Genomic DNA, 72,089 nt, shown 5'->3' with positions numbered 1-72,089 from the left:
TCAAAAACTTGCTGGTCACAGTGTTGCATATCTTTCATTCTAGCACTTCAGAGGCTGAAGCAGGCAGATGTCTGTAAATTGAATGCCAGCCTTATTTACATAGTGAGCATTAGGTCAACAAAGACTAGTGAGACCTGTCTTTAAAACAAAACCAACCAAATTAAACACATACACATACAACCCTAAAAATAACTTGGGCCAGAAAGATGGCTAGACAGGTAAAGATGCTTTCTGTCAAGGCTTAGAACCTGAGTTCCATCTGTGAGACCCACATGGTAGAAGAGAACCAAGCCCCAAAAATTGTTCTCTGACTTCCATGAGCATGTGCACACATGCACGCACACACACACACACACACATACACACACACACACACACACACACACACACACACACACACACCACAGTAAAGAACATAGAATTTTAACCATCCCCCCAAAATGGAGCTGTAGAATTCCTGTAGACATAGTACTCATCCACTATTCTATATTCTACTCTTCTCCACTCACATTTTGTGGTCCTTATAAAGTTACTAATTCTGATTAATGAAGAGGTATGTCATCTTTCAGATTTACTTTCCTTGATCCCATGTCTATAATAGTTCAGGTGGCACAGTGCAGGGTGATGGCCCTTCTGCTCATCCAGGCTTCTGAACGACTGTGCATTGTAGTAAACATTCTTTGTGCCATCAATGGATATGTAGCACAGCTGGGATTTTTTTTTCCTAAATTATACTAAGATGTCAGAGTTTAAAAAGAAAAAGTTGTTGTTATTCTTTGACATCCAAAGATGCCACAGCATAGCTTAGCATAGGTATTTATAGCAACTCAAGAGTTCCTCTAACCCCTTTACAAGCCTTCCTTGTTGACATTCTCCTTTGAACACCTTTGGAATACAAATTTGCATTTCTAACTTGTGTTTCCTCATTGATACCTGAAGTAAAACTGTGTATTTTATTCAGGAGTCATATTTTTCAGTAGACCAGCCATTTTCAGCCAGCACTAGATTAAAATGCAAATATACAAATAAAAAGGCTGAGTGATTTTTGCCAAGAGGTAACCTCACTTCCTCCTGGCAGTCTTAGGGTAGCAAACACTCCAATCCCTGGCAGTTGGCCAATCTTCTCAATGAGTTTTGATATTCTCATCAGCTTAAACAAATACTTCTTTGACATTTTGTATTTACTTGCCAAAGAACATACAGTTGTGATTTTATCTGGGCCTAGAGGTTCTAAGAAGTAAATTGTTGTTCTTTGACCAGTGTATTTGTTTTTTGAAATTTTCGCTTATCATTAGTGTGCAGAGTCTAGGGAGGCATATGTGAAATCAGAGAACAAGTTTGAGGAGTGAGTTCTCCCCTTCTACCTTTGTGTGGGTTCCAGACATTGACGTCATGTGGTCGGTCAATCTTGCCCAACAATGACTTCCTTGTTGAGATATCCTGTTAGCCCCTGGTCTGTGAACTGTATTGCTGTCATGTGAATTGTTATACAAATGAACAAAAGATGACCCTCCACCCCAAATTATTTCTTTCTTTTTCTCCTATATTTCCTTCCCTTTGTTTCTCTTTCTATCGTTTTTTAAAAATTTTATTTGTTTCCGGATGGTGGTGGTGATGATGCATGCCTTTAATCCCAGCACTTGGGAGGCAGAACCAGGTGGATCTCTGAGAGTTCGAGGCCAAATTGGTCTACAGAGCAAGATCCAGGACAGGCACCAAAACTACATGGAGAAACCCTGTCTCTAAAACCTAATAATAATAATAATAAATAATAATAATAATAATAATTTTATTTGTTTTTTTTTCTTGAGACAAGATGTCATATAGCCCTAGCTGTCCTTGTCATACAACAGTGGTTCTCAAATTTTTACAGGGGCACATGTCAGATATCCTGAATATCAGATATTTACAGTTTATAACAGTAGCAAAATTACAGTTATGAGGTAGCAACAAAAATAATTATATTATGGTTAGGGGTCACCACAACATGAGGAACTGTACTAAAAGGTTGCAGCATTAGGAAAGTTAAGAACCGCTGTCCTACGCTGTGCTGTGATTCCAGGAGGAAGTCACCATGCCAGGTTTCATGTGGTATTGGGATCTTGGGCTTTTTGTGGGTTAGACAAGTAGTTTTTATCATTTTGTCTACATCTCCAGCCCTCAGTTGTTTCTCTCCAGGAGTCGGCAACTTGGGAGCTCAAGAGCCTACTGGTATTGGTAGAAAAAGTTTACATACCCAATTGTTTGCAACATTGCTTCAATAATCATATTTTGGCCTTTTACAGTCTTCATAATTTGCCTACCAGGGAAAGTTGTATCCAGTAGAAGCTAGCCATAGATGAAGTGAATGCTACAGCTGTAAGGATCCCCAAACTGCTTCTTCCTTTTGCAGCTATCTGATTCAGACATCTGGCTGTGCTGCTGAGGAACATCAAATAGTATGCAGCGTTCTTCTAGGACCCTTTCCACTTTGTACGCAGTGCCTTCCTCCCTTCTTGGGTGGCTCTTCTGTACCCCACTCATCCCATTAAGAATTGTAGCCCTTGATAATGCCATGTGTGAAGGATTTCTATTACAACAAGCCTGTTAAGATGTTGTCCAAGCTGGGTGGTGGTGGCCCACACCTTTAATCCCAGCACTCGGGAGGCAGAGCCAGGTGGATCTCTGTGAGTTCGAGGCCAGCCTGGGCTACCAAGTGAGTTCCAGGAAAGGCGCAAAGCTACACAGAGAAACCCTGTCTCAGAAAAAAAAATATATATTGTCCAAACAAAACCTGCTCTGTATCTTTTTCATTTATCAGTTCTTAAATCTCTCAAAATCACTCCAGAATCTAATAAACATTTTTCTATATCACTAGTTAAGCTGAATATCCATTCATAAAAGGATGCCCAGGTAACAGAAAAATTCCCAGTTAAATGAAATGACTTCATATTATCCACTGGGATCCGAGTACATGTATTCCCCTCAACAACATCATTTTAGGAGCTAGAGAGATGGCTCAGTGTTAAGAGAGTTTGTTGGTCTTGCAGAGGACTAGAGTTCAGTTCTGATCACCCAAATTGGTCTACTTACAGCCACCTGTGACTGCAGCTTCAGAAGATCCAATCCACTCTTTTGTTCTTTGCAGGTACCCAAATGCCTGTGAACATATGTATATGCAGACATAACCCAAAAGAAAAATAAAACAAATCTTTAAAAAAAATACTTATTTTGATAGGGTTAGATGTAAGGAGTATGTTTTTCTTTAATTTATTTGTCAGTTTGTTTCAATGCTTTGTAAAAATTTATCTTAGTTTAAAACAGTTCTATTAGTAGACATATGACTACCACTGAGAACACATTATTATGCACTGACCAAGGCTTTGTCTCTATCACCAGAATTTAAATCTCAGCTTTACCATTTAAACATATAACATTGGGCAAATTATTTAACATGTTAAAATAACTTTTAAAAAACAGCAGAAGTAATTGTGTAGAACACTGTACCATTACTTTGAAGGCTTTGGAATCATTAGGGGAAAGAGGAGCCTGTGTAGCGGAAGAAAGCCTAAGGCCTGACCTTCAGAAGTTACATCCAGCCTGGTTCCAGACTGTGTATTCTGCATCCAGATCAGTGTCATAGCAGGACATGTACCTGTTGGCACTGAAGAACTGCCCTACCCTGTCTTTCTAGCTCCGATGCGCTGAAATCCTGGGGCAAAGTGTATCTTAACTCCCTCAAGTTGTTTCTGTCACATACTCTCATTAAAATATCTAAAAAAACCTGACACATCATTAATAATTTCTTATAATGAGTTAGACTACGTAGGTAAGACAAGATTCCCATATACCTTACATGAATACCTTACATATACCCTCCTCAGAGTATCAGATCATCAGTGTCACTTAAATGATTTCCACAATGTTTCCCCACTATTGTTATTACTTTTTATTTTGTAATGAATGCATAGTTTGCCAATGAATAGTCTGAAAGTATGCAACATCCTTTTCCTCATCAACATTTTAGTTATTAATTTCAGGACCTTCATTATTTCTGTATTATTGATTGTCATTTTACCATAAGATCTTTGCCTTTCCTTCCTTCTATTGCTTGATTAGGTGAGCATAAATCAAAGGTGCTATTATTTTATTAAATAAGTTATATGTCATAATGTTTATATTGTTGCTCAAATGTTTTCATGTTTCAAAAGAATAACTCTGTTACAGCAAGACGGCTTAGTGGGTCAAAGCACTTGCCAAACAAGCCTAATGACCTCAACTCAGTACTGGCATCCATGGTGGAAGGAGAGAGTTGACTCCTCAATACTGTCCTTGACTTCTATATGAACACTGTGGCATATTGCATACACACATACATGAATACACACACACACACACACACACACACACACACACACACACACATTACAAATGCAATAAAATAAATTTTTAAAGAGTAATTTTGATTTCTATATCAAAAAATAAATTGCAGATGTTTAGTGGAAGAAAGGAACATCACGGACAGTTGTGTTAGTCATTTCTCTGTCACTATGACAAAATAATAGAGATAATTCGATTGCTGTAGGAAATCTTTGTTTCAGTTTCAGAGATTCCAGTCCGCAGTTGGATGACCTCATTGCCTGTGAACTTGTGCTGAGACAGAGGCTCACAGGGGAGAATGTAAAATAAGAAATCTTTACCTTGCAGTCAGGATGTGAGAATGAGAAACAGACATGGCGTCCTAATTAATTATGATCTCTATTAGTTCCTAAGTCTTAAAGCTTTTATTTTATCCCACTAGCAATAATTAGAGGACTGAGGTCTTTTGTTGTTGTTGTTGTCTAGTCATAATTTTGATTGTTTGCTTTCAATACATCCCAGTTGCCATTTCCCCTCCCTATGCTCCTCCCATTCTCTGCCATTTCATCTCCCTTCGCCTCCAGATCCTCTCCTCCTCAATTTCCCTTCAAAAAAGAACAAGCATCCCAGGAATAGCCACCAAACACACATGACAAGATACTATAAGACCAGGCACCACCCCTCATACCAAGGCTAGGTAAGGCCTAGGGAGGAAATGGAGAGGACTGAGTTTTTAACACTTATACCTTTGTCAAACTTTCTAGATCTCAGCTTCACCATAAACTTTAAAAATCACTTAGAGAGAGATTTGTGACTTTTTGTTCTACCTTGGAAACAGAACAAAATAGATGGATGTTGGATATATTTTGGAACCAGAATAAAACGTATTGGTTGATGAATTAATATGATGTATTAGTCTGCTGAAAGAGAGAACCAGACTGGTGTGAGGAGGGGAAGTGTGTATGTCAAATATGATCTAACAAATGACTGCCCTCACTAGAGAGGCTGGCAAGTCCCAAACTGTCATTGTGTGGCTGGCACAGAGCCAGGAAAGCTGGTGTTCCATTTAGATCTGAAGGCAGTCTTCAAGAGATCCCTCTTGCTCAGAGGAGGCCATGTTTTAATTCCATTCAAGCCTCCAGCTGACTGATTAATGTGCACCTACATTGGAAAGAACAATCTGCTTCACTCAGTTCACTGATTTAGATGTTACCATTGTGCAGAAACCCGAACACAGCAGAATCTTACTCATCTAGAGCTATCAGGGCACCCTATGGTGCAGTCAAATTGACTCATCAAATCATCTATCACCTATGAGATAGAAGAGATTGAGTGAGACTGCTTACTGAGGTGAGTGCCACTCAAGGGGGCAGAAGCCTTCATCCTTTGAACAGTTGATGAGAAAGAGATAACATTTTAGAAAACATAAAACCCTAGCAAATACTAACAATAGCTTCTTGGTTCTTTCGACCTTTGTTTACGTGACTAAATAACACACCCTGACTGTTCCACTCTAATAGTTTAGTGCACGAGCCAATGTCATTTGCATATTCTCTTTCTCTCCTTCCATCTTTTCCTCTCTCTCCTACCCCCCTTTGTGCGTGTGTGTGTGTGTGTGTGTGTGTGTGTGTGTGTGTGTGTGTGTGTTTTCCTTTCTGTCTCTAATTTTTTTGTGGCAAGATCTTGTGCAATCCAACCTACGTCAAATTTGTCATGTATTGGAGGATGACTTGGAGTTCCTGAAGCCATCTGTTTGTCTCCACCTTTCAAGGGCTGTGATGCATGCACCACCACCATAGTTGGCTGTAGATGTAACCGTCTTATTACATAAGAAACACAGAGCCAAATACAGAGTTAAAAGCCCAAGAGGTCAGAGCAGTAGCTGAGAGCTGAGACTTAAAACGGCCTTTCCTACCCTTCCCTGCAGCTGTCGTCTCTTGCTATTAGCTCTGACCCCCAGGCAACTTTATTTATTAACATACAAATACAATCACATTTCAGTACAAATAAAATATCACCATAGTTGGCTTGTTTGAGTTTTCTCTACTTCAGACTTCAGACTCCTCTGCCAGGAGCATGCTGTTGACATTTAGGGAACAAGTAAGACAGCACAGTACCCCAAAAAAGCTCTTCCCTCTTGAGACGCTCTGTGTTCTCTTATTCCCTCTGTAGTAATGATATTTTCAATGATACAAAGTTTCAGAATATATCTTCACTTTGAGGAAAAATAGTAGACTGATTATATAATACTGAGGAATGTCTTGATAGGTACAGATTTGTTCATCTCAAAAATTTCATGTAAGTGCAAAGTTTTGTTTTGTTCTGCATTTATTGGTGGTTTGTTGCTATTTTTTTTTCATTTGGTAGAAAGAGTCTAAATATCAAGTCCTGAGAGGCCTGAAATACTCTATACAGATCAGGTTGGTTTCATACTCACAGAGAGCCACCTGTCTCTGAAAACCCAGTGCTGGATTAAAGCTGTGCATCTCTGTGTCTGCCAGGTGCAAGATTTTATGTTACTATGTGACTATGGGTGTTTCCCAGAAGAAAAGCCGAAGCATCCTGAAGTAGCATCATCAGGGTGCCTCAACACTAAGAAACTTAGGACAAAAATTTCAACAGTGACAGGAACCCAGTACAGCCGTGGCTGCTGGAGTGAGCACAAACATGAAGCACATCCCTAAGTGTAGAGAAGTGCCACTCCTTGATATGGCAGAGAGAAAATCTCTCTCTCTCTCTCTCTCTCTCTCTCTCTCTCTCTCTCTCTCTCTCTCTCTCTCTCTCTCTCTCTTTCTCTCTCTCTCTCCTAAAATAACTTTGACAAATGATATAATTTTCAAAAGCTGTGTTACTTAAAAGTCAATCTACCTTATCCTCTGAACACTAAGACACTATATCTCAGAGTAGAAATATGCATGCTGTAGCAGAGTTCTGACAGAAAGAAGCTGCATAGACAGAAAGGCAATCTCGGTCATATCACTGAGACAGTTTCTCTTCCCTTCTGAGCTGTCATCATTAATCACTGACCTCGGGTACAACTTAGTCCTTTTTCCCTTAGTAATTATAGTCTACAGTTAATGAATCTTCTGAATGAATGGGATTAAGACAATCATTTCTGATCTTTTTTTAGCCAGATGTAAATGGTGTCTGGCTTTGGGATACAAGCAAATGGGATGTGTAATGTCCAGGAAGTGTCCTTCTCCATTTCTCTCTTGTTTGATTGAAGTTAGAGATAGCAAGAACTTCCAATGTTATTTTGGAAGAATTAATCTGGCATACAGGAATTGGAGGTGGCAGAACAATAGGATTGACAGAGCATGGATGGCTGCTACATTGGTCTCCACACCACGATGGATTACAAATACCTGTGTGGTAGTTTGATGTAATTGGCCCCCATAGGCTTATATGGAGTGAAACTATTAAGAGGTGTAGCTTTGTTGGAGTAGGTGTGGTCTCGTTGGATGAAGTGTGTCACTGTGGGGGTGGGCTCTGAGCGCTCATATATGCTCAAGCCACGCCCAGTGTCTCAGATCGCTTCCTGTTGCCTGCTGATCCAAGTGTAGCTCCTTCTCCACTCTCAGCTCCTTCTGCAGCACCATGTCTTCCTGCACGCCTCCATGTCTCACCATGACGATAATGGACTAAATCTGAAACTGTAAGCCAGCCCAATTAAATGTTTTCCTTGATAAGGGTTGCGGTACTCATGGTATCTCTTCACAGCAATAGAAACCTTAACTAAGTCAACTTGTTTCCGTTTTTATTACCTTTTGTTTTTGTCTCGGTAACTAAATTTAGGGCAAATGCTTAAGAGGCCCTACCTTTGGTTTCCTGGGCCCAATGCTACATAGCAGATTTGTTTTGTTTAAAGCCAGAAATAAAGTTTCTTCTCCGTATAAAGGCCTCCAGTTTGGCTTAGTTTACAAACTCTTTCAAGATTGTGCATATGTGATTCCTTTGAGTTTTCCCCCATTACATTTCTATTTAAATATTAGTCTACCAGGAGGCTGTCTTTTATCATCTCCACTCAAGCAACCACCAACCTTATCTAGCTTGATCATCTTTCAAATTATCTCCTCCACACATTAGCTGCATATCTTATCATCTATACATATTATCTTCCATTATTTTTGCTTTTACTGTTGTTATACGTTTGTCCACTAACTGAAGTGCCAGCTACTCAAGGTCAATGACTTATCTATTTTCTGTTGTATAAGCCGTTAGTAAAATATCTTCATATAGAGGATGCTTAATCTGTTTGTTATGAATGTTTGAATAGCAATAACTTCTTACTGTCTAACACTCTGCTGAGTCTACTACAGAATTAACTGAAATAACTGTCACATCATAGTTTTATGGCATATGTGGCATGTGGCAGAGCTGTTATTGGTTCCACTGTACAAAATGTATCCCTTCCCTTTCTTCTTCGTGTTTGTACCCATTTCCACAATATAAGCAGGAAACATTTTAAACCTGTTGTTAAAGTATATGGCATCAACATTGTATCTTTTATTTCTATCTATCTATCTATCTATCTATCTATCTATCTATCTATCTATCTATCATCTATCTATCAATCTATCTATCTATCATCTATCCATCTTTATCATCATTAAGATACACTATCATCTATGCAAATGTATATATGTATGTATGTATCTGCCTACCTACCTACATGCTATCACTTATCTATTATTTATCTCATCTTTGTGTCTTGTTTCTCTTTTTCTGTGTGTCTATTTGTCTCAGTTCCTCAGACACTAAGCAGACTCCAAATTGCTTTCCTTCCAAACTGTTAGTCACAGAACCACTGCCTCTCTCAACTCGGTCTTTGAACATGTCCACTCATCTAAAGCACTGACTATATGTGTTTGAGATATAGAGATATTTAAATCTCTATATATCTTACGTATATAGAAATTTAATAATTTTAAAATATATAGAAAATTTAATAAAAATAAATAAAATACACACACACATATATATATGTATATATATATATATACACTAAAATTTGATGTATAGAGATATAGAAAAATGGGGACTGAGACATCTACATTGAATAAGAATATTTTCCTATATTTATTTAAAAAACAACAAAAAACCCATTCTGATCACTTACTGATACCACTTAATGTTGCCACAATATTTCCTTTAGTGTAAAATATAATAGTTTGTTCAACTAGATTCATGTGATGAGTTGCAGCAATTCTTTTTGTTTTAGTTTAGATACATTGCCCCTCTCTCTTTAGTTAATGGAGTCATTTTTAATATTTTTAGTTGCTCTGAATTGTGTAAAGTAGAGAAGAACCTTAATCTAACCCTGGTCAGAAGCCCAAGGCTGGAAATTCATAGACCCTGGGGTAGAACCTGCTGTTGTTAAAGTCTGTTGCACTGCTAAACAAACGTGCTGTCAAATTGCCTCTTAAATAATGTTATTCATGCCCATGGATCTCATCTGTTCTCAACCTTGGTCAGAGAGCTTCCACAGTGGGCAGCAGTCAATGGAGAGGTTCATAACTGGACAAAGTGCTGAGAACAAGACACTGAAAGCTTAGCCCTAAGTGGGACACCAACATTAATTCCTACCCACAGCCTTGCCTCTGATGCATGGATCAGGAAATACCACAGACCAAGAGGCAGAAAGAATGGGGAGGAGTGCTGTGAAATATTCTTATGGATGTAAGGTGGCTATCACCCTCATGAACTCACACCAGCTGACCTGCAAGACTTCCATCAGATCAGGCCAGCCAAGAGCTCAGTGTAATTTCTGAGTCGCAATTGGCAGTTGATGACTGCTGGGAGTGAGGAATCATTCATTTTTGAGGATGTGGTCATAGGTAGGTGTCCCATGATGGGTAGCATTAATAGACTTAGTGGACTGGAGAAAAAAAATAAAAGACAGACTTGGGACAGAGTTATTATGGAGGGGGAAGAGGGACTAGATATGACCATATTCCATTCTCTATGTATATGAAATGTTCAAAGCTAAAGAAAAATTTTAATTATTTATTTTTGAGATCATAATATAATTAACATCATTTTCCCTTTCCCTTTCCTCCCTTCAAACTCTTCCTTGTAACCCAGTTAGCTGTCCTTCAAATTCATGGCCTCTTTTTCTTCAGTTGTTTACATATATGCATATATACATATTTCAACAAGAAAACAATTTAAAAATTCCAGTTATATTCTTTGTAATAAACATATATCTGTGCGATTGCAGTATTAAATCTACAAAGCAAGTTTTGTACCTAAGGCTCAGGGAACATTATAGAAAGGGAGTTGGAGAGATTGAAAGAACCAGAGGATCATGGAGTTCGCAGTGAGACTGTGTCTGCTAGTAATGTCAGAAGCTAGGCCTCTAATGTCTCGCCAACAATACTGTCTAAACATGAGCTGAACAAGGACAACAACAGACATGCCAAAGTGGATGGAGGAACACCCACAAGGTCTAACCCTACACAAAGAACTACAGGCGACTAAGGAATGCTGAGAGCAGGAGAAAGAGTCTTCCACAGAGAAGAATACACCAAATATTTAGCCCTGAAAACAAGGAAACATTTTTAAAATGATAATTGTAATTATTTTTTTCTATTACTGGAGGGAGATAAGACCCCTCTTCTCCATCTCCCCCCTCTTATTTCTTTATTCCACATGCATTTATTACATAGTGTTTGACTCCCAGACACTACAAGGGCTGGAAAATAAAGATTATTTGGGTATGTAGCTGTCTGGAGGAAGAAAGTTCACTGAGGATACAGACTCTAATATAGATAACAAGAGGTTAGCCCAATATATGTCTTGAGAGAGAAGAGAACAGTGTATTATGAGAGGAGAGGGAGGAAATGAATTGTCTAGAGGTGGCAGGAGGTGAGCCTAGCTGTGAGTGACCAGAAGGAACTTGTCATGTAGAGTAGGAAGGAAGCTGAGGTGCAAAGCACAGTTGCTTTTTGTTTGTTTTTAAAGATTTATTTATTTATTATGTACACAGAAGAGGGTGTTAGATCTCGTTACAGATGGTTGTGAGCCACCATGTGGGTGCTGGGAATTGAACTCAGAACCTCTGGGAGAGCAGTCGGTGCTCTTAACCTCTGAGCCATCTCTCCAGCCCTGTAATTCTTTTTAATATAAACATATCTCTGTGCAATTACAGTATTAAAACACTGTAGATAAGCACTAATCTTTTTTCACTTTCAATTATACATTGTATGAGATATTTGAATGGAAGAGATAAAAAGAAGGATAGTGTGAGCACTTGGGCTGTTTCTTCGCTTTTATTTAGTTAGTATAAGATTCCATGGGGCTAGGAGAGTAGCACATGACTCTTTAATTCCAGAAACTCTGGAGGCCAAGGCAGGATGATCCCAAATTCAAAGCCAGCCTGGAAAATGTGGGGAGATGATGTATGATACAAAAATCTTAAGATGCTAGACACACACACACACACACACACACACACACACACACACACACACACACAGAGGATTCTGTTGTAATAATTTGGGTGGAACAGCTGCAGAGAGGGCTCAGATGTTAAGACTGCTTGCTGCTCTTGCAGAGGACCTGGGTTTGGTTCCCACTATCCCTATATTAGCTCATGACTGTCCTTAACTCCAGGACCAGGAACGCTCACACCCTCTGGGGGTATCAGGATCAGGTGCAGTACACATGCATACAAACAGGAAAAACACGCACATATTGTCTTAGTTACTGTTCTTTCACTGTGAGGACAGGCCACGACCAAGACACCTTACACCAGAAAGCACTTTTCATCTTTGTAGCACCCTTCAGTCCCCTTCCTTCCACTGTTGCAACACACAGAATGCAACAAAACAGGGTTGGTCATGCTTTCAGAACCATCAGTGTGTGTTCAAGATGAAGAAGCAACACTTTGGCTAATCTTTGCGCAAACGTCCACTGCGAGAGTGAAGATGCCTTAGTTGAAATCTAAATGTGTAACTGTGGCTGCTGCTCTGCTTGGAGTAGGGTACTTTGAATTTGTTCATTCAAACTTACAACAGAGCCACTGCTGTAGGTAACCAAATGTCATCAAATCCAGCTTTTCTGGGTAGGAAGATTACTTCATATTCCGTAGAAAGTATGATGATCTCTATTTATACTGATATCCACTTTAAATACAATTCATTTGGGCTAGGAGGATTACATAGTGTAGGTAATTCCCCCAGAATCTGAGCACTCACAGCTTCTTATTTTCAGAATTTCGTATCAGAGAGCCACCAGGTTTTTGTTTGTTTTTGAGACAAGCTCTCTCTGTGCAGACTATGTTGTCCTTGAACTCACAAGACATCTGCCTGCCTCTGGATCCCAAGTACTAGGATTAAGGGTGTGTGCCACCACACCAGGCTAAGTGTTAGTTTTGATCTTTGAGAATGGCTATGTTATAATCTAACCATCACAAGTAGGCTGAGGTAACTAAAAGACAGATAATGTAAATAAAGTCCAAAGTGGGAGAACTGAGTCCAGCTTCCCTACGAGTATTGGGCTTGCTGTCAGCATGCTGCCTTGGGAGGGCTTTTGATTCTCCTGGGGGCACAGATTCTTCATTGTGTGACACTTAACCCACCAGTAATTATACTCATTTAAGGACCCATAACAAAGAACACAACAGTCCTTATTTCTGCTCTGCCAGACCTAATGACAATCTGGACCTTTTTTTTTTTTTTTTTTTTTTTTTGAATGTTCAAGTGATATATCTCACTTACATCTCAATACCTCAGCCCACCAAGTACAGCATGTACAATCAAAACTAAGATTTCACAAGAGCACATTTATCGTAGTATTATGTAGGGCTCTGTGTACATATTATTAGGGATTGCTTCCTACTGGAATGTGAGCCCCACAATGTTTGTGGTATTTGCCAGTTTGCCTTGGTGGATGAACTCCTACAGACTACAACAATCTTTAGCACACAGGAAATACATACTTTCTGATGATCAACGAAATAACAAATGAACAGATTGGAATTACTGTCAATCACGCAACAGTATTAATGTCTCCAATCAGTTTTCTTTTTGTTTCACATATTCAAATTATTTGCATGATGGTCATTTTCCACTTTAGGCTTGGGATATGCTGCCCAGAGCAAGCCATGTATATGAGTATTTAAAGTTTTATTATTCTTTCAGTTTGGAGAAACTAAAACCAAAAAGACGCTCATGACCTTGTGAACATTGGTGGTAATAGGGAAGGATTTGTTTCTAGGAAGGCCGACAGACGAAAGTCTTATTAGTGTTCACGGAATTCAAAGTATTATACCTGAGGGCGGCCTGATTCTTGGAGCACAGGATTCTAGCTTCAGTAGTAACAAAGGCATAAGCAGCAGCGACAGGTTCTCCTGAAAGGTCTTCCTGACGCAATTGTGTTTGCAGCTTTCATATACATACCCAGGGGGAGCGCTGGCCCACAGACTCCCACAGTCTCTATTTGTTACCAGTCCCTGGGCTTGGGAAAAGAGCTCTGCACCGAGATTCACGTCGTGCCGCCCTCGCATCCACGACACTGCGATACTGCCGCCCCCTTCCCTTCACCCGGTGGAGGTCGGGTCTCACGCCCACGCAGACCATTGAGGTTGTCACTTGCGGCGACAGGTGTGGCGGAGAACAGAGCTGGCACCTCAAGATGCGGAGGACTCAGCTCTCCAGGAGTGTCCGGGAAGCTGCGGTGGCCACGATGTGCCAGCGGGGGAGGGCCCGGAGGCGGAGACTGGTCCGGCACTAGGGCGCTGTCACCTGCCCAGAGGCGGAGCCAGGAAAGAAACCAGCCTTTGGCTGATCTCAGACACTGGAGTCCACAGAACCCTTCTTGACCATGCAGAGCGCCAAAGGAATTGAGAACCCGGCTTTCGTCCCTTCCAGCCCGGACACCCCACGCCGTGCGTCTGCTTCTCCCTCCCAGGTGGAGGTCTCTGCTGTGACCTCCAGGAATCAGAATGGGGATTCTCAGCCTCGGGAATCTGAGGAGCCCCAGAAGTCGTCTGAGCCATCTCTGCCTTCCTCAACTCCTCCAGCTTCGGATGAGCCGCCAGGGTCACAGCTATGCGAACTAGAGGAGGGACCTTGCGGGTGGAGGGATTTCCACCCCAGGTGTCTCCAGCTCTGCAACACTCCCCAAGGCTTTCTGCTTCACTACTGCCTCTTGGCCCTCACGCAAGGTAAAGTCCAGCGCCAGCTTCTGGGGACTTTGGCTGAGCTGGTGGTTGGGTGGGGTCGAGCCGGGGAAGAAGAGGAGGCTGGTATAGGGGAACCCCACAGATTGACCTGGTAGTTAACGCGGCACTAGGTAACCCCCCCCCCACACACCTTGGGCTTGGAACTTGAAGAAGCTCTTGCCCGCGGGTGTCCACCCCTTTCAGCGGTCCTCTTCTAGCTTCCTCCTTAGATAGCATCATTTAAAACCTGGCATGCAAGCTTTTGCTATTTTGTGTTCTGCCTCAGTTTAGCGGAGTGGATTCCTCTAGGGAAGGTTATGAGTACGTTCCTTTGGGAAAACGATAAGCCTTAGGGTAGTCTGGTCTGCATTTTAAAACCTTACTGTCTACTGGGATCTAGGGGAGTCAGCTGTTTAATCTGTTTTTCACCTAGGAAGAATTAAAAGCTTTGCAAATAGGAGTGGACTGATTTTCTGAAAGGAGGGGAGCAGGTAGAAGTACTTAAATTATGTAGCATAGATTAAATGTGGGTAATCCTATTTTCTGTGTATTTGAGAATATGGGCACTGGTGCAACCCAGTGAGCAAAGGAGAAAAAGCTTCCAGCCCTGAAGAGGTGAACCTTGATTAGCTCTTTATCAAGTGTCTGTTTGTTCTAGGATCTCTTTTCAGTTCTCTTGGGACTAACAGATTAAGCCTAGATTTATCCCCCCAGGAGTTTGTGATCTAAACCGAGTTTCGCTGCTGAGTGCGAGGTGTGGCGGCGGCGGAGGGAGGTAGGCTTTTTGGAAAGAAAGGAAGCAGAAAGCAAGAAGTTGAAGGAAGCCGGTTTGCCCCCAAGGCAAGGAATAGAATAAACGGGAAGTTATTCGAACGAGATAAACCGGGGAGGGATGGGCAGAAGGTGGGACAGTTTGAAGGACAGATATGCTGAAAGTCAAGTTCGTTTTGGTATTATTTGGGCCATAACCTCAAACAATTTTGTAATAGTCAAGGATTGGTTGAAAGAAGGCAACCCAGGAGAGAGTGAAGGGTTACTGGAAATTGTTCTTTGCTAAATTAATTTAAACAAACAAACAAACAAAACTAAATTGAAGTCTCTGTCTTCTGCTCTTGCTTTGTTTCTGTTTGAAGGAACTTGCCTCTTTCTTTGCACCTTCTGGGTGCTAAGTAAATATTTGCTGACCCTAAGGAGCTTTCAGCTCATTTCCTGAGGATTTGTGCTGTAGCCATTTTCCTTTCCACCTTTTTTTGTTTCGAGACAGGCTTTCTCTGTGTAGCTTTGGAGACCAGGCTGGCCTTGAACTCACAGAGATCCGCCTGCCTCTGCCTCCCGAGTGCTGGGATTCAAGGCATGCACCACCACTGCCCGGCTCCACCTTTCTTATCCCTCCACTTTCCTTTCCAATTACCTAGTGGTTGTAGTTACCTGAAGCTAGTGACAGTGGAGTATCATTGCTATAGTTGTGTAGAATTAAAAAGTAAAATAGATCTTATTTTACCTTACATTTCACTCTATGTCTATGTTACTCTAAGACACTTTATATTCATCATAAAGTACTGTTTTAAGTTATTATTGGATAGAATTGGTTCTCTGGAGGGGGGTGTCTGGTTTAGTTTAAAGCATCATTTACTAGGCTTTAAGAAAAGTAGTCTGAGAAGAAAATAACCCAGTATATTAATTTATGCTGAAGTTTAGGTTTCAGTGGCTGACAGTGTATTCCTGTGCGTCTCCCTACCCTGGGGAAGTCCATATCCCATTATATATTAATAGACATTTGATTAGGCAAGAAACAAATTGAGGAAGGAGTTGAAGAGGCATTTCTCAAAGGCCATGGGTATCAGCATTCAACCTCCCAGGGAGCCTCCTATCCCCACACATCAAATAGTCTGCATTCCTTCTGAACTGATTCAAATGCAGTGCTCTTGGAATGCGTACAGCATAGAATTGGGGAGTCACAGGGCAAAATGCTTATCTCCTTCTAGATATTTGCAAAATGAAGGTTTACTGTAAAAGCAATGGTTTCTAGTACCTAATTTTTATTTTATTTTTTTGAAGACAGGGTTTTTCTGTGTAACCCTGGCTGTCCTGGAACTCTCTTTGTAGACCAGGCTGTCCTGGAACTCACAGAGATCCTCCTGCCTCTGCCTCCTGAGTGCTGCAATTAAAAGTCTGCACCATCACACCAAACAGAACTAATTTTAAATCATTGTCATAGGTATATTGGAAGGTTGATGTTTAGTTGGGAAATTTTTCGTGTTATCAGGTAACTGCTTTCTTATAAAAGTTGTTTCTAGGTGCGTTACACATGTCATTTGACAATCTCCAAATTACTAATTAGTTTACAGTTTAAAAAGAAGAAACACACACACACACACAAACACACACACACCCCACAATTTTAGGACATTGAAAGCTGTTATACCAATTTTGTTAAAATACATTTTCAGTTGCAGTCTTGATAAAACAAGACAAACTGTAGTTACTATGAAATGTTTATATTTAACCCAATTAATAATGAAAATTTTTCTTAGTAGCTCATAAATACCCTTAACTAAAACTTTCATCACTTTTAGTTTTTAGCTTATTGTCACATTTCTGTTCCTGCAGATTTAACCTATATCTGGACAAGACCTCTTAAAATTGGTCAATATTGGACACTCAGTCTTCTTTACCTCCTAGTACTTTACTAATTATTCTTATAACAGGCAGGTAGACTCTATGTAGCATTTTCTTCTATATTTTCATTTGAGTGTGATTTAGAATGTTAGTGGTCAAAATGATGTTTAGTTTATTTATTTATTTTTTTAATAGTGTACATTTTAAGTGATGTCTCTAAGATGGACTTGGTGTACATACCTATAATCCTAGCACTTGAGTAACCAAGGCAGATTCTAGATCAGTCAAGGGACTTTGAAGTACCATATCTCAAAGTGGGAAACAAAAGCTTCACTTAGTGTTTGTGAAGTGTTAGAAAAAAGAAATAGACTTGAGAGCTCAACTTCCTCTTCTTGAAACTAGCTCAGGCTGAACTGTAGTTACAGATAAGTGTGTCTGAGACTAAGGAGGTAATTGAACCTTGCTGTAACATCCGTCCTCTGCGGTCTCTTGTACTTACTGTCCTCTTTCCAAAGAGTTTGTGGAGTGTGCTGAATTTAAGAACTCTCTAGAAAACTGGTTTTTCGGGACTTTACTAGTCTGACTTTTGTTCATCAGTGAAAGAAAAGTGAATTCAGACAAATAACGATAATTTAACATGTAGTAAACACTGCTTTTGTAGAACACCTGAAAACATACAATTTTACAATGTGAAAAGTGAAATGATTTTGGAGGAAATATGTTTGGACTGCCTAACTTTGAGACTTTCAGAATTGTTACATTTGAAAATAGCAAAACCTAGTGGTTTTCATTGCTAATTGTGCACATACTGAAACTAAAACAACGAATTTGCTCTTTTTTAGGTGTTGTTGTAAATGGCCTAGTAAACATTAGCATTTCCACCATCGAGAAGCGCTATGAAATGAAGAGCTCACTGACCGGTTTGATATCATCCAGTTACGATATCTCCTTCTGCGTTTTGTCTTTATTTGTATCGTTCTTCGGTGAGAGAGGACACAAACCTCGCTGGCTTGCATTTGCATCTTTCATGATAGGGCTGGGAGCTCTGGTCTTTTCCTTGCCACACTTTTTCAGTGGAAAATATGAATTGGGATCCGTTTTTGAAGGTCAGTCTCTGTTATGTTTTTGTTTGCATGGAAACAGTTCATTGACATGTGGACAGTAGAGTAAGGGCTGAAGTCTCCTCTGCTGCCTTGTGTGGACTGCATAACGTAGGAGATTGCAGAGACAGACTGTACATTATTTGTCACATCAGTGGTCCTCCAGGTTTGTGCTTCTCTGATGCTCACTCCCCATATGATGCACGGTCCCTTTCAAACAGAAACGAACTCTTTCAGGTGTTCAGCTTACTGGATTTCGAGACTTGTAGATTTTCTTTTGTACTGCTGTTACTTGCAGTGATTTCACCTCTGTGTGCTGGACGTGCACATTCCTGGTTTAAGACAGTGCAGGTGAATTGGCCTAGCAGGACATTTTCTCAGAACTGAAACCTAGTTTTTCCTTTGGCTCTAGTTTGGACATGTAGCCTCAGAGTGACCTGCAGACCATGTTACCCTGAGTAAACAAAGTCATTATTCAAAGGCTTGGAAGGAAATTTGATGAACCTTTTTTTTCCCCCAATCATTTTTTAATGGTAAAACAATTACACTAGAGCTAGAGGAATGTGCTTGGGACTTGTGGAGTTCACCTTAACAGCTTTATGCCCTTTCTGGGACTGGCAATAACAAACTGAGAAGACTTTAGGGATTAGGTTAAGGGTGGGAAAGGCCTGGAAAGATAAAAGAGAAATCGAGATGTTGCACTATAGGCATTCTTTTTTGTTGTTGTTGTGTTTCAAAATTTTAAAAATGAATTGATTTTATATTTTATGTGCATTGGTGTTTGCCTGGATGTGTTTTTGTTGGATCTCCCTAGAACTAGAGCTATAAACAGTTGTGAGCTGCCATGTTGTTGCTGGGAATTAAATCTGGGCCCTCTGGAAGACTAGCCATTGCTTTTAACCCATGAGCCATTTCTGTATCCCCTAGGCATTCTTTGTTGAAAGTGAAGATGTTAATATTTTTTGTGTTAACATTAGAAATACTATCAAAGCAGGCTGGAGAGGTGTCTGTCATTAAGAGCAATTGCTGCTTTTGCAGAGGACTTGGATTTGCTTTCTAGCACCCATGTGGTGTCTGTCTCATAACCATCTGTAACTCCAATTTCAATGGATTTGGTGACCAGTTCTAGCCTCATACATTTATTTATTTATTACAAATATAATAAAAATAAACATCTTGAAAAATAATATTAGAATTGTAATGTTTCCCAAGACTGATTTCCCAATTGCAAGATAACAAGGAATAAAATGGCATTCTCGGTATTTTGCTTTGTATTATGAGCTCAGTTTTAGGACTGCATTTATTATATAAGAATACTTCATTTAGACATAAAAATAGGAAATGCAAGCATATGGATGAAGAGAGGATGCACTTAAAATATGAAAAATTTAGAATAAACAAGATAGGAGAAGATACTGTCCACGGAAGGAGCACTTACTGTGAATTGTAGTGTATTATCTGGCATTGGGCAACATTGCATAAGGCCGACTGCATGATTTCACTGGGGGTAGTTTTAGGAACAAGGCACACATTGCAGCATAGGCTGTGCTGTTACACCTTGAAATCTAAACAGGACAGAACATTCAAGCTAATCTGCCTCAGAAGAACAGACACCCGATTCTGGGATGGGATGAGTGTGTTTGTGTTTGCCGTGGTTAGACCCTTACTGCTGCAGTCAACCAGTTGAGTTTCTTGGGTATTTTTTTTTGGGGGGGGGGGTTAACATATATGTATATTTAAACTTTTTATTTTTGAGATTATAGTAGAATTATAGCATTTCTCCCTTCCTTTTCCTCCATCTAAAACCTCCCATAGACCCTTCTTGCTCTTTTCTAAATTCATGGCCTGTTTTTTATTGTCACATGTATGTATGTCTATGAATATATATATATATATATATATATATATATATATATATATATATATGTAACATTATATATATAATGTTACATTTAGGAATAAATATATATACACATAAATATTTTTTTCTTAAACATAACTGTCTCAGTCTGTATAATGCTACTTGTATGCATGTTTTCAAAGTAGACCATTTACTATTGCATAACCAATTGGTGTGCTCTTCCCTGGAGAAGTCGATTTTCCTGCTCTTTACTTTCTTTAGTTTCTTGTGGTTCTCTGTGTAAGATGTTTCTTGTTCTTATTTATTTATTTCTTTTTTAGAAGGACACTTGTCTTTTTAAAAAAAGATTTATTTATTTATTTATTTATTTATTTATTTATTTATTATGTATACAGCATATATGACTGCAGGCAAGAAGAGGGCGTCATATCTCATTACAGATGGTTGTGAGCCACCATGTGGTTGCTGGGAATTGAACTCAGGACTTCTGGAAGAGCAGTCAGTGCTCTTAACCTCTGAGCCATCTCTCCAGCCCATATTCTTATTTACTTATTTGTTGGTTGGTTAGGTTTCTTTCTTTCTCCTTCCTTCCTTCCTTTTTTCTTCCTTCCTTCCTTCCTTCCTTCCTTCCTTCCTTCCTTCCTTCCTTCCTTCCTTCCTTCCTTCCTCCCTCCCTCCCTCTCTCCCTCCCTCCCTCCCTCCCTCCCTTCCTTCTTTCTTTCTTAAGATAGGGTTTCTCTGTGTAGCCCTGTCTGTCATAGAGCTCACTCTACAGACCAGGCTGGCTTTGAATTTAAGAGTGCCACCTGCCTCTGCCTCCAGAAGGTTGAGACAAAGAGTGTGTGCCTGCTAACCATGTCCTGCTAACTTCCTTGTTCTTAAAGGAGTTTTGTTGACAAGCCTCCGATGTTATAAAGCAAAACATAAGTACCTCATCTACAAAACCTTGACCTCTGTGTCAGTGATCTTCACAGTCTATCTCCCGTGGCTGTGGCGCACACCTGAAGTTACAGCCATTCTCAGCTCTCCATATCCCAATGGGGAATACCTACAAATAAGAAAGGCATTTGCAGGGTGTGGGAAGAACTGGCTCAGAGCTGAAGCTGAGACGATTACTGAAGCAAGAGCAGAAACTTTTAGTAATTATTGTGTAATATGCAAGCTTCTTACTGCTCTTCTGGACATTTTTCAGTATTTTAGTAGATCACACTGAGTAGACCACTGACTTGGGAAAATTCAACTTGCCTTTATGATTTTGTGCCATGTCTGTAATAAATATTGTTTACGTGGAGTACACATAGCACTAAGATAACAGCAGTGAAGAAGCTGGACATGGGGACACATGTCTGTCATCCCAGGACTTGGAAAAACAATAGTAAACGTTTTATGTCATTTGCTGTTTGAGGAAGGATACATAATTAGCAAGCAAACAAGTCAGTTGAAGGTTAAAAGTCTCTTAAGTGGGTTTCAAAAAGACTACAGTGATGGTAGCTAGATAATGAAGGAACAATCTTTAGAGATGTTCTTCAGGCTAGAGAAAAAGCTCGCGGGTATCAGAAATGGTCAGTTGTTGCCAGCACAATCATCATAAGGGCAAAATGTGCTGTGAAGTGAACATGCAGAGTGGAAGCTAGCCAGGCTGACCCTCTGTGTTCGCCTTGACCACCTGGGACTGTGTCCTAGAATGTGAGACTAGTGAGAACAGAGTCAGGAGTGGAAATCAAGAACTTCAGGATGAAATGCTTATTATATCCAGTGTTCAGTACATATACTTAAACATGCTAGCCTAAATGCACAAGCTGGTCCTTGAAGTACAAACACTTTACCAGAAAGGCTTCTTTAATGTTTGGTAAAGCCACTTTGACTTTTCAGGAGGGTTGTTAGTTACTCTTCACACTGTCCATATATGTAAACATGCTTAGCTACTGTTTTGAATTTTGTGAATTTTTTTTCCTCAGCAAACATACCATTATGGCTTGTGCACATAGAGGCAGAGAGCTAGAGAGAGAAAAGCTTTTCCTTAACATAGACTACAGGAGTAAAATTGCATTACGTGTCTGAAAGAACGCATGCATTTGAACACAGAATTAATGCTGAACTCATAAATACCTTTTCTGTTATTGTCTAGAATTTTACAGCAAATGATCCAATAACTTCATACTGATTTCATTAATGGTAAACAACTACTAAAATTAATCCTGCCTTTACTGCCCTGTTTGTTTTTAAGATTTTTATGTTTATTATTCATGATTTATTAGATATTGGGATGATTTAAATATTTTTTTCTGAGCTTAAATAGTTTCTTCCTTCAAGACAGTATCATGTAACTCAGGCTGGCCTTGAACTGTGTGTAGGCAAGGATGACCTTGACATTCTGATTCACTTGCTCTCACCTCCTGGAGTTATCGGACTGCAGGCATATGCTACCGCTTGGGACTCTGGTGTGGAGAATAAGGGCCTCTTGCATGATTAGCTAGCTAGCAGTTGAGCTGCGTCCCCAGTCCTTCTTCCTTAGTACAAGAAGTCAAGTATCATATAAAACAACAACAACACAATCTCTTTGTTCAAATAAGTTAATTCACTTTCACAACTGTGGAAACCTGGAAAAAAGGAGGAATTATTTATCTAATTCTGAGAAATACAGAAAAAGAAAAAGTTTGGCATTACCAAAGGAAAACAAGTATGTTGAAAGTTAGAAGCCCCAAGACACACTTTGTTCATGAGTGATGTAATAATACCTAAGGCAGGGAGCTGGGATGGAGCTTTTCTAGCAATATAGCAGCCAGAATTTAGGTCCGAGCAGAGCACAGACTACAGTTTGAGCTCTGGAAGGCAGAGGCCAGAGGATTAGAAGTTCAAGTTCACCTTCAGGCTCCACAGCAATTCAGTTAGCAGCCTGGAATGCATGAGGCCCTGTTTCAAAACAAAAATAAACACTACAAATCCTTAATGTAGCTGGGTGGTGGTGGCACAAGCCTTGAATCCCAGCACTCAGAGAAACCCTGTCTTGAACACACTCAAAAAAAAAAAAAAAAAAAAGAAAAGAAAAAAATAATAAAGAAAGAAAAAGAAAAAGAAGCAACAATGAAGCAAAAATCCACAAACACAACAACAAAAATAAATAACATGAAAACTCATGTTATTAACCAAAATCACCCCTGCCCTATAGTTTCACTGGAAATGAACATTGAGGAAATAGTTGTGATAGTGTTAACTTGAGGGAAATCACTTTGGATGAGTTAATCTCTCTGAGGAGATTAAAGTAATGTAATATAGTCAGTGGGTAGATGAAAACAAAATATGAAATATGAGTAGCATGTAAAATTTCTACAGGTGTGAGAATGACACAGAAGGACTGTGAGAGTCAGCGAAGGTAGAAAGGAGGAACTTGGACCAGCACGGTTTCCCATTGTTTGTACAAAAACAAAGTAGATCCCAGAGAAAGATAGCTTTCCTCACCTGGAGATTTTATAGGGACATAAAAGTTGGAGGTGATTAACTTTGAATGGAGATGATGGAATATATCACAGGGGAGTTCTGGCTGTTGTTATCGGATACAAAAGAGAGAAAGTTTTAAAGAAATAAATACTCCTAGGGGTTAAGTTGAACTTACTGATTTGAAAACGGAATAGTGTCATAAAAAATTTCCAAATAACTAATATATGACACTGCTTAAAACTTATCTTTTCACTTCTGGTATTGACATCCACTTTTTATGCTAGATTTTTTTGACAAAGTCAAACCCAGGCTGGCTTTGAACTCTATGTAGCCGAGGATGACCTTGAACTCTGGTCTTACCACCTTTCTAACTATAGGTGTGAATCACCACACACAGCTAGACACTCATTTTTGATGTAGCCTTGATTGTTGTGGAACTCTTTTGTAGACCAGGCTGGCCAGAGACTCTGCCCCTTGAACGTTGGGATTAAAGATGTGCGCAACCATGCCTGGCCTTTTGTTCATTTGGTCTTTTTGTTTGAGACATAGTTTCTCTGTGTAGCCCTGGCTGTCCTGGAACTCATTCTGTAGACCAGGCTGGCCTCAAATTCATAGAGATCTGCCTGCCTCTGCCTCCCAAGTGCTGAGATTAAAGGGTGGCTCTATTATGCCCAGCCACAACAGGCCTTTTGATGTGTCTTAGGGAAACTGTAATCTTAGCTAATGAATGATAAAGCTATTATTTAAAATGTAGCAAATCTTTATATTATAACACTTTGGTTTTATTCAATGTCATTTTTATTCCTTCTGGATAAGCAAATAATGTTGCAATAATTTCTGCATCTCTCCAAGAGACTCTGGGAAGTCACTTTTAAACATGGAAAGTCATTACTGAACGCAATAAAGCTCTCTTTTTTTTTAAATCAATTGTTCCTGTTACTATTTTCTGTCCCCTTTATCCCAAAGAAGGTAACCTTCAATGAGAAACAAATTCTATTTGCAGAGCATTAGATTTCTAACATTTTAGGATCTGTAGGTTAGGAAGGATTGGTGGCCCTGAGTAGCTCACTTGAAACAAATTGCTCCAAGAAAATGTGTATAATGAGAGTTAATTTCTAGTTTCTATCTTCTCCTTTATCTTATACTCTGGCAGAATTTTCTTGCTTGTCCACTTAAAATTTGGAATCTTTGTTCCTGTATATTAAAGAAGACGTGTCAAAGAATCTCAAGGTATTTTAACTGTTAACTCTATACAAGTGATTTTTGTTTGATCACGAGGATTCCTTCTTGGGTGATACTTTTAAAAATTGGACTCAGTCTTATTTTTTTATATTTCAAGTGCACTGCTCTGCAACAGATAAGAGGAACAGGGGCGAGACTACACCATGATGTAATGAAATAAATGCTTTAGTGTAAATGTAAGTCATACAATAAAAGGAGTAGAGCTAACCTTCAGGGCTAGTAAATGCTTCACATGAAAGTAAAATTCGGGGTATCTAGTAATAATTACTCTGGGTGATTGTTTTTATTTAATGTTTCCTTTATTATTGCCTAGTTCTTATCCATCATGGAGGGACACGCCTTCTTTTGGGGGGGTTAAAGACAGTGTTTTTCTGTGTAGTTTTGGTGCCTTGAACTCACAGAGATCCGCCTGCCTCTGCCTCCCAAGTGCTGGGATTAAAGGCATGTGCCACCACATGCCTTCTTATAAGTCTCTATAGGAAGCATCTATTCACTGTGTATTTGATACTGCAGTGGTCACTTGTTCAGCAAATATCTACTTCGCATGCTATTGATGCCATAAACATATACTCAGACCTATGACAGAATCACACCAATTTTCTCTACACATGCTTGCTAAAATAGTAACCTGGAAGAGGAGGTGCAAAGAAGTGAAGTCAACGAAAAAGGGATGGGTATGAAAATGACGTCCCTTGGTCAATACTGACGTTGGGATTCTCAGATCATACTTGCCAAAGCCTGTGTGTATGTGTATGTGTGTGTGTTGAATTAAAATTTTCTTCATTCATATGAGCAAAACTTCTTATCCATCAATGGATGCCTTTATTAGTAACCTTTTAGATCTGAAAGTTTACAGTGTAAAAAAGGAAGCTAAAAAGAGAAGCAAATTCAGAATACTACGGAAATGCTTTGAAACCATTGTTGACTTTTGCCATGACTACTTAATAAAATACTGACTTCACTGAGGGGTGCTGACATTTTTAAAGTGATGTCTGATGTGATATTCAAGTGAGGTGTAGCATAGTTGTGTCTGAGTAGATAGAATTCATGGGAGGTAAAAATTAAGTAATGGGTTTTTTTTTTTTTGTAGCTTCCTCAGAAAGATTGGCAAAAATGTGGTTTGTGGCAAGATAAAAAAAAATGAGGAAATTCTATTTTCATAGTCTTGTTCCTTAAAGGGGCACAAATTGGTCAATATCAGCCTTAATGTGCTCTTTTGTTTTATTTTTAATCCTATTGTACACTAGATGAAGTTGCTCGGATAAGAGTCGAGCAGAAGTTCTGTTTGTGCACTGTGTGACAGCTATGTGACAGCCCTTAGATTCCCTCAACCAGAAGTTTGGGTGACCATAATCTCACTGTTAAGACTGTGCCTGATGGGAGGTTCAGTGTTCTTTAAATAGGGGCAAAGGATTATGAGACATGATAATTAAAACAGCTGTCAGGTTTTTGTTTGTTACTGGCAATGGTAGGTACAATACAACATAAATAAAAACTTTTCTGTAGATTGTACTTCCATTTCAGAGAAGCAACCTGGTCTTGATGCCTTGCCAAAATGTGGCCAAACATTTTGAAACCTCTACATTAGCAAAGGTTAGATAGCTGCCCAAGGTTTCATGTTAAGACACAAGAGAAGAATTACCTAGTGTAGCTCAGATAATTGGATCCACCTATAAACACAGTAGAATATTGCCTTTTTAGTAGACAATCTTCATTCTCTGATTTTTAAACATAGTAATGGGATTTTCTTTCTTTTTTTTTAAACTTTCTTTTTTTTTAAGATTTATTTATTTATTATGTATACAGCATATATGACTGCAGGCCAGAAGAGGGCACCAGATCTCATTACAGGTGGTTGTGAGCCACCATGTGGTTGCTGGGAATTGAACTCAGGACCTCTGGAAGAACAGTCAGTGCTCTTAACCTCTGAGCCATCTCTCCAGCCCCTAGTAATGGGATTTTCTAAGACTTTCAGAAAAAAAGATGAACTAGTAAAAACAGAATTAAAAAGGAAGTATATCTTAAGATAGCATTACCTAGGTTACTCACTATTAATTTAACATTGTTCAGTCTTTTAAAATGTACATGTGTTCAGAAATAATCACAGTGCAGTGTATAGTCTTACTGCTACCCTTGCAATCTCATACACTCTTCCCTAACACCCAGGCATCATTATACCACATCCATATCTATGCATGTGTACTTAAAATCCACTTTAATAAAACAAGTGGTAGAACCATGATTATAAACATGTTTTACTTTTAATGTGTGTTGGGTATCTTTGCTATTAATAGAGGTGGGTCTATAGAATATTATTTTTATATCACTTAATTTTATACGTAATTTATTGAATCAACCCTCCTTTATTATGTTCTTATTACATTTTATAGTTCTAGTTAAAATGATTCTAGCTAATGCTTATTTAAGGCTGAATAAAACTCCCCTATGGGCTGATGAGATGGTTCAGCAAGTAAAGGTGCTTGACCCCAAGAGTGATGACCTAGGCTCCACCCCTAAAAACTGCATGATCAATACAAAGAATTGACTTCACAAGTTGTTCTTTGATTTGTGCTTATGCATCATACCATGCCTGTAGCCACCCACATATATGCAAACACAAGTAAGTGTAACAAAAATTAGACTATAAGTCTCCACTGTGCATGTATATCACATTTTCTTTATCTATATGACAACCACTTGGGCTGATTCTATGACTTGGTTCTTAAAAACAGTACTGAAATATCCATGGATGGGTACATATCACTGTGGTGTATTGCTCCAGAATACTTGGAGCGTATGTCCAGGAATGTCATAGCTGGATTGCATTGTAATACTACCTTTAGTTTGGTGAGGAACTCCATACTGACTTTAGTGCTACATTGCCCCAGCAGTATAGAAGTGTTCCCTCTCTCTTCACCCTTACCAGCATTTGTTATATTTCTTATCTTGATGGTTAGACATTATGTTCAGGGAAAGACAGATTTTCAATGTGGCTTTAATTGGCATTTCTTGGCGAATAAGGTTGTTGAACAGGTTTTAAAGTGTGGTTTGTCTTGTGAGCAACAGCCGTTTCATTAGTTCATTTATAGACTGAGTTGTTTGGAGTTTTGAATTTATTTTTCAAGTTCATTATATAGTCTAGAAGGTCATCATCTGACAGATGTGAAACTGACAAGGATTTTTCTTGCGCTCTGTAGGCTGTTTCCTGACTCTGTTAATTGGGTGTAGGTTTTTAATTTCCTGCATTCCCATGTGTCAATTCTTGGAGGTTTCTTAAGAAAGCCTATGTCTATACCTATACCTTAAAGTGCTTTCCCTGTTTTCTTCTGGCAGTTTCAAAGTTACAGTCTCCTTCCACCCATTTTGAATGCATCCCTTGTGCATGCCGAGAGATTCCTTGCACGTGGTTATCCAATTTTTCCAGCACATTTTGTTGAAAAGTATTGTCCATTGTATGTTTTTGGCAGTTTGGTTAAAAAATCAAGTGGCTGTGTACGGATTTATTTTAGGGCCCTTTGTTCCGTTCATGTGTCCATTTTTTTGTGCCAGTATATTACTGTTTTCATTTTCATGATTCTATTTTGAAATCAATAACTATGATATCTCTGACTTTGTTATTTTGCTCAGTTTGACTTTGACTATCCACAGTCTTTTGTGTTTCTATATGAATTTTGGAATTGATTTTTCTGTTTTGGTGGAAATGGTTATAGGAATTTTGAATAGATTTGACTGAATCTGTAGACTGGTTTTGGCAATACAGCCATTTTCACAATCTTGATTCTGCTGATCTGTGAGCATGGGAGGATTTTCTATCTTCTAGTCTATTCCTTAGTTTCCTTATTGGTATTTAAAGTTTTCATTGTTGAGGTCTTATTATACCTACTTAGTTAAGTTCATAGTAATTATTATACATATATTTTACTCTGTTGTGAATCAGGGAGAGAGCATGTCAAGTGAAAACATGCCTCTGTTAGATAGACTTGTCTGTCGGCAAGTGGTCCTGGGAGTGGTCCTTGTACCTTGTGAATTTATTGACCTTATTTTTTACTTATTGAACTTATTTTTTGGACTCTTTGGTGTTTCCTATGCAAATGACTGTGCCTTCTGCAAATATTGATTGACAGTTTTGTGTCTTCTTAAAATAGTTCTTTGAAATTAACTTCCTTTTCCTGCTTGACTAAACTGGTTAGAATGTCCTGATTAATTTGAATAAGAGGAGAGAAAGTTGTAGCTGGGATAGTGGTTCATTTCTGTATTGTCAACCAAAACCAGGAGGCAGGAGGATTGTCTCAAGTTTGATGCAGTGAGTATTAAGCTACCTAAGGCTATGTAGCAAGATCCTATATAAAATAAGTGGTGAAAATTAATATTCTCATTTTATTTATTTTATTTTTGAGTATTAAGCCAACCTTGTATCCTAGGGCAAATTCTGGTTGGTAGTTATATGTAATTTTTGTTTTTGTTTTTGTTTTTGTTTTTGTTTTTTTTTTTGTTTTTTGTTTTTTGTTTTTCGAGACAGGGTTTCTCTGTGTAGCTTTGCGCCTTTCCTGGAACTCACTTGGTAGACCAGGCTGGCCTCGAACTCACAGAGATCCGCCTGGCTCTGCCTCCCGAGTGCTGGGATTAAAGGCGTGCGCCACCACCACCCGGCAGTTATATGTAATTTGTACAGTGCACTTCTGAGTTCTAGTTAGTAATTTTGTTTTGTGTTGTTTTTGAGACAGGCTTTTCTCTGTGTAGTTTTTGTTGTCCTGGAACTTGCTTTGTAGATAAGGCTGGCTTTTAACTCAGAGATCTGCCTACCTCTGCCTCCTCAATGCTAGGATTAAAACTGTGTACCACTACTGCCTGGCTCTATTTAGAAATATTCTGTCAAGAACTTTTTTATTTCTATTCATAAGAGATGCTATTTTCCTTTATTTTCTGTCTGTTTGGTTTTAATTTCAGAGGAGCACTGGGTTCATTTGAAAATGTCCTTATATTTTTGGAAAAAAATATCTAGAATTGTTTTTTGTTTCAGGGGAATAGAAACAGGATCTCTATGTGTAGGCTGGGATGGCCCCAAATTCATGGTGATCCACCTGGCTCTGCCTCCTGATATTTAGAATTGATTTGAATTTTTAATATGTATATTAGAATTCACTAAGTGATACCATCATACCATTCAGATTTTTGATTGAGAATTTTTCAATTTTTTTTTGGTCCTCTCCTCCCAAATGTTCATTTCCCTAGCGGCTACAGAGATATTCAAATGTCCCCTTTGTCTTGTCCCTTTTGTGGGACCGATCCATTTCACCTGCAATTTCAGATTTATGTATAATAACAAACTCTTCTTTAATTCCCTATTCTTTGTTGTCTTTAGGTTCTGTTATGAAATCCTTTGATTTTTGATATTGAATATTGAAAGTCTCTCTCTCTCTCTCTCTCTCTCTCTCTCTCTCTCTCTGTGTGTGTGTGTGTGTGTGTGTGTGTGTGTGTGTTTGTGTGTGTGTGTGTGTGTTGGGGGTGAAGGTCTCTCTCTAGCCTTGGTTAGCCTACTCCTCTCTGGGTACATCTGGGTGGCCTCAGACTTGTGGAGATCATCTTGCACGCCCATCTCTCAACTCTTGCTTGTTTACACTTCTTTCTGATTTATCTTCTGGCTTTTGCAAGACTCTGATGGGCTCAAGGTGGTGTAAGTGGTGCTCTATTATTATTAGCAGATGAAGAAGTCCAGGATCCCTATTGGCCTTTCTTAACACCTATGATGGAAAGAGGCTCCTTGTTGAGTGGATGCTCTGGATCTACTCTAGAACACTACTGATAACATGCTTTCTGAGAGATAGGAGTGACTTTACTGACACAGAGAGCATGTGCTAGCCTTGTTCTCGCTGACTACGCAGAATGTCCTGAATTTGCTATGTAGGACTTCCTCTTTTGCTCCCATAGAAGCAAAGGAGATGGATGCAGCATTACTAGATAATGGACATCTCAACCACCTGTGTGGCATCAATCAGCCCTAGGGTTGGGACTCTTGACCTTGCTGAAAGCCAGTGCCCTTATTTTTCCTTTGTCCTCTGAGTTTTGTTCCAAAGTTGTGATAAAAGAAGCAAAAACAATATTCAGGGAACCACTGTCATGCAATTTCTTGGACAATCAATATCATTAGCCAGTTGGTCTTCAGCCTCAGAGTATTCTTATAATTGTTTATTATTATTATTAGTTATAGTAGTAGTAGTAGTAATGAGTCTCTGTCCCACCAGCCAGCTCCAAGTATTGACATGGAGACTTCTTATTAATTATGAAAGCATGGCCTTAGCTTAGGCTTGTCTCAACTAGCTCTTATAATTTATATTAATCTACATTCTGTCACATGGCATTACCTCTCTTCCATCTTGTAGCTACTGTTTTCTCTCTGTGTCTCACTGGTGATTCTGCCTTTCTTCTTCCCAGCATTCTTTCTCCGCCTGGAAGTCCCAGCTATACTCCCTGCCTAGCTATTGGCCATTCAACTTTTTATTACACCAGTCACAGCAATATGTTGTCACACAGTGTACAAATATTGCACAACACTCTCCCCTTTTCTCTAAATAAAAAGGAAAGGTTGTAGCTCTAGTACAGTAAAACTATATACAATAAGAACAATTATCAAGTAAGAATTACATTTACAATGTTCAGTCCATTTGTATTTTGCAAATTCAAAGAAAATACTCCATTATCTATCCTATCTTGGTGAGCCAATGTTTTGTGCCTGATTACTTTCTATCAAAACTAGAGAAAACTGTAACTAAAGCTATCTAATCTTCAACCCCATCAGAGACCTGAAAAGGATATAATGTTACCTGATTAAACAGGAAGTACAGAGCAAATAACTTCCCAAACTAAGAAATGACAGAGACCTCTGGCTGCCTGGACAGTCACCTCAAGGTTCCTCTGCAACATTTAGGGCATCCATCTTTGGCCTACAGGCCTAGAATATATGACAAACTTTTCTGTGAAGCAGGAATTTTGAAGGACTCTCCTACCTTGTCTAGGTAAATTTCGGCTGTCACTTTCTTTTGTGTTCTGCATGTCCAGTTTGATCAGCACACTGTCAGAAGTCGAGGCAAGGGTAGTTTCTTATCCAGTGGCTAACTTTGCCACAATGAAAGCAGCTCCACATGGAAGTTCTTTGATGCCTATCATCCTTTTTTGAAGTAAATTGATGCTTCCAGGAAGAGACATGTCTCATTGCCATGAAAAGCCTTAGGTTATTAAAACATGTTAAATGCCATATTTTGTAGGTCTCTCAAGTATTTGAAGACCAGCTATCTATCTAAAATATATTTGTTTAACCTTGAAAACATACCTAACATGGTGACTACAAGTTTGACTTGTAGATGACTAACCTATATTTCTTAATTATACATTACATTTTTAAATGAGCTGCATAGGTACAATACCTTAAACAAGGGTATAAACATATATACAGTATAACAAAAATAACCTTAAATTTGTATCAATGTACAAAAATATCTTAAGCAAGAATAGAAACATACATAGAGTATGTTCTGACAAAAACAATTTAAAAATTGTATCAATATACACAAATCCATACTAATATAAAATATTTGAGATTAATAGTTGGCTTTTTGTTTTAAAGTAGATTCAACAATCTACCATTTTATCCTATCATTTCTGTATCTTCTTTCTTTTTTAGAAGGAGATATTTGAGTCTAACCTCCCTTGTTTAGTTTTTTTTTTTTTATCATGACCATTAACTTTCAAATAACCCCACTAAATGATGATTAACATCCACCAAATGACCAGAAACCACCAAACCCACATCTTGGGAATGTGGATGTCATGTTTTCTAGACTGCTTCTTGTTGTCTGGGGGTGGCAGCATCTTTAGGGGACCCTGAGAAAATTGGGATAATGCTCAAATCCTGGGAGAGAGAGCTGTATCATTTGTTGTCCAGTCTTTGTGTAATGAGAAAGTGTAGGGCTTATCTGAAGTTCTTGTGAGAGTAGTCTGTGAGGCTGGGCCCTCTCAGCTAGCAACTTTGAAGTTGTCCTGGATGCAGAATTTTGAGGAAACTGAATCAGAGACATTCTGAGAAGCTGGATCACCTGAGCCACTTGTCTTCATTGGTATCTGGTCCTTTTGTTCTGATAACACACAAACTTTTAAAGTTAACATACTGCATTAGCACAAGTATGGAATGTGTGGTATGTACAAGTTAGATAAAGATGATTTTCTCTCTTATGTTTGAGCAGGTAAAAGGCATCTGTAAACTTTATAAGTCCATTTGGACTGTATAACCAAACCTCTACCCATGCCATATGAAAGGATGGCATGCAATAAAATAAGTCATTGTGATTCTCTAGCCAATAAGATTTGTCATGTCTCATCCAGTCTCAGAGCTGTTCCCATGCAGAGGGATCAGCTTATGTATCACCTGTCCTGTAGTCCTTTCTCATATCTGTAGCCAAGATCCTCAGGAGGTCTCCCCTGGTCAAATCTGATCTCTATTAACTTTGAAGGAATCCATAGCTTTTTGTTTCCTGAGGAAACAAAGGCATAACCTCTGCCCCAATGCAGCATATTTCCTAACTTCCATACTGAAGCCTAGACATCTCTAAAGTGTATAGGCTGGATTAATTCAACAGTCCCTTCCACAGTTGAGTTTCTCTCAGCAGATACTATTTGCTCATCAGCATTAAAAAACTTTAAAGTTAACAAAGCACTGCACAAGATTTAGATGCCCTGTGTATTTCCCATACTTATGTGGTAATTATATATACACATATATATGTATATATACAAACATATATATGTATATTTATGTATATATGATTCTATTATGATATGATATGTATATATCTGTATATGATATATATATATATATATGATTCTATTCTCTTTTCAAGACTTTATTGTTTTTAAACTATTTTTACTATGGCTGTCTATATCCATTTTTTACTGTATCTGTTTAAAGATTTTCTTGGTCTTGACCACTTTACTGTGAACCTGCAACCTTCTCTGACCACATGAGCCAAACCTTAACCCTGCCATGGAGCTCTGCACATAGTGCTGCCTGGCTCAAGCCTGCAGGCAGTGGCTGGGAGCCATGTCTCTGTATACTGCAGCCTGCCTGAGAGATGTTGGGACTAGGAAGCAGCATCTGGCCCTGTGTTGGTGTGCTTGGAACACTTTTTAAAGCTTTCTCAGGTCCTATGGGAAAATATGTTCCCCACGTTGTACACTCTATGTAATGAGTCTTTCTCTGTCCCACCAGCCAGCTACCAAATAATGACCTGGAGACTTCTTAGTAATTATGAAAGCTTGACCTTATCTTAGGCTTGTATCAACTAGCTCTTATAACTTAAATTAACCCATTTATATTAATCTACATTCTGTCATATGGCATTACCTCTCTTCCATCTTGTAGCTCCATGTCCCACTGGAAAATCTGCTTTTCTTCTTCGCAGCATTTTCTCTCTGCCCTGAAGTCCCACCTATACCTACTGCCTAGCCATGAAACCAATCACAACAGTACATCTTCAAAGAGTGTACAATTATCCCACAACAATTATTGCTTTGGTTTTATGAGACAGGGTTTCTTTATGTAGCCTTGGCTGTCCTAATTGTTTTTATTATATACATACAATGACTTTTATTGTATTTGAGGGGAAATAGGTGAAAGCATGTGTATATTATCTTCACAGGAGAAATCCTCTGTCTGCTTTATCAGTGCCTCCCTAGCATTTTGTAACATATTTGTAAAATGTAACTCTTTGAATGTATTTATGGTATGACTGAATGAAGGACCTGTAACCTACAGACTGGATACATTGGCTTATGTATTAGCAACAACCCCAAGATGGCTCTAGTCATGCCTATTTCAAATTTATTCTGTGTGTTTTTCATTAGCGAGCAACAGCTAAAGTCTAGTCATCTTTATCTGAAGGTTGAGGTTGGTGAGGAACTTTATATACATTCTGTAAATTATAGAAAAAAGAAATGACCAGTCAGCCTTAGGCTCTTAATCCAATTGTCCTGAAGTGACATATCTCACCTCCACATTTTACTGTGTAAAGCAACTGACATGCTAAATGCTAAGTATGCTAGTCCTAATGTCAATGGGGGAATGAAATTTGTTTTTCTAGGGAAGAGCAAATAATTTTTGGATAATAAACAATACAGCCAACCACGTAATGGAATACTAACTTTGAGTAATGTGATGCTTTAGATTCTTTTTCAAGGTCAACACACAACAAGATTGGACTTGGACTGGTAATTGCTGAAGTTGATTTTTGCTCCACAAAGATTAATCTTTACTGCTGTCCATTGTGTTTGTTTTAATCTTTCTATAATCAAGAGCAAAACATAGTTATTTTCATAATACATGCACTGCAGAAGTAGACAAAAAGACACAGTTCTTGAACAACCACATTGTAGTGTAATAGGTCAGCAAATGTTTTCTATAAGCCTTAGGTCTATTCAGTCTGTTACAATTGCTTAACATTGTTGTTGTCTCAAGAAAGTGGACCTAGCAACACATTAAAAAAGTGGGCGTATTGTGTTTCAATCAACTCCTACTTATAAAAACAGTCCAGGGGCTGGAATGGGGTTATAGTTTGCATTCTCTGGCCTTTGTGACTGCTGGTGTTTGGACTTCAGCAGTGCTGAATTCCTTCTGGAGAAAAGCTCTGTAGTGTTTCATCTGCTAAAGGCTAACCTGGCATTTGCTAGAAGATGAGTTCACTGGGCCCAAGAACAGACTGGGTTTTTTTTTTTTATTGGTATATTCACCATGTATTGAAATAGTTTATAATTTATAATTGCATTTTCATCTCTCTAAACATATTCTGACTTTTTTTGCATTTATATCGATTTTTTAAATGTTGTTCTAATGTTTAGTTCATACAAATTTGTCAATTATTATGTTTGACGCTTATATCATTTTTGCTATTTCTGGATCAGTCTTTTAGCAGTGCAGGAGTCATAATGTCTTATGTTTCTCAGGGGTTAAAGTTTATATGGCTTTATAAATGTTTAAAAAATAGAATGAACTCATAAGGCCTTTGCTATAAAGTCTCATTTAAAAATGTATTCTTAGAATAAGCATTGCTTTTCAAAAATAAATTCACCAAAGTTCTACTGAATGCTCATTGTGCTAAATGCTCATGGTCTGCCTGCTCTGACCATAGATACAAAATGATGTCAACCTTCAGAAGCAAAGTTCCCACATAGGTTGCAATGAGTGGAATAAATATCTAAGCAGAAAAATTGTAACTCTGATGACAAAAACAAATCTGAATCCTTTATAGAGTAGATTCTTAATGTTTTATAACATTGGAAGCCTAAGCTAGTTCGTGGACCCAGAGTCCTTAACTATGGGGAAGGCAGATCTCTTTGAAGGACTAGAATCATAGGATGTGTTGCGTCTCCCAGTTCTATCTTGGAAACTTCTGAAACCTTTTTATTTTGAAGCTGCTAAGAAGGAATAGAAACATTCAGACTGTTTACATCCAGTCTATATATCCTTGGGGAAATAAATAACTCAGTCACACCATCTAAGATCTGAAAGATGTAGGAATGATTCTGAAAATGTTATCTCTCTTCACCACATATTTGTGCAGTGCAAACTCAGGACAAAGTAATGGAGAACAACTGTCAATCACCCCAAGCGTAGGCAGGTGATGGTACTTGTTGCAGATCCAGCTCCAGCTCCAGAGTTGGTATCTTTTCTTGAACTCTTTTTTTTTTTTTTTTTTTTGGTTTTTCAAGACAGGGTTTCTCTGTGTAGCTTTGCACCTTTCCTGGAACTCACTTGGTAGCCCAAGCTGGCCTCAAACTCACAGAGATCCACCAGGCTCTGCCTCCCGAGTGCTGGGATTAAAGGCGTGCGCCACCACCGCCCGGCCTTTTCTTTTCTTTTCTTTTTTTTCTTTTATTTATTTATTTATTTATTTATTTTTTCTTTCTTTCTTTCTTTTTTTTTTTTTTTTTTTCCGGCCCGGCCTTTTCTTGAACTCTTAAGACACCTGACACAGTTACTGGTTTTACATGTTATCTTTAACTTGTTATTTACAAAGACAGGGTGGTTTGCTTTCCTGTAGAGCAATACTGTAGCTGGAGTTTTCTCCAGTCCAGCCTGGCCCACAGTCAGGACAAATCTCTCTCACCCACCAGTCCTGTAGCAGCTTAGACCCAACCGAGTAAACACACAGAGACTTATATTGCTTACAAACTGTATGGCCATGGCAGGCTTCTTGTTATCTAATTCTTATATCTTAAATTAACCCATATTTATTAGTTTATAAGTTGCCATGTGGCTCGTGGCTTACCGGTACCTTACATCTCACTTTTCATGGTGGTGACTGGCAGCATCTCTCTGACTCAGCCTTCCACTTCCCAGAATTCTCCTCATTTCTTATCCCGCCTATACTTCCTGCATGGCTACTGGCCAATTAGTGTTTTATTTATTAACCAGTCAGAGCAACACACTTAACATACAGAACATCCCACAGCACAATACAATCACACTGTCATCACCCTTTAAAAAAAAGTCTTTTTGTTCTTTAAGTTTTTTTTGTTATGTTTTATTTATTTATTTTGAGTGTACAGGGCATTGCTTGCATGTGGAGGCCAGAGAACAGCTTGCTGCAGTCAGTCCTACTACATTGTTTCATGGGATTGAACTTAGGTCATCAGGTACTAGCTCACAAACATCATCTTACCCCAGTATTATTTAAATCATCCTGATTTTTTTTTTGCCATAACATTCTGCTGTAGACAATTAGCCATGTCTGCAGACATTTTTGATTGTAGCTACTAGAACAGAAGATGCTTCTGCTGTCTCTAAAGAGGATCAGTGACAGTTCTCAACATCATGCAATGTATGGGTGATCCCTCCACAGCTAACAATTATTTGGCCTCTAGTTCCAACGATGTGATCATTTCATTAGCCCATAGAATGACATACTGGCCTTCAGTATTGATGAGGTTATGCTAATTGGATTTGATGTACTGAAAACAACTAGTAACATGTATGCATGCCAGAAGATAAAGGACACACCAGAAGTCATTTAAGTTCTATTACAGCAGTTAAATTTCTAGGACTTAGCATCTGGACCCCATGATAGTATCCACTATTTGCATTACACACTATGTTAGAAGCACACCACTTAGTATTGCTTGGCATCTGAAAACACCCTCTAAATCTTTAGGCATTGATTAGACTTTGGATATGCCTACCAGGTCTTAGTGGGATGGGAAATATCTCAAAGTTCTCTACTAGAAGATGGCTGTATTTTTTGCAGCACAGGTGGAAGTAGGCAGCTTCTGGAAGGTTTTCATGAGGAAGTGAGTGAACGTAGTTTTGTCTGTGTTAGTGCAATACCAACCTTTCATTTCCTTTTGCATTCAGGCTACACTGGCCTGTACTTTGGGGTCTTGTAATTAAAACAGAAAGGATGTACGTGTGCAGATCACTTCAATAATTTGGGATGGAAGTTCAAGACATTTCTACAAGATAAAATAACAAACTTTTTTTTCCCAATGCTGAAAGTTGAACCAAGGGCTTTGAGGGTGCTGACAAACATTCCACTATACTGTAGTCCCAGTTCTGATGATGAGTTTTGTATAATAACATCGCCTTGGACTAGCCATTGAAGAAAATTGATTAGAAAAGATTAAGCAAGGGATCTGGGCAGTGGGCTCAGCAAGGAAAAACACTTCCCACACAAGCATGAGGCTCTGAGTCCAAATCCCATCACTTGTAAAAAGCAAGATGTGGTCATTCATTTGCCTTTTTACCCTAGTGCCATGGGAGCTGGAGACAGAACAATCGCTGGGACTTCCTGACTGTCAAATCTAGTTCCAGGTTCAGTGAGAAATCCTGTTTAGAGGGAATAAGGTGCGAAGTGGTGGGCAGGTCACTTGATGTCCTCTCTGGCTTTCATATGCACTCCCACTTTCCATGCTTCCCAAGTGTGTAGATAACACACACACACACACACACACACACACACACACACACACACACATGCATAATAATAATAAAGATAAAAACAGCCTGGTGTCTTGAATTCAATGGGTTTAAAACAATATATGCAGAAAATAATTTAAAGTATTAGATAATTCTGTATATACTCATGCCAAGAATTAAATGCATCTATAGACAAGCTCTATTGAAATAATTAAATTATCTTGGATTGATTCTTTTACTTATAGTGTCATACTTCTCACTAATATTTCTTCCAAATTGTGTCCCATAAGATGTTGAATATTAGTGGAGACTAAAAAATAATTGAGTACATGAAGATAATATATCATGAAACTTTATCAGATTATATTCTTAACTCACTGGTTACATTATAAGAATGGAGGCACAAAATACCCAACAACCTTTTCCCACTGTTGTCTTCAGAAATTGCTTAGTTCTTATGACTCATGACATGCAGTGTGCAGGTATCCTGTGCAAAATTGCAGTAGTCCAAACGTGTGCATATTGAAATTAATCAGTGCTGGAGTTCAGCAACACATGTGTCCTGAACACCAACTTAAAAAAAGAAATGAAATCTATATATTTAAATTCCCATTTATTAATTCGAATGTCATTTTCTTAAATTGTGTCTTTGGGTGTTTTGTCTTATTGTTTCAGGGCACCATCTACTTTGCTCATATACATTTCCTGTGTCTTTTTTTTTTTCCTGCTTTTGTGATCTAGTTCCATGGGATTCTCTTTTCAGCCACACGGCCCTTCCTGTTTGCCATGCTCCCTTTTGTGCCTCTTTCCAATGTGTCTTCATTTCTTTGGGGTTTTCAATTTCTCTTTCCTGATCCTGCCAGCTTTGCATTTCTTCTGATGCCTTGTTTCTGCTTTGCTGTCCTTCACATTCAATAATTGCTCCAACTGCTTCATTTCATAATGAAATGATTTCATATTTTTCATCTGCTCCATGAATTGTGATGACAACCCCAATGTTACTCTTAATAAAACTATTCTTTAGTTTTTTGTTTGTTTGTTTAATAACATCCTTCTGTCGAAGCAGTGGCATCTCTTTTTTAAATCCCTTCAGGGACCAGGTTAGGGTCAAGTTAGGGTTAAGTTCTTTGGGGGAAATACTGACAAGGCTGCCATCCCAGGCAGGTGAGCCGTGCAGGCAAAGTCTCTCAGATTTTAATTCCCACAAAGGCAGACTGCTGAGGCATCTGTGGGATTTTTTGTAGACAGTCTTCCCACTCTATCTTCCATATTTTAAGTGATGCAGTATATGGATCCTCTGAGGGCACCCTGCACCTCTTCTGTTACAGACAGTATAGGGATGCTCTGCAGGCATCCTGAACCTCTTCTGTTACAGGCAGTGTAGGGATGCTCTGTGGGCAACCTGCATCTCTTCTGTTTCAGACAGAGCCTGTCCACTTGGACGTGGGAGGGTGGCTCCTCAGCTCCAGGAAGGGAGCATTGTTTCTGCATCTTTTCTAGGGCTTCCTTCAAGTTAGTGAAAAAGGTCTTGGTCTCGAGCCAGGTACTTAGAGGGAACCGCATGCCAAAGACCAGGGATTATTTTGTTTATCACATTTTATAAGAGTCTGAATTAGTAGTAACAGGATAAGTGCAAAGGTATTTCAGGAGAGGAACTAAAGAATGAACTAAGTTCCCCAGGCCAGAAGATCCTATAGTGACTTGGGGATGGTCAGATGTAAGCAAATATAGTAGTGTTTCTCCTTCCTTAGAGCTCTGGTTAGGAGGTAGAAAGCTGAGACATGGAAGAAAACACACACACACACACACACACACACACACACACTAATATGTTCAAGCAAGCAGACGAAGTCAAAGAATGAGGAAGTGGGACTGCTTTGGTTTAAGTTAGTTATCTTGATACACCTGCTGCAATAATTAAGGAGTCTGGTTTCTTTCTATATGGTCCTCTTCAGGTTTCTCCAGAGCTTTCCTCCCCCAAATCCTCATAGGAAACTAGGACAGGGAGAGTAGAATCCCAGCTCATGCCCACTGGCCATCCTTTCCAGTCCTGCCTGGAGGGTGAGCCTAGGGGAACACAGTGCCTAGCCTCCAGGTTGTTAGGACAAATACCTGGAATTATGGACCTGAGCAGGGGTGGGGGGATGGGGAACTTATGGGGTTTTCAGTAGTAAGGGTTGGCCTGAGCACAGATGTGTGAATTCTCTTGTGTCTTTATACTGAGGACTTCACCAATATTAATAGGTAGAACTGGCCACTGATTTTCTGAATTCATAAATGGTATAGAGGCTCCCTCTTGTGGTTATTGTTAAAGTGCGTGTTGTTTTCTGTTGTAAAATTTTTTTTCCTGTAATGTAATGTCACACATTAATGGAATGTAGTTAAAATATGTGTGTACAATATGTGATAACCACAATCAGCATTTTCACCTTTTAAAGCATCTATCATTTATCTTTGTGTTACTTGGGGATCATGGGTCCTGTTTGCTGGTTCTTAGTCTTGTTGATACAAACCATTTGAAAATGGACTCAGGTGAAAACTCAAGGACATCTATGAGACTATGAGAGAAAAGCAACCTGGGAGGCAAGCTGCCAGGAGGAAGAAGACAAAAGAGGCAAAGACCAAACCTTGGCTCTGGTAGAGGCCAGGAGAGCAGGCAGGTCCAGCTATGGAAGTTACTGCAGCTGAGTGGCAGGGTGGTCTTCAGGGAGAGTAAGAACTTGTAGGTGTCAAGTCTAGTGGGCTTCAGATTTGGGCCAGTGTCTGAAGAGAAGAATATGAAACATTATGCTTTCCCCGAGAGAACTCAGAGAAAAAAGTGTCGGGCTTAGCAGTGAGGTCTCTAAGTAACTGCACAGACCGAGGGCTTTGGGGTCTATACACCTGAATAACACTAAAAGAAGAAAATGTGTGAATTACATCATTTTTCATTGATTAAATTTTGTTATTTCTTTAGTGCATCTATGCAATTGGGTAAAACAGCTACTCATCTTCACTCTTTTCTGCATAAGTGACGTTCTGTCTATTCACTTGTAAACTCATTAACTTTTTACAAGGGTCTTTCATGGTGCAAAGTCCTGCATCATATTCCCTTGCTCTATGTCCTTGAAATTATAAACCTCTCTTCATTCAGTTTGGAATATGTATATATTTTCTTATTCTAATTGACAATGCATTTATTTGATTGCTTTTGTATGACTTTCCTATCTGTAACTTGCTGTCTCACCTTTTATGTCTTTTTGGAAATTTCAAAAATTATTGTGTTATTTTTCTGTGCCTGAGTGTTTTGCCTGCCTGTATGTCTGTGCACCACATGCATGTCTAGTGCCTGTGGAGGTTAAAAGGGACCCTTGTGAGCTGACATGTGGCGGTTGCACATTGAACCTGGGTCCTCTGCCCGAGTAACAAGTGCTGATTTATTACAGAGCCAACCCTCCAGCCCTCACCAAAGTCTTAGGGTTTTAAATTTTTCTTATTTATCCATATGTGTCAAGTGTATTTTTTTTCCTTGAAAGTCCTCCAGCCTTTATTTCCCTTTGCCTGTTTTATTTTTAGTAGTTTTATTTTTTTTTTAAATATTTCTGTTTTGTGCTTTCTTTCACAATGTCTCCATGAGCCTATATCATGAGCTCTGGACTGAAGAGGTAACTGAGTTTTTTTAACTTTTATTTTTATTTTCTGGCCCCATAACATCACTGACATACTTACATTGGTTACCTGCAAACTTCTTAGCTTCAAATCCCAAGTAGTATTTCTTGATATTCTAAATTTTGGCATGAGAGTAATCCCTAAATTTTCTCAAGTAACTTATCTCCCTTTTGGTTTGTTTGTTTTTATATGTACCTTTTTTCCGTTTTAAATGCAACAAAATGCAGTGACTGAAAGAAATATCTTAGGCACATGTAATGTGTAGGTAGATAATTGAAGATTTTGGCTGAACTGTAAATTCACATTTTTTTCCCCTCTGCTGAAGATACTTGCTTAACAGCAAGGAATGACACCGGATGTGAGTCTTCCACCTCTTTGCTGTCTAACTACTTGTATGTCTTTGTCCTGGGACAACTGTTGCTCGGGACTGGAGGAACGCCACTCTACACCCTGGGAACAGCCTTTATTGATGACTCTGTGCCCACGCACAAATCTTCTCTGTATATAGGTGAGTGAACTCTTCCTATCACTGTGATTTATTGTTTGTTTACTGTGTAGGGAGAGTTGGAAAAGAGTTGGCAACGTATGGTTTCCATCCCTATCACCAAGGGAGAAAAACAAACAAACAAACAAAACCAAGTTAATTGTAATGTCACGGGCATTTCATTTAGGTAAATGTGATTGTATTTTGTTTAATTGTTTACTGTTCTACCAAGTCGGTTACTAGGATGCACGGTGGTTTTATTGCGGTCTATCCAGAACATGCTGATATTCATGAATAGGTGGAACGAGGTCAGCGGCTTCTGTCTCAGTTGTGGACTGCGTAAACCCCAGGGGATTTTACTCAGGGCATTGTGTGTGTGTGTGTGTGTGTGTGTGTGTGTGTGTGTGTGTGTGTGTGTGTGTGTGCCCGCGCACGACCATACAGTATATTTAGAAGGTGCCCATACAGTACATTTCATTCTGCAAATACTTTGTTATATATGGCAACAATATAAACATCTACTAGCCAGAAGTAAACTGTTTACCTCTACTGCTAGTAAAAGTGAGAGAACTCACTAGGAAACATGACTAAGGATGAATGGCTTGCTTTTAAGAAACAGACTTATCGCCAGTCAGTGATGATGCATGCCTTTAATCCCAGCACTTGGGAGGCAGAAGCAGGTGGATCTCTGTGGGTTTGAGGCCAGCCTGGTCCACAGAGGGAGTTTCAAGACAGCCAAGGGTTACATGGGTAAACCTTGTCTTGGAAAACAAAACAAAACAAAAAATAGATTTACCAGCATATCTAGGTGTTAAATTCTGCTGTGACACAGTAAAATAAAGAAGGGTTTCTAAGTGGATGCAGAGTGGGGAGACTCCTTACTTCACCTTGTTTTCTTCCACAAGATTGTAAACAATAATCACTGCTAAAAGGAACACAGTACATGTACGATCCCCACCACCAGTTACACACATAAACAGATTCGTAATTACTGGGTTTAACTGTTTATAATAATAACAATATAATCAAGTGGTTTTTATAGTGAGTCATTATTTTTAGATTCCTCAACATAACTGTTAACTAAATGATACCTTTCACATGATGTATTTTTTAAAATCTCTATAATTTTGATGTAGGTCTAGTCATTAAGAATTTTCTTTAGTAACATATATTTCTTCACTGTTGTTAGAATGTTGAGCCAAGCTGTTTATATGACTATTCTTAATGTCTTTAATCTTTTCCTAGGAATTGGATACTCTATGTCAATCTTAGGTCCTGCCATTGGCTATGTGTTGGGTGGACAGCTGTTGACAATGTACATTGATGTTGAAATGGGACAAAGGTAAGGCAATATCTGTTTTTCTTTTAATTTTTCCTTCTATTTCAGTAAAGTGGATCTCATTTCTCATTCAGAATGTCATGGAGGATTTCAGGAAATAAAACAAAGCACACTCTTTTTATATGAATACCTAATGTATCGGCATTGCTTTCTGGATCTCTTAGCATAATAATGTGTTTATTATTAAATAAGGATGTCTAATAGAATCACTGGTGAGTTTTAAAAATATACTTTATATACCATTATTTAAGAATAATAATTCAGCTAGGCGATAGTGCCACACGCCTTTAATCCCAGCACTTGGGAGGCAGAGCCAGGCAGATCTCTGTAAGTTTGAGGCCAACCTGGTCTTCAGAGCAAGATCCGGGACAGGCACCAAAATTAAACAGAGAAACACTGTCTTGAAAAAAATAAAAACAGAACAAAACAAGAATGATAATTCAATTAAAATTATCTTATCTGTAGATTTAGTTGCAGATAGATAATATTAATTGTCTTATAAGTATCTGGATGAGAATAGGTTCTCTGATACCTCTGATAATGTTATAAAAAAAAACAAAACAAAAAACACCCCATTGCTCTCATAACCAAGGTAGTAAAAATATTTAACATTATTTATCCAATACTTACATTCTACACAGCACATTTTGTGTTAGCTTATATTACATGTTATCCTATTCAATTCCCCAAATAATTCTATTCAGCAGTAGATACACATACAGGTTAGTAAGGGGGGAACACATGAATTGCAGTACATCTTTTGTGTTTGAACTCCCTGTTTACCTTGGATTGGCTTTTCTTCCTGAATAGAGAAGTTTCTGCCCCAGGGTGAGGCTCTCTTCCCACTTCCCCATCAGAAGTTAACTGCACAGTGCTTCACATGACAGCAAGGAGTGAATGAACGACCTGGTGTGTCTGATTGGTTCTCTATGATGCTACTTCTGGGTTTCCCTTACAGACAATATAAAATCTGTTCTGGACAGTCCCTGGGGTAGGCCTGTTAACTTTGAAAATCAGGTATTTGGACATCAGAGAAAGACTGACAGAGTAATGTGTCTGGGGGAAGATCTTATTGATATTAATATAGGAGAACTATTATAAAAATTTCAGCCGGGCGGTGGTGGCGCACGCCTTTAATCCCAGCACTCGGGAGGCAGAGCCAGGCGGATCTCTGTGAGTTCGAGGCCAGCCTGGTCTACCAAGTGAGCTCCAGGAAAGGCGCAAAGCTACACAGAGAAACCCTGTCTCAAAAAAAAAAAAAAAAATTCAATAAATAATTTCAGAACAACAATTTAAAGAATGTGTTCATTGGAAGCATACTATATGAAACTTTTAACATTTATCAGTGATTTACTGTGAGATGTAGTTTACTACAATAAATGAAAAAAAACCTAAATAATGTATAGAAATTCTGTGTATGTTTTTAAATATTTGTCATGTTTATATTTGTTATTGAATACTTTAAACTTTTCTTTTATATTTTCTGCTTTAAAAAGAGATTTATTTATTTTTATTTTATGTGCATGAATGTTCTGCCTGCGTAGTTGCCTGTCCACTATCTGTGTGCAGTACCAGCAGAGGCCAGAAGAGGGCATCAGATCCTGGGAACTTGAGTTAACAGGTGGCTGTGGGCCATCATATTGCTGCTGAGAATCGAGCCCAGGTTCTTTGTAAGAGCAATAAATGCTCTTGATCACTAAGGCATCTCTTTGGCCCGCATTTTATGATGCTTTCCAAAGCATTACTCTTTTCTTTTTTAAAATTAAGAAATGTTTTATTCATTTTACGTACCAACCACAGACCCCCTCTCATCCCTCCTCCCACTCACCCCAGCTTTGCTCCCCAACCCACCCCTCATCCCCTACTCTGAAAAGGTAAGGCCTCCCATGGGGAGTCAGCAAAGCCCAGCACATTCCACTGAGGCAGGTCCAAGCCCCTCCCACTGCATCAAGGCTGTGCAAGGTGTCCCACCATAGGCCCTCTGCATAAGTGAGATTATTGTGTAGCTTTGTCTGTTTAAGGGACCTCTGGTGCATGAGCTGGCTTTTGGGAGCCCAAATCATTATTCTTAAATCTCATGTATACCTGTATGTCTCTTATCTATTATCTGACACATTGTGATGGCTTTATTACAATTTAAAAAATATCCTACCCTTTGCACCTGAATTAAAAGACATCGGATTGTTATGACTGAGTTCTAATTAAGACTGAATGAATTTTGACTTTTTCTTTTGCTTATAGTTCTGATGTCACTGAGGATGATCCACGGTGGTTGGGTGCTTGGTGGATTGGATTTCTTTTAGCTTGGATCTTTGCTTGGTCTTTGATAATACCTTTCTCCTGTTTTCCAAAACATTTACCAGGTAAATTCATCTCTCTTAAGTTCAAAAAGTTTTATTGTAATTTAGGTTGTTTTCAAGATGATTAACAAGAACTATAGAATATCCTGTTTGTTTTATAGCCCTTCATTGTCTGCTAATGCATAATTTTAAAATCTAACTTCTTAGAAAATATTCATAGTGACACTAATATTTATGGATTATTTTATTCCCATTTATGTTTAGTGAGCACTAAGTCCTTTTTAATAAAATTGTCCTTGTGTTTTATCTTAATTCTTGCCTATGTACATGCAAGATACAATTGAGCTATTATCTCATGTTGAGTTAGTCATTCATTTCAAGGATCAGTCTGTGTTAAATCATTAAAACTAATTATTGATAGTTGTACAAGTACTTACTTTTTTCAATTGTCCTCAAACTCATTCTGTCATATATTAATTTATAAACCATATTTCAATACTAGATAGTCTTTGAAAGACATCTTAGTAGAAATGAGTGTCCATTCCTTTATGGGTTCTTGCCTCTGAAGCATTTTTCTCAACTTGAAGGCATTTATTTATTTCCATTGTCATTTGCAACAAAATTTTTGGAGGTGTATGGAAGTGTGTAGAGATGTATGGAGGTCTGTGGAGGTGTGTGGAAGTGGATGAAAGTGTGTGGAGGTGTGTGGAAGTGTGTGGAGGTGTGTGGAGGTGTGTGGAAGTGTGTGGAAGTGTGTGGAGTTGTGTGGAGGTGTGTGGAAGTGTGTGGAGTTGTGTGGAAGTGTGTGGAGTTGTGCAGAAGTGTGGAGGTGGGGGAAAGTGTGTGGAGGTGGGGGAAGTGGATGGAAGTGTGTGGAGATCTATGGAAGTGTGTGGAGGTGGATGGAGGTGTGTGGAGATGTGTAGAAGTGTGTAGAAGTGGATGAAAGTGTGTGGAGGTGGGCGGAAGTGTGTGGAGGTAGGAGGAAGTGTGTGGAGGTGGGAGGAAGTGTGTGGAGGTGTGTGGAAGTGTGTGGAGGTGTATCAAACTGTGGAGGTGGGTGAAAGTGGATGGAAGTGTGTGGAGGTGAGTGGAGGTGGATGGAAGTGCGGGGAGGTGAGTGTGGAGGTGTAGAGGTGTGTTTGTGGAGGTGTGGGGGGTGGGTAGAGGTAAGTATGAAGGTTGGAGGTGGACATGGAGGTTTGGGGAGGTGGGTGGATGGGGTGGAGGTTTGGGGAGGTGGGCAAAAGAACACTTGATACACAGGAAGCAGGTGAACTCATTGGTGTCTTTACCATCGTGGGCCATCCCATTATAATATCACATGATTATGCTTTCTCAGATTTATTCACAGAACTGTGGTTTAAACAAAGGACCACAATGAAAAACATATAACTTCACCTTCCAAGCATGTGTCTATGTTTTCCTTTAGTGAACGAAGAAAAACAGCCACACATTTATTTTAATCTAAAGACTGCCCCCCCCCAAAAAAAACATTTCAAATGAACAAAGATTGTTATCAGATTTCAAATGAAGAATAATATATGTTGGGAACAAAGCTGTGTCATTAAATTAAAATTCTTTGACTAAACATTAATGTTTACACAGATTGGAACTCCATTTGTTAGTTGGTATTTTTGTTTTTTGTTGTTATTGTTGTTGTTTTGTTTTTTAAACTTTTAGACAAGGTCTCACATTACAGCCCAGGCTGACAGTCTGGCCACAGACTCATGCCAGTCCTTTTGGCATAACCTCTTGTATGCTGAGAATATAGATCTGAGCCATAACACCTGGCTGCTCTTCATGAACGTGAATTCATTTTACCCTTTAGCACAGCCCAATGACAGACATAGATATTTACACAACTTCGATAACAGAAGAAAACTGAACTCTAATGGAATTTACATTCTCATAGAGTGTCCATCAATGAAAGAGTAAGCATATTTAAAAATGATTAGTGAAATGATAAATGGTAAAACAAGCATGTTTATTCCACCCCCACCCCCCAGGAACAGCAAAAATTCAAGCTGGCAAAATTTCCCAGACTCATCAGAATAGTAGTACTTCCTTCCAACATACAGATGAAAATTTTGGAAAAAGTATTAAAGATTTTCCAACTGCTGTGAAGGTAAAATAGAATCTCTCTCTCTCTCTCTCTCTCTCTCTCTCTCTCTCTCTCTCTCTCTCTCTCTCTCTCTCTCATTCTGTGTGTATGTGTGTGTGTGTGTGTGTGTGTGAGTTTCCCCCACAGTCTCATAGTAACATAGTACTTACACATGTGTGCGTATTACATACACATATAAGTAAACACACACGTACCCTCACATTTTATAATTTAATTTCTTATCTACTACTATTGAAGCTTTTATATGTAACTTTTCAGATTGAATGCCATTGCCCTTTGAGCTCCACAATAGAATAATTGAAAAAGCACGGTTTATTTCACTGAGAATATATTCAGCGGTTCCTTGTCTGTAGTTGGCCACTCCATGCCATTTCCTTTATGCCATGCATTGATCAATTGTCACTGAACTCAGCTGTCTTTAAGCCTCTTTCCTTTTGGATCATGCATCCTTATTTTCAATTGTCTCTGATTATTATTTCCTCCTTTCTATCGAAAGTTGAAAAGTCCTGTTAGTACTCTTCCCTTGCGTAGGGGTGTGAATGTTTTCATCTATTCTTACCAGACAGCTATGCTCACAGCTACATCACCAATGTTCTCATCTGTCCTTCATACCTGGAAACTTGGTGTGTTAGGCCAATAACTCATATTATGAGAGAATTGGCAGAATAGATAGATCCCTATGGACTTACTTAACTTTATACCTATCTAAGGTTCTTAGTTACGGAGTGCTATGATTATGAAACAATATTCATCCATGCTCAGTTTTAAGTTCCCCATTTAGTGGATGCAGGAATTTAAATTTATTTTAAGTAACTTAATAAGGGGTGAATTTATAGTTATAGATATTTACTCTAATCCTAGAAAAGGGAACCTTCCCAAATGGGCTTTTGCCTCCTCTGCAGGCCTCTTGAGGTAAATAAAGGCATAATGACCCAAGTAGTGAGTTATCTGTCAATTCCTTAGGTGCTCCACATACAAATGTCCTTGTGTGTGTGTGTGTGTGTGTGTGTGTGTGTGTGTGTGTGTGTGTGTGTACACATCTATCAATTAACTGAAACTATATCTTCTTCCAAAAGGAACCCTGAATTTAAATGTTTGCATTTTCTTATGCTTCTGTGTTAATGCCACACTTTGTGCTGTAATCAATTACTTACTTGAACTGTATTTGTTTTTCCTTAGAATTTGTTGAGGAATACTGTGTTTATATGTTTAGTTCTATCCACTACTTCTGAAGCACTAGTTACTACAGGATTTGCAACGTTTTTACCCAAATTTATAGAGAATCAGTTTGGAATGACATCCAGCTTTGCAGCTATCCTTGGAGGTAAAAGCCTTTCTTTGTGATCATGTGGTATACTGATTCTAATTAAGCACATTGTTTTTATTGGGCGAGTGCATCCTTTTTGATAGTTCACACCTTGAAATTTTGGGTAGAAGTTTCTGATTCTCTGAAATCAGTGTTCTGTGTCAATGCAAGACAGACAAAACTGGGCTAAGAATACGCTACTTCTGTTAATATTTAATTTTATTGACCTTCCACTGCCTGTACCTATGATATTTTTTTGTACATGTTTTCTTATGTTAGGTAATTGCTTTTGTCTGTGGAAGTGATGGTGGTGTTGGTTTTGATATTTCCTGGCTGTCTGTATGAGTAACTGAGCATAATTGTGTGTTTTTCGTTATCTTACTTCTCATTAGGAGCTGTTTTAATCCCTGGAGCTGCTCTTGGTCAAATCTTAGGTGGTGTTCTTGTTTCAAAGTTCAAAATGAAGTGTAAAAATATGATGAAGTTTGCGTTGTTTACATCTGGAGTAGCACTTGTGCTGAGTTTTGTATTTATTTATGCAAAATGTGAAAATGAGCCATTTGCTGGTGTTTCTGAATCATATAATGGGTAAATATATTTCAATACTTTTTACATTAATGTCAGATATTATCTGTGCATTTGCAAGTATTTCCTTTCTCAAAGCAGGTGGTTAGGGATTACCTTTTTAAAAAATGTAGACCACTTTTGTTTGTTCGTTTCAGTGTAAGATTTTGTAGGATTTTGTCTTTTTTTGTTGCTTTGTTTTCATTTGAATATCTAGTGCCCTCTTGAAAGTTGTAGGTGTTAATTAAGTTAGCAGTTTAAGGGCAAGGTGTTTGGCTCAGGGATTCAAAGAAGAAAAAATACACAGAGAGCTTGTCTTGTAGGGATTCATATATGATAGGCAAGAAGCACAGAAGCTTGCTGGTCTTCTCTATCCTGTCCTGTGACATCCTATCATCAGAGGTCCAATCAGATCCTGCTTCCTTTTGCTTGTCCTCCCATCCTCTAGCACTCTTCCCTATCCTCAAGCAAACCTATTGTCTTTGCAAGTTGTTTTGCCTTGGATATTTTGTTATAGCTACAAAAAGCAGACTATGGCAACATCCTAGAGAGAATTTAACATCCTAATTCCCTATTAACTTAAATATTTTAAAATAGAAGCTATCCTTTTGTTTTTCAAGACAGGGTTTCTCTGTGTAGCCCTGGCTGGCCTAGAACTCGCTTTGTAGACCAGGCTGGTTTCGAACTCAGAGATCCACCTGCCTTTGCCTCCTGAGTGCTAGGATTATAGGTGTGTACCACCACTGCCTAGCAGAAGTTATTTTTTTATGATAAAATTCCCTTATTTGGGTTGAAGACATACTAATATATATATATATATATATATATATATATATATATATATATATATATATATATATATATATTAAAATAAAGTAAACCTGCATAATACTTATCATTCTATTTACTATGAAATTTGTGTTCATATTAGAAAAAAACGACTTCTTGTTCTGTCTTGCAGACAAGTTTCTCCCACTAGTGAGTTTTCTTGGCCAGGTTTGTTTTGCTATGAAATCCTAGGCTACCAGCACTAGATCAGATGAAAGGTCATAGCTGGGAGCCACATTGTACTGTTTTAATTACTTCATTACATGTGCATGTGGCTTTTGAGGGCGGTGTCACTCTAGGTATGGGATTTCAAATTTTGTGTACGACTGCATTCATATGACATTAAATTCATTTAGGAAAGTTTGCCAATGACAATCATCTTGATTTGTAGTTATGTTCACATGTCTGTCATTCCTTCAAGTTAATGTGATGCTGAATGCTCTAAATTCATGTTTGGTTAAGCTCCATTACACTTAGTCAACATTTCTTTGTGCTTCCTCTTACAGAGGCAGTAAATTCTTACTCTAAAATGGAGATTAGAAAACAAAATTCTGGGAGCTCTAGAAAGTTCTGTAGCATTCTCAAAAAGAGATCTTTTCAAATTTATTTGACTATCCTTAGGAAAGGCTTCATGACTTAAAAGCAAAATGAGGTTTAAAGGTTTTAAGGAGTTGAGAAAAAGGAAAGAAAGAAAGAAAGAATGTGCATTTACCAAGGTTGTAAATGTTATTGAAAATAAAGGCTACTTTCAGCCATAAATTTGTGTGGAATTTGGGTTACAAATGTGGAAATAGCTATATATATATATATATATATATATATATATATATATATATATATATATATAATATATATAATACACTTCACAAGCCAAGTGTAGTGGCATACACATTTAATCTCAGCACTTGGAAGGCAGAGGCAGGTGGATCTCTGTGAGTCTGTGGTCAGCCTGATCTATACAGCAAGTCCCAGGACAGTCAGGAATACAGAAAGAGCCCTTTTCTCAGAAAAAAAGGAATGTAAAAAAGAGGAAAAAAATATACTTCAAAGCTAGCATTTACTAGTTTTCTATTAATAATTTCCTTTTCATCACTTGTCATAAAATTGACTGAAGCTTAATGATAAGCAATACATTTTCTTTCATTATTTCTGTTGTGCTTTTCATAATGCCATCTTATACTTTGTGTATTTTCAGTATGTGTTTATAAATAATATGACAAGCATTAGAAATTCTAAGTTGAAACTACTGTGTAACTTTGTATTACTAACTTTGAGTTGTGAGGACTGATTTTTGCCCAATCTCCTCTCTGTTGTACATCATTAGTTTTCTGTGGGCAGAGACTGCCACCCTTTTGTAATAAAATTGTGCTTGATAAAGACACATGTGGCAGCATTTGGTAGGGTATAGTTGCATAAGAAGGTACTCCAGAATGAAAGATGGCTTACAATCTTTTTGCATTTGTTAATTCATTTGTGTGTATATATATGTGGAGGTCAGAGAATGACTTGTGGGAGTTAGTTCTCTCCTAATACGTGGCTTCCAGACACTGAGCTCAGGTCACCAGGCTTGGTGGCATGTGCTCCTACTACCAACATTCCCACCCCTTACAATCTAACACTTGATTTCCATTTCCCAGAAACTCATTTTCTCCCTTCTACATTGATCCTCCTCCTTCACAAACTTCTCTGCTTACTACTTACCTACCAACATTTTCCAGTTCGATAGATTGTTTTGTTTTTTGGTATTTCTTTTCCCTGAGATAGGGTTTCTCCATGTAGCTTTGTGCTTTTCCTGGAACTCACTCTGCAGACCAGGCTGGCTTGGAACTCACAGAGATATGCCTGGCTCTGCCTCCCGAGTGCTAGGATCAAAGGCATGCATCACCACCACCTAGCTCGGTAGATTGTTTTTAAACACTTTGATGTTTTATTGGTTTATGTATTTTGCTTACAGTGCAGGAATGATGCTTTCTCTCTTATCTGTGGCTCTTGTTCCCTCTTTTAGTTATGTTTCTACTATTCTGCATAAGATAGCACATCTTCGATTCACTGTGTGAATGTGAAGTAAGTAGACCTCCCCAAACCTCTGCTTATCTCCTTAGATTTTGTGAATTTTTGAGAGTGAACACTGTAGATTATAACATGTGCCACAGTGCAGAAAATTAGATATGTCTACCACTCTGTATGGCAGATCTTATCACTAGCATGATTTTTGTTAAATATGCATGCAAATGGGTATTGAGATTTCTAATCTTGTGTCAGTTGTCTGACAACTTGAAACTCTTAGTCTTGATATATGTAAAACCATGGTGGTGATCCCTTCCTCAGAACTGGGTTCTCCTTCTCTGCTAAATAGTAGGAGTGCTTTTGAATTCTTTGAAATGGTGCTTTGTCATCTACCAATTGCCAAATCCTACTGATTATATGTTTAAAAGTTTTCTCCAATCTTTCTTACAATCGAGTTATGTTTTGGTTTCTCTTTAGATTTTGATCACTTGTTTAGGATGTCATAACTTGTCTCCTTCCCTCAAATTTCTACTCTGTGCAACTTTAGAGGACAAATGCTTGCTGAGCAAGTGTGAGAACTGAGTATGGATACCCAGAATCCATGTAAATGTTGGATGGACTTGGCGGCCTATTTCTAATCCCATCACTTGAAAGACAGACTGTGGATCCCCAGAGCAAGCTGGCTAGCTAGACCTGCCTGTATCAGAGATCTTTGGGATTAGTGAGAGATTCTGTGTCAATTAAGAAAGTAAGCAAGGGAGCTGCTCAACATTAACCTCAGGCACATGTACATGTGTTCACCTACAGAGATACAAGCCTGTATACATACATATATCCATATATACTGTACACATATCAAAACATTTTTGGTGAACTTTTGACAATATCACTGTTGAGTATAAGCATATATACTTAAAATAATTAATAGTCATTGATTTTTAACAAGACCCTTGAGGCAACCATTAATTTAGACCCTGACATCTTACAGGAACATTCCTTTTCATCTTCTGTTTCAGATACCATTTCCATTTCTTCTCAGTTCCATCACTCCTCTTCCAGTTGCCCACTGTGTGGCTAAATTTGCTCATCTGTAAGACTCACTGAGGATGGAGAGGTTCTCAGGCCTCCTTTCTCCAAACTTTTTCTCATGTTAGATGTCCTGCCTTGGAGCTTCAAAAATGCGTCTTTAAGTGGCAGTAAACCACAGTCAGCAGATTAGCATACAATTAACCTACACTGAAATCTTTGAGGAATGATGCGATCTGATTCAGCTTTGTACTCTCGTTACTCAACACAAGACCTTATCACCTGCTTCAGACACATTGCTGAATGAATGAATGAATAGGTGAGGTCCTGGGGAAGTATCTTTGATTAGAGTAAGCCTTTATATTGGGATTTCTGTGATGCTATATATTTTACATACATATACATATATATAGGACTTCTGTGCCCCTGTATATCAGGACTTCTGTGTGTATTTGGAGGTTTTTCTGTGTCATGCCAGTCTGTAGCCGCTCAGACCCAAATAAACACACACAGGCTTATATCGATTACGGACTGTATGGCTATTAGCTCAGGCTTATTATTGACTAGCTCTTACACTTAATTTAACCCATAATTCTTACCTGTGTTTAGCTATGTGGCTTGGTACCTTTTCTCAGTTCTGTCTTCACATCTTGCTTCCTCTGTGTCTGGGTGGTGACTGCTGACCCAGCCTTCCTCTTCCCAGAACTCTTCCTGTCTGTTTATCCCACCTACACTTCCTGCCTGGCTACTGACTGGTCAATCAGCATTTTATTTATCAACCAATCATAGCAACACATTTTCACAGCATACAGAACATCCCACGGCATCTGTGCCCCTGCATATCAGGAATTCTGTGCTCCTGTGTATTGGGACATTTGTCCCCTGTATATCTGAACTTCTGTGACTTCTTACAGACAGGAAGAGAGTGTATAAACACATCACAGAGTCTGAGATCAGGAAAATTACTTTTTGTAAAGACAGATTCAGTGGTGATATAAAAGTATTAAACGACATGATTTTGTTCTTTTTGTTTGTTGTTTGTTTGTTTAAAAATGTTGCTCACTTTCTGGGGATGTTTGTAAAAGTCTAACAACTCTTTCCATGCCATAATTAAGGAGAAAGCCCCTTGCAATTGGTGGGTAGCAGTGGAGAATACTTACTAACCATTCTACAGATAATCCACAGAACCAATAACTGTCACCTGGAAACCTGGCATTTACTGAGACATTCACTAAATTTTATTTTACATTGTGTGTGTGTGTGTGTGTGTGTGTGTGTGTGTGTGTGACATAGTGACTTTTACCTGATAGCTTTCCCCCCTTAAGGTTTACTCTAGTCAAAGATGCTTCCCCAGGGCCTCACCTATTCATTCATTCAGCAACGTGTCTTAAGGAGGTGATAAGTAGGCTTTGTGTTGGGCAATGAGAGCACAGAAGCTGAATAAGATAGCATCATTGCTCAAAGATTTCAGCCTAGGTGTAGAGGTAGGTTAATTGTGTGCTAAATCTCATGGAAAAGCAGAAATTCCGTTTTATTCATTTGGTACTTATGTGGTGAGTGACTGACTAAATGGCACTGTGGCAAGATACCACTGCTTCTGAATTGTCCCTTAGGAGTTGCATCACACACACACACACACACAAAATCTACCTTCTCTGTCTTTTCTTTTTTACAGAACAGGAGAACTGGGGAATTTGATTGCTCCTTGTAATGCCAATTGCAGCTGTTTGCGGTCCTACTACTACCCCCTCTGCGGAAGTGATGGGATCCAGTACTTTTCTCCCTGCTTTGCAGGCTGTTTAACCTCGGTTTCAAACAGGAAACCAAAGGTAGCCATGTTTCCTACCTTGCCTTAGGGAAGCCATGTGTCTTGTGATCATCATCTTGCCCCTCTTAGTGCGCTGTTCAATTTTCATTCTGCTTACTCACCTTCCCAGTTAAGCAACCCTGGCCTCTTCCTCCGCTTTCTTCATGTCTCAGGCAATTACTGCTGAACTCAGCCTAGCAGTTATATCTTACAATTTTATATTGTTTTGTTTTTCTCCTCAATTATAAGATCCTCGAGCTTGATTACTAATCAGTAATATAATGAAACTCATTAATTATTTTTAAATTTCACACATGACAGATGCATTGTAAATCATCCAAATCATTAGTTCAGCCTCAAATATATTTAATTAATATTTTAGTGATTTACCCAGACATTGTTTCTTCTTGATATAATTGAATAATCTCAGACAATCCAAGCAGCTATCTTAGTGGGCTGTGTGCTTGTCTTTCATGTGTAAGACTCTAGAGTCTGTCTCTGTACTGCATGTGTTGGCATCAGTTTGTTTATTTCCCAGCACTCGGGAGGCAGAGGCAGGTAGACCTCTGTGAGTTTGAAGCCAGCCTATTTGACACAGTAAGGCCCTGTCTAAAAAGGAAAAGGAAAAAAAAATCAATGCAGGAGAGCTTAAGCTTTTAGCCTGCAATTGGAGGGCTGCTCATGTTAAGTTGGAAGGCAGCATTGCTTTAGTGTCAAGCACTTTGGCAAAATTTAGTGTTTTTTTTTTTTTAATCAATTGTCAGGAATCAAAAATCCCACAAGGGAGCTTGGCAGCAATATAGAGCCAGAACTACCTGCAAGGTGGATGAATAACTACTATTTTCCTGTAGTTAGTCTACCATGTGTATGCCTACTACCTAAGGAAGTCAGAAAAGAATGTTAGATGCCCTGAAACTGGACTTAGAGAAGGTTGTAAGCCACCATGTGGGTCTAAAACAAATCAAACTCAGCTCCTCTGCAAGAGCAAACAGGTGCTCTTAGCTACCGAGCCATCTTTCCAGCCCAAAACAAGCTTTTCTTATGAACTATTTCATACTGACAAAAGTTAGACATCTAATAAAACAATACACATGTGTGCATTTTTTTGAGCACTATTAATATTTTTCTGTCAATGACCCAAATACAAACGTGACTTTGGCTGAGAGTTCCGTCACATCCTTTACTGAGTTATACAATCAGAGTGGGACAGAAAATCCTGTGGTGTTTCACTCTTTAAGATATTTGGGCTGGGCCCCCCCCCACATGGCTCAGTGAGTACAGGTACTTGCTGTTAAGCAGGGAAAGCTGAGTTTGAATCCCAGAGCCCACATGGTGGGGGTACAGGCTCCCACCACTTGTCACCTTACCTTCATACGTGTTCTGTGACACACACTCACCCACCCACAATGAATAAATAAATGTCCTAGCAATTTTAAAATGTTAAGGCTGAACAAGCTCGTTTTTATATGTACATCTGATTGATACCTATATAATAACAAATATTGGATGGTCATTTGTATAATTTCTCTTCCCAAATCAACATCACTGGCCCTAGAATTGCTTGATCACAGAGAAAACATCTATCTTTTGGAACCATGAAAAGACTACTTTCTTTGGCTTCCCCATTTCACTATAATTTTGTTCTTTTAAATGTGCAGAAAGTTTACATTAAAGATAATATTGAGATATACAATGCCCTCAGGATTCAATAAAGTTTCTAAATAACTGATCTTTTCTCTACAAAGACAAAACATGGGTTTTTTGTTGTTACCTTTCATAATGTCATGTTATTATAGGCATATATCTATGCCTATATGTAATTATATGAGAAATAACTAATAAGTTATTTATATGTAAGGTTGCTTTCACAGTAAAGATGTAGTAACTTCTATTTTTGTTATCATGAATGTTATAAAAAGGATATAAAGTTGTAGTGTATACAGGATAATTTTACTGGTGACACTTAAAAAAATCATAGTGTTTGTTCTTTCAAACTAGAGCACATAATGAGATTGTCAGCATGGATGCCTTTGTGCCCCCTATAATGGGAAAGAAGAGTTAGTAGGAAAACATTATCTGGGCAGTTATGTTCTACTGAAAGAAAGTGTGTGACTGTTATGTTCTTGTCAAGTTGTGTTATGTCATGAGCCTACATAGGCTACAAGTTGGAGTAACAGCCACAAAGCCAAACACAGGTGATTGGATTTCATACACATGGCTTGTTACTATTTGCTTAACCTCTTAGGGTTACTTGCTCTCAACACTATAGATTAGGACAGTGACAAAATGATATAAATATATTTTCAAAGTAAACAAAGACTTTGACCTTTTTTGTGTTTAAATTTCAGGTATATTACAATTGTTCCTGTATTGAAAGGAAAGTAGAGATCACATCTACTGCAGAAAGCACCAATTTTGAAGCTAAAGCTGGAAAATGCGAAACTCGGTGCACAAACTTGCCCGTATTTCTTAGTATTTTCTTCATTATTGTTGTCTTTACCTTTATGGCAGGTACTCCGATAACTGTGTCTATATTAAGGTAAGCATTTCACTTTGAAACTTGCATATCCTAAAGAAGCATGTTGTGGACTTAGAGGTTCAATGGGGCTTTTATTGATTCAAGCAGTACCACCCTGATGCATCAAGAATTCTGGGACTCGGTAGAAGCCCACATGTCTGAGGTTTAAAGAAGCTAATGTGTGAAAGTGTCTCACTGTTGCCTGTGTGACATCTGTTTAGCATTCGTCTCTTAGAAGGTTCACATATGACTAGTGTGTGAGATGGAGATTTGCTCAGGTGTATGCAAGTATTCTGGCATAATCAGAACAATCTTCATTCTAAATTAAATACCGGGTGCTAGTAATCAAGTCCCTATAAACTGCTAAGAAGGTAGCTGAATCTGGGCATTGTAGGTGTTTTTCGTTTTTGTTTTATTTTTCCTTCTTTAATGCTGTTTTCCGAGAGTCTCTGCCTCCCAACAGCAGGGTTTCTGCTTCTTGCCTGACAGACACCAGGCTTTTTCTTTCTTAGCACTTTGATTTTTACTATTCACCCACCATCGTTCATATCTTCTAATGAGTTAGGAGTATATGGATCCTAAATTACATTAAACGGTTAACATTACCTGAGAATGAGGTATTTTAGTAAAAAGAAAAAGAATTTGGAAATATAATTGAAATGTTATAAAACACATTTTGACTGCTTTCTTGTTTGTGCATGTAGTTTGGGTTTGTATTTTTAGACCGCATTTCACTATTGAGCCCAGGCTGGGCTCCAACCTGCACTAATTCTTCTGTCTTAGGCCCCTAAATGCTGGAGTGACAGGACTCTGTGACTCTGCCTGGCTTATTTACTTGTCTAGAAAAAGTCATGTTTTTGTCTCTCACATGACTCCCTTACGTGCTGATATCTCACATTAATGTCATTGAATAATCATTGAAGAAAGAACTACTAATATTATTCAGTCCAGAAACTATTTTTTATTGCTTCAGTTTATATAGTTATCCTATATGTGTGATTTTAGTAGCAACTTTAAAAGAAGTCAGATTATTTGAAGCTTAGGTAATAGTGAAACTCAAAAATAATAATAACAATAATAATAACAATGTTTTTAATGTGAATGTAGTGGTATCTACTTGTAATCTCTGCTAAGAAAGGCTTTTTTTGGTACAGATGCTAGCTCATTTTAATTGCTTTCCAGACTCATTGCAATGACTAGTCAATTAAATCTGTATGTACTATTAAGTACACTGAAATATACATATGGTATGAAATTATAACCACCTGCTAATATCCATAGCCATCATTTTACACAGTAACCATTTTGTGCATATGCACACATATTGGAGAAAGAATAATTAGCACTTACTCTTATTAAATTTCAAATACACAGTACAAGTTTCTGAGGGAGGGACCAGGGGCTAATGCAGGGTCTCATACAGCCCAGGCTGGTCTTGAACTTGTATATAGTTGAGCTTGTTCTGCCTTTAATGTACACTACAGTCAAAGAACTATGCGTTTCCATCTTCAGAATTTAACCTGCATAATCAACACTTTGCAGCTTTTGATAGAGCTGGACTATTTCCTTGAACTTGGCCCTCTGGTAATCACCACTTAACTCTACTTCTTAAAAAGTATTTTAAAATTTTTATTTATTTGTATGCACCCATATGTGCACACATATACCACGGCATTTGCGTGGTCACATGACAGCTTTTAAGAATCACTTTTCTCCTTCTATGGTGTTGTTCCTGGGGACTGGGCTCAGGTCACCACTCATGGCAACAAGCAGCTTGACCACTTGAGCCATCTTACCAGCCTGCCCATACACTAAGCAGCCGATACTTCAGTGTACAAATAGGAATGAGAGCACGCAATCACACTGTATTTTGAATTTCATCTGGGCCTTCTCAGCACAGTGTACTCCAAGGTCATCCATGCTGGACAAATGGAAAGACATCCCTTTCCTAGTGTGGTTTAATTATTTTATACACCACACTTTCTTTATCCATTCATTTGATGATTGAGTTATTAGGTAGCTTAACTATTGCCAGTAAGTCTGCCGTGAATGCAGAAGTGCAGCGATCTCCTTGACATTCTGCTGCACTACTCACTACTTATGATTTTAACTTTTTTTTTTTTTAGAAACTGCTGTCTGTCTGTTGTACCAACTCACTTTCCCTCTGGCAGTTTACACTGGCTTCCTTTTCCAATTCCTCTAGCTCATTTTGTTTCACTTTATCACAATTGAACTAGGAAGAGCAAGACAGCTTCTCCTTGTTGTAGCTAGAGTTTTCCCGCCTTGCCCACAGTCAGGACAAATCTCTGTCACCCGCCAGTCCCACAGCTGCTCAGACCCAACCAAGTAAACACAGAGACTTATATTGCTTACAAACTGTATGGCCATAGCAGGCTTCTTGCTAACTGTTCTTACATCTTAAATTAATCCATTTCCATAACTCTATACCTTGCCACGTGGCTCGTGGCTTACTGGCGTCTTCACATGCTGCTTGTCATGGCGGTGGCTGGCAGTGTCTCCTTTCGCCTTCCTGTTCTTTCCTTTCTTCTCTCTGTTAGTCCCGCCTATACTTTATGCCTAGCCACTGGCCAATCAGTGTTTTATTTATTGACCAATCAGAGCAACACATTTGCCATACAGAACATCCCACAGCACCTCATGGTCTCGATGCACATTTGTTCATGACCACTGGTTTTCAGCACTGTTTCCCACATTGTTCCTGCCCTTTGCTGTGTCTTACTCAGAGAAGTGCCCAGTCAGATCTTTTGCCTATTTTTAGAACTTTTTCTTGTTATTGTTTTGCTTGAGTTTATGATTTATTTTATGTATAAAGTGCTTCCCAGGTGCCTCATTGGATGATTCTTTCCTGTACTCTGGCTCTCGACTTTGCTTCATTTGATGTGCATAAGCATTGTGAGACACAGCCCCATTTGCCTCTCTTTGCTTTGGTTCTTATATTATGGTCTGATAGCCAAAAGTGTCATTGCCCAAATGAATGTGAAAAACTTTCTGGTTTTGCCTTTGGAAGGATAGGACTCAAGTTTTATATTTAGTCCTTAGTCAATTTGAATATGTTTTGTCTATAGTTTGAGAGAAGGGCCAAATTTCATTGTTTTGCATGTGAATATAGAATATACAATTTCCTGAACATCATTTATTAAATAAAATCTTCTTCCCCCATATGTGTTTTAATGTCTGTGTCAAATATCCATTGCATGTACATATGTGTGTGTGTAGGTGTGTATCTATGTGTGTGTTGTTCCACTATCTCTGTGTACATTTTTATGACAGACCCAGACTTTTTATTATTATAGCTTTGTTATTGTCATTTGAAATCTGGTAATATTATGCCTCCAATTTTGTTCTTATTGACCAAAATTGGTATAGCTATTCTGGGTCTTTTCCATATGAATCTTAGGATTGTGTTATCTATTTTTCGTGAACAATTTCATTAGCATTTTGATGGGGATTTTATGCTAATTGCCTTGGAGAGTATGGGCATGTAGACAGCATTATTTTGATTTGTGAATATTAAGATGTCTCTTTTTACGTGTGCCGTTTCCTAGCATCTTTTTAGATTGTTTTGATGTCTAAGACTTTTTCCTCATTTTTTAAATCCCAGATATTAATTACTTTTGGATTCTTTTTTTTGTAAGTGAGATTTTTTTCTTAGCTTCTTTTATGAATATTTCAGTGTGTAGAAGTGTAACTGATTGGTAATGTTGATTTGGTGTTCTCAATTTATTAACTCCATTTGTTCATGTGAATATTTCTTTTTGTGGCGGTTTTACTCCATCTTAAAACAGAGGCAGTTTCTTCCGTTCCAATTTGTAGGTCTTTCCTTCGGGTTTTTTCTTTTCTTTCTTTCTTTTTTTTGTTACCTGCTTCATCTGGACAGAATTGGAACACTATGAGAGTAGACATCCTTTCCTACTTCTAATCTCAGAGTGTTGGGTGTGTTACCTGTGACTGTTCATTTGTGATTTTTATTTTGCTGAAGTACATCCCCCCATGCCTAATTTGTTTAGGGGTTTCATGAAAGATAAATATTGAAATTGAATGCTTTTTTTTCTTTGATTTTTGAGACAGGGTTTCTTTGTGTAGCTCTGGGTGTCCTGGAACTCACTCTGTAGACCAGGCTGGCCTTGAACTCAGATGTCTGCCTACCTCTTTCTCCCAAGTGCTGGGATTAAAGGCATACAGCATTACTGCCTGGCAAATTGGATTCTTTTTCCCTTTGACCTTGTTGAAACTCTCAGAGGCTAATGACTTTTTGGTGTTATTTGTAATGTTTTATTACTGATAGTATTTTTATTTTGTAATCTCAGAATAATTCCCATGTAAGATTTTACAAATATTTTCATCTGAACAACATTTACTTGAGTAGAGATGCTAAACTCATGTCCATGTGAAAGAGTGACTATAATTAATATGTGCCATGATGTTTTTTCTCATTTGTTTTGAATATGTTTGCAGGTGTGTCAATCACAGACAGCGGTCTCTAGCATTAGGGGTACAGTTCATGGTACTGCGGTTGTTAGGTATGTTATTTAAAAACATTAGTATATGCTGTTTTGGTTCATTAGTGTCACTGACCTATTCAGATATGTTATATACTAAGAAAATGTCTAAAGGTAAAGAATGCATAGTTGTCATTGATGAAATCTGTGTTCCAACATTTATGACTTAGCACTGCTTACGTGAAATGGAAATACAGTGGCTTTACATCTCACTTGTGTGACTTGTTATCTGTTGTTTCCAATCCCACCATTGATATAACCTCAAGGGAATATCCAAACCATTTGAAATATCAAATATGGATCTCAGCATAGAGTTTCTTTTCTTGCCATAATAATTCATACATAACATATAAATTCATACATATTCAGTATGAATTATTATGCTAATACTTTCAGTCTTCATTTGTTTGTATTCACTCACATGTAATATGTAGAGGTGGAGAGGATTACTTATGTGGAAGTTCATTGCTTCTTGGTATGTGTAAGTGTATATGTTTATATGTGGACATGTTCACTCATACATACATTCATGTTACATTATACATACATGCCCACATTGGTGTGTATATAAATAGGCACAAATTGTACAGGCAATACATATAGTACTTTATCAGCTTCTTGTGTACCAAAAGTTTTTATTCTTATTTTCTAAATCTATCATAGCCAAATTGAGAGATGGATTCAATTGTTACCTAATGAAAGTGGTAAACTAAAATATTTACTAAATTAACATTTTAAAAAGCCAGGGAAATGGGTTTTTGAAAGCTTTTGCTGCAAATAATAAATAGTTTATGGATGTAACTGTATTTGCCTGAATTTAAAGATTCTCCAACATTACATGATACCTTATTACTACTTACAGTTTTTGTATCAGATAAAATCAAAATCAAATTTTTTTTCTAAGTGTTAACCCAGCATAAGAGTAAAATTGTCTTTAGTTTTTTTTGTTTGTTTTGTTTTTTAACATTTATTTAGTGCATGTTTGTGCATGTGTGCAGGACAGAGGACAGCTTTCAGAGTCGAGTCGCTCTTTCTACTACATGGGTCTCAGGATCTAAGTGAGATTGCCAGACCGGGAAGCAAGGGCCCTTCCCCACTGAGCCTCTCACTGGCCATAGTGCTAATGTTTTCTATTAAAGTACTTTTTTGAATTGGTTAGAAATATATAATTATTTAAAGTATGTTGGCAATTTTTTTATCACTTTGACTTATGAATGAATTGGCTAATGTGCAGGTGGATAGAGTAAAGCCTATTTGCATTATGTAAATATATGTATAGCTATACATATTAAAACCTATGATTATAAGCTATAATCTTCACCTATTTTCATTTTGTTGTTAATTCCTCTAGGCACAATACCTGGGCCAATTATATTTGGTGTCACAATAGACAGCACATGTGTTCTGTGGGATGTCAATGAATGTGGAATAAAAGGAGCTTGTTGGATTTATAATAACATCAGGATGGCCCATATGCTGGTAGCCATAAGTAAGTTGACATCTTGGTAACTTTAGAGTAGACTAATGTGAATCACGTGGTTAGCGATTTACGGTCTAGTTTTGGTATGATGTTCAGGATATTCTGTGGGACAATCCTGCAGTGCTGAGGCTGAAAGCAGTTAAGCAGCATAATATCAGAAGTTGTGAATGGCCTCTACAATTTTCATTCAGTCCTCTTAGGTATAAAATAAAATTTTCACTTTCAGATTATTACATATCATGTGCTTTTTTCTTTTAAAACAGTTTCTCTTAAATGTTTGGGAAAATAAACACAAAAGATAAAAGAGTATTTGGAAAACCCTGAGGAATGATTTTACTCTTAAGTGTCTGGGTTCTGAAAACTATCTAAAGCCTTAGTACGGGAGTGTCCTGCAGCTGCAAGAAGTGTTTTACCATGATCCTTAATTCATTTTGTTGATGGTAGTCTATATCTTCTTGGTTAAATAATAAATTAGAGATAAGATTAAGAAAATATAGTATACATCGTGTATGTTACAATTTGACAGTTAAACATCTCATAGCAATGTAAGAAATTGCAATATTTAAATATAGAGAACTCTTAGATGGACATGATTGTACACAGCTGTGATCCAAGAACATGGGGACCTGAGCCCGGATGATAGGTATGAATTGAGCTTAACCTAGGCTGCACAGTGAGTTTCAGGTCAACTTGGGCTGAGAATGAGACACTGCTCTCTCTTTCTCTCAAACACACATATGTGTATATATGTATATGTGTGTATATATATAGATGTCAAATATATGTGTCACTTGATTTTCATTGCTATCATTTTAACGCACGTCAAAACACATTTTTTACTCTATATGTAGACCAGAGTGTACCATCTGAATTCATAATTACAGAAACACAATATCTACTAAATAAATAAATAACTCACAATGAGAACAAACATTAGCTGGTCTGGATAAAATTAATCTCATCAGTTTTGCCTATTACTTCAAATTGTTTTTATTCTTCTTATTCATAACGTTTCCTTGATGAGGGATGAACACTACACTTATCTGTGGGTATAAGAATAAATGTTCAGCTTGTGGCTAGGCCTCAAGGCGACATGAAGAACTACAGGCAACTGAGCAGTATTAAGAGCAGGTTAATCTTTCCCAGGGAAGAGCCCCTAACTGGTTATCCAATACCAAATGGTCAGCCTTGAAAACATGCATACAGGTAACGTTATACAGGCCAGGAAGGTTGTAATTAGGAATATTTATGCATATGTACATACACATTTAATAACAATTAATAAAAACAGCCACGAATTTAAAAGATGCTAAGAAGGGTTGTATGGGAGGGTTTAGAGGGAATAAAGGGGAGGGAGAAATATGCAATTGTATTAAAATATTTAGAGATTAATTTAGAGAAAAAAGATTTATAACTTTACATTTCAAACATAAATCAACAACCAAGCATTGTGATAGTTGAATATGTCAGTGATCTTTCGATAAATTATAAGGCTTAGATAGATCAAGGAGAATTCCTAATTTTCAGATGTTTTCTTGTAGATAGGCATGATTAGCAAATGGGAATCCCACTATTGGAATAACTACACTGTGAGATCATTTTCTATACTGACACTTAGTAATGCTGATACTATGGTGAAAACTAATTTATCTTTATGTAGTTGTGACAAATAAAGAATTATTTGAAATCACATCAGAATTTATGTGATAAATCTGAATAGATCACATTTTAGGTGATACGATAGAACAAATTTGAGTATTAAATATGGATGCATTCATATCCAGGCCATCTCCTAGGAACTCTACAGCCTTCTTATTTTTAATATTATTTTCCATTTTTGATATGAAATTTCTTCACTTTATTCAAATCCAAGGAAGGTGAGATATTTTATTTCATTTATTCTTGATTCTTGATTACTTTTCCCCCCTTAAATATAGCATATGTTCACAAACTCAGAAATGGAGCACAGAGCTTGGGTGTGGTGGTGGTGCACGTATATAATTCCAGCTCCCATGAAGCTGAGATCACATGATCATGGGTTTGATGCTAGTCTGGGCCACATAGCAAAATAGCTTCTCAAAAAGAAAAACAAATATGGGCAAAGAAATGTAAGTTAAGGATTTACTGTCTCTTACATAATACACAGCATTAATTTTGTAATTATACTCAAGAATAGAATAATTGTTATATTGTATATTTTATTTTTATACATTTACATATTTTAATAAAATAATTCTAAATTATTGTTATTATTAATTTGAGATGGAGTCTTGCTCTGCTTTAAGGTGCCCAGAAATTCCTTGTGAAACCCTGGTTGGCCTCAAATGTTGAAACTCTTGCTTCTGCTGCCCGCATGTTGTGATTACAGGTGTATGCTACCATACTCAGTCTCTCTTGTGGATTAAAATTTGAAAATATAGAATTTTTATTTCCTTATAATTATTCACTGTTGGAAGTTTCTATCTGTGAAGAATCACTCAGTGGAAACAGTCTTTCCTAACGGTCCAAATGCATGACTGTCTTTTTATTTTGTATCTAGGTGTTACTTGTAAAATTATCACCATGTTCTTCAATGGACTTGCAGTTGTCCTCTATAAACCACCACCGCCAGGCACAGAGGTGTCGTTTCAGAGTCAGAATGTAGTTGTGTCTACTATTTCAATAGAAGAGGATTTCAACAAAGCAGAAAATGAAGAATGAAAAAGGAAAAGAGGTCGTAAGAACACACCATGCCAAGGCACCATTGTCTAGTCTGTGTAGACCACCACTTAAAAACCCATGTTCTACAATTGAGGGTGTTTGTTTCCTAGGTAACGATTCCTATTTTTGTTATAATGCAGACAAACAAAACAAAACAAACAAAAAACCCAGGCCTGTGCCTTTCAAGTTCACCAAAAGCCACAAACCACACCGATTCTTATTTGCTCCCATTTTCTAGCTGTGAAGTCATCAAGGAGTAACAAGAATATTGACCAGCAACCAGTAATTGAAAGTTTACACTAAAAAAAATATGTGCACAAACTTAAAACATCAGTTTTTGTTTGTTTTGGTTTTTGTAAGACAGGGCCTCACATATCCCCAGATGCCCAGGAACTCAGGTAGCCAAAGATGACCTTTGATCCCTGATCCTCTTGGCACTACATCTCAAGTATTGGGGTCACAAGTATATGTCACCACTACTGGCTCACACTGACATGTTTTTAAATTCTTTCTATAACTAGTTACATTTTAATGTTCACTATCAGTAGTTTGAATTTGAGAATTTTACAACAACAAAAAAAATTAAGCTAATCAAATATATTTGATTTTTGGAGCTGGTTGTTTAAAACTCATGAAATTCAAGGCAGCTTTACAATGTAATTTGTTTTTACATCTTCTTTTCTGCCATCTATTTCCATAGTAAGTTACCGAACTGGTAGAATGTAGGATAGTTATCTTGTTTGTGTTCCAGTACCCTGCCACCTCAGAAATATCAGCATTGACTACATATATTTTCAATTCAGAATAAGATTTCTAGGAGGTGATTCATTAATATTGTTGAATTTTAACACTAAAACTTATGATTCTGTGATAGTATTATTTAATTACATATTTTCAGAGGAACAAAACAGGTCCAGTAATAAAAAACTACCACCTAGATATGGCAAAGTCATGTCACAATGCCTTATGTATCATAAAACGCTTATGTATTGCATACTTCAAATTTTAGTTTTCAAATTAATCACTTAGCACATTACTTATAGTAACCAAAAAAGAGTTTCATTTAACAAGCATCAGATGGTGTTATTTAGTAAAAGTTTAAATTCAATAATGCATTTACTGGAAGCACAAGTATTTTATATGCTTGACGTCATAGGAACAAAATCCCATCTGTGTGGGTTCCTGACAAATTTACATAAAGTACTGAGGAGATCAGTCATTTAGCATCAGGAAAAATAACTTATTCTTGTGAATACTATTTCTAATTAAGAAAAGTATTGAAGGGCTAAGGATGTAGCTGAGTGCAAGGTCTGAATTTGATACTTGGTGCTAAAAAGATCCACTCAAAACTAAGGGTGATAATATTTGAACTGTTTTTGCAAATTCAAGCTTCTGTTTAATAAGGTTTGGTATCAGGTTCCCAACCAGCCAGCCACTCCCCACCCCCCTTTAGTTCTTCATAAACTCCGTGTATCAGGTTCCCCATCAGGACAACGCAAGTCCAGAGAAAAGAAAAGACCTGGAAGAAAGTCAGAGTCAGAAGCACTAGAAATCGCAGAATTTATGTTGCTGTGTCTAGTGTAATCTGTGTGGTCAAGGACTTCAGAACCTAATATCGCTTACAAGCTTAAATTCAAGAAGGAGGGATGAGGTAGGAGTTAAACTTGGAAGCACCTTGAATATGAAATGAAAGGTGCAGTCTCAGGAAACAGAGGTCTAGACCTACTTAACTCAGGAACATTTACGAACCAAAAATCCACTTAAAAAATACAGCCCAAATTCAGGAATTTGGGAAGCAGACAAGTTCTGTCCACTCAAGGGACAACACAAGAAAGACAGGGAAATACACATGATACCTCAGGTGAGCATATTCATCCCCATCTACCAGGCACATTTTAAATACCACCTCCACTGTGGCCAAGGGCAATAGACTTTCTTCAGCCCGTGTGTGGAAGCATGGAATCCAGTGGGAAGCCATAACATAATGGCATACTTGAGAAGTGCAGTGGTAGAAACATGAAACAAGAACAAGGAAGAAAGCAAACTATCCATACATACAGATGAGTGTCCTGCCACTTTGGGAGAAGGAAAAAAAGAAAAATCCTAAACATAGAAATAGTCTGACAAACAGGTCAATAGACAGTTGGCAACCATAATGAAGTGTTCATCAAACTGATGTTGTCTTCAGCATACTCAGTTTTGAAGTATTCCTTTTATATTTTTTTAATAAACTTGCAAATTAAAATGTTTAAAGGGAACCAATAATTTTGGTACTTGCACATACAATTTAGAAAGGATACCTCCATTCGTAAGAGGGTAAATACACTACTGTAATCTTCATTGTTTCTACTTGTAAATTCATGCAGATTATATGTGTCAGTATGCTGCTTTTAGAATACATTTCCATAATATATATTTGCCACAGCTTATAATTATTTTAAAATAACTTACAGGTGGATCTGCTGTAATTTTGTACATATCTGAACATGTCTTAAAATTTGTAACATTTTAATTTTCTTAACTGCATAAAATAGAAATATAAAATTCATACACATGAGAAAATTGTATATATTTGACTTTGCTATGTAAATTAAAGGAAGATATAGACCTATTTTCTTCTCCGCAAACAACTCTGTGAATAATTACTACATGTAACTTTTATTAAATCGCACTGTTTGTATTACATTGTTTTAAGTGTTTGATTATCTTGGCTTTTTCATTGCTGAGACAAAAAGTCAGACAACTAAAGCAAGTAAAGGGAGAAAAGATGTACTTTGGCTCCCAGTGTGAGATTATAGTCTATCATGGCACAGAAGACCCAGCAGCAGGGGCATGAAGCTGCTGGTCACGTGACATCATGTCAGTAAGCGGAGAGAAGTGGTGCTTGTCCTCAGTATGCTTTCTCCTTTTTATTCAGTCTAGGACCCCAGCCCCTGAAATGGCACTGCCCAGATTTAAGGTAGAGCCTCCCACCTCCATTAACCTGATCTGGATTATTCCTTACAGACATGACTGGATATTTGTTCCCATGGTGATTCTAAATGCCATCAGAATGACAATCAAGGATGACGATCATGCACAATATCTTAGAAAAAATAACTTCAAAGAAAAGACATATTTGACTTATAGTCTTACAGGTTTAGTCCATGGCCATTTGGCTGCATTGTTGCTGAGGTTATGGTGAGTCAGAGCATAATGGTTGGGGGCCAAATTGCTTTCCTCATAATGGCTAGAAGGCAGAAAAAGAGAGTAGAACAGGTAGGTGGTATACAAGTACACCCTTCAAGGGCATGCCCACAATGACTGACTTCCTCTAATTTCTTAGTTTCAACCACCTCCCAGGAATGGCCCCCAACTTGCAATCAAATCTTCAAGGACATTCCAAATCCAAACTATAACATGAGCCAGATAGTCTTTGAAAGACAACTTATCTTTATTTATGAACCTAAACACGTTTTGTGAATGGTAAAGGGAAATCAATGTGCTTTTGAACTTGGTGAATACAATCCAGTGACTTTGTATCTTAGTAAGTATATATAATTCAATAAAAATTGCATTCATTACCATACTAGGAGAATTATCTTACACCATAATTTACATGTTTGAAAAATTCAAGGATAATACATAAGGCTTTGTGCATACTTTTGTAGATGTGAATTATCTGCTAATTACAAAAGTAACATTTCATCTTGGTTTATCAAAATGCCCAGTACAATTCTTGGAAAGAAATCATGTTAGACATTAATGGTCTTTATGTGCTCTAAATCCTATCTATGATTAATTGTTTATTTGTCCTGGATCATTACTCCTTTCCAATCAAGAAGAGTTTTTAATTCTTCCCTTTTATTCCACTCCTGCTTGCCTATTGATGAGTCTTTAATTTCACATTTTGTTACCTTGAAACAAATGTGAATTGTTGTAAGTTTCTGTATGTTGTGGACCTAGGATCAGTTTTGTTGGCTGGTTCTAGTTTGAAGTCAAATGTTAAGAGGTTCTGATAAAGATGTTAACTTGGAGTTTAATCATCTGAAGTCTTGCTGGAGATTGGATGAGCTGCTTGTAAGAAGATATGTTCATTTGGTTGTTATGACAAAAACTCTGTTCCTTAGCATGTGGGACTCTGCATAGGGCTTGGTGATGTGGCATGGTGATTGCTACAATGGACCATGAAAGAAGGACCAAACTCAAGCTGTAATGTTTTTATGAAGTAATTATGAAAGTGGCTATACAAACCTGGTCATCTTAATTGTACCCTCAAAGGTTTATACCTGGTTTGCTAAAGCAGGTGAGGGAAGAGATTCTTAGAATTCCTCCAAATATGCATGATGCTATGTGGCAGGAAACCTCAACAGCATGTGCACAGCCTGGGCAGGCTCACTGGAGTAAGTAATCTTGAAGACTGGCTGTGGCACAGGACCTTGATGTTTGGGAAAGGGCAGGCCAACTGTTTTATAAAAACATCTTTCAATTTTGGTTTCTCTGATACATTCTGTGATTTATAAGGATATCTTACATCTTTGGAAAAATTAACATAGAAATGGTGTCATGTTCTTCCAGGGGTACCGTATACACAAGCACATGTCTGTATGTGATAGTCCTTGGATGAGTTGGTTAAGATATATTTCTGACAGCAATGACTACTGTAGGGTTTTTTGTCCCTTTTTTTTGTTGTTGTTGTTAAGAAACATCTCTTAGAAAGATATATGAAGATGATAAC

At 38.1% G+C, this 72,089-nt stretch overlaps 1 protein-coding gene across 1 annotated transcript; it reads left to right on the top strand.

The window, feature by feature from the left end:
• Positions 1–14,107: 14,107 nt before the first annotated feature.
• On the top strand, positions 14,108–69,977 carry Slco4c1 (solute carrier organic anion transporter family member 4C1). The gene is made up of 13 exons (XM_006985739.4): positions 14,108–14,506; positions 17,965–18,228; positions 42,694–42,876; positions 44,098–44,194; positions 46,433–46,554; positions 48,501–48,619; positions 49,796–49,940; positions 50,315–50,510; positions 56,023–56,176; positions 58,503–58,693; positions 63,149–63,213; positions 64,544–64,681; positions 67,212–69,977. The coding sequence occupies exons 1-13, from the start codon at positions 14,164–14,166 to the stop codon at positions 67,370–67,372; spliced, it is 2,178 nt and encodes a 725-aa protein (XP_006985801.1). The 5' UTR covers positions 14,108–14,163; the 3' UTR covers positions 67,373–69,977.
• The last annotated feature ends 2,112 nt before the right edge of the window (positions 69,978–72,089 follow it).

This window comes from Peromyscus maniculatus, chromosome 13 (genome assembly GCF_049852395.1).
Source record: "Peromyscus maniculatus bairdii isolate BWxNUB_F1_BW_parent chromosome 13, HU_Pman_BW_mat_3.1, whole genome shotgun sequence".
Classification (NCBI taxonomy): domain Eukaryota; kingdom Metazoa; phylum Chordata; class Mammalia; order Rodentia; family Cricetidae; genus Peromyscus; species Peromyscus maniculatus.
The sequence above is the reverse complement of the archived record's forward strand: the minus strand, read 5'-3'. Positions and strand labels throughout refer to the sequence as shown.

Bases quoted from the DNA above. Each gene is read 5' to 3' on its own strand.
- Slco4c1 (XM_006985739.4), top strand. From the start codon at position 14,164: ATGCAGAGCGCCAAAGGAATTGAGAACCCGGCTTTCGTCCCTTCCAGC. The intron at 63,214-64,543 runs GTATGTTATTTA...TAATTCCTCTAG, and splicing joins CATGGTACTGCGGTTGTTAG to GCACAATACCTGGGCCAATT. The intron at 64,682-67,211 runs GTAAGTTGACAT...TTTTGTATCTAG, and splicing joins CCATATGCTGGTAGCCATAA to GTGTTACTTGTAAAATTATC.